General features: G+C 43.8%; 4 protein-coding genes across 6 annotated transcripts; 3 read left to right on the forward strand and 1 right to left on the reverse strand.

Moving 5' to 3' along the window:
* The first annotated feature begins 23,329 nt into the window (after positions 1-23,329).
* LOC123416130 (VQ motif-containing protein 4) lies at positions 23,330-24,715 on the forward strand. The gene has a single exon (XM_045106780.1). The coding sequence runs from the start codon at positions 23,722-23,724 to the stop codon at positions 24,427-24,429; it is 708 nt and encodes a 235-aa protein (XP_044962715.1). The 5' UTR covers positions 23,330-23,721; the 3' UTR covers positions 24,430-24,715.
* A 10,220-nt stretch (positions 24,716-34,935) lies between these two features.
* On the reverse strand, positions 34,936-42,191 carry LOC123447085 (cyclic phosphodiesterase-like). 3 transcript variants are annotated; one of them, XM_045123669.1, is made up of 4 exons: positions 41,806-42,191; positions 41,568-41,622; positions 41,243-41,478; positions 34,936-35,276 (listed from the first exon to the last, which is right to left on the reverse strand). In XM_045123669.1, the coding sequence occupies exons 1-3, from the start codon at positions 42,106-42,108 to the stop codon at positions 41,273-41,275; spliced, it is 564 nt and encodes a 187-aa protein (XP_044979604.1). In that variant the 5' UTR covers positions 42,109-42,191; the 3' UTR covers positions 34,936-35,276; positions 41,243-41,272. The 3 variants fall into 3 exon arrangements, with proteins under 3 accessions (XP_044979604.1, XP_044979598.1, XP_044979591.1); XM_045123663.1 differs by lacking the exon at positions 34,936-35,276 and adding an exon at positions 40,208-40,632; XM_045123656.1 differs by lacking the exon at positions 34,936-35,276 and having other exon boundaries at positions 41,117-41,478.
* Positions 38,900-40,780, forward strand: LOC123401204 (protein RICE FLOWERING LOCUS T 1-like). Its single transcript, XM_045094942.1, has 5 exons — positions 38,900-39,473; positions 39,606-39,667; positions 39,807-39,847; positions 40,452-40,665; positions 40,774-40,780. The coding sequence occupies exons 1-5, from the start codon at positions 39,279-39,281 to the stop codon at positions 40,778-40,780; spliced, it is 519 nt and encodes a 172-aa protein (XP_044950877.1). The 5' UTR covers positions 38,900-39,278.
* A 16,492-nt stretch (positions 42,192-58,683) lies between the features above and the next one.
* LOC123416146 (non-symbiotic hemoglobin-like) lies at positions 58,684-60,105 on the forward strand. The gene is made up of 3 exons (XM_045106782.1): positions 58,684-58,870; positions 59,111-59,458; positions 59,545-60,105. Exons 2-3 carry the CDS (start codon positions 59,364-59,366, stop codon positions 59,924-59,926), a joined length of 477 nt encoding a protein of 158 aa, XP_044962717.1. The 5' UTR covers positions 58,684-58,870; positions 59,111-59,363; the 3' UTR covers positions 59,927-60,105.
* Positions 60,106-72,089: the final 11,984 nt, after the last annotated feature.

Here is a 72,089-nt window from a genome sequence, read left to right on the forward strand (position 1 = left end):
AACATCACTATCGATATTATCATTAGGCTCATGTTCATCACTAGATTGTGTTTCGGCATCAGAGACAGAGACATCGTTTGGACTCTCCGGTGTAACAGCAACAGGGTTGCTACGTGCAAGTTCCTATCATCTTTCTTCTTCTTTCTAGGATGACTAGGTGCATCAGTGCTAACTCCTTGAGAATCTTGTTCAATTCTCTTAGGATGACCCTCAGGATATAAAGGATCCTGGGTCATTCTACCGCCTCTAGTGACGACTCTGATAGAATTGTCATTCAACTCATTGAGCAAGTCATTTTGAGCCTTAAGTACTTGTTCTACTTGAGTAATAACCATAGAGGCATGTTTACTCAAAAGCTTAAGAGCATTAATATTTCTATCCACACGAGCACTTAAATGACTAAGCATACGAGCATTCTGTTCCAATTGTCTGCTACCATAATCATTGAAACTTTGTTGTCTGGCAACAAAGTTATCAAATTCATCCAGGCAGAAGCTAGCAGGTTTATCAAAAGGAACGTCACTCTCATCGAATCTACAAAGAGAATTTACCTCTACTACCTGTATCGGGTTATCAAGACCATGGATCTCTTCGATAGGTGGTAGATTTTTGACATCTTCAGATTTAATGCCTTTCTCTTTCATAGATTTCTTAGCTTCTTGCATATTTTCAGGAATGAGGAATAGAATACCTCTTTTCTTCGGAGTTGGCTTCGGAGGTGGTTCGGGAATAGTCCAAGCATTCTCATTGCACAAGATATTATTCAATAGGATCTCAGCTTGTTCTACGGTTCGTTCCCTAAAAACACAACTGGCACAACAATCTAGGTGGTCTCTAGAAGCATCGGTTAGTCCATTATAGAAGATATCAAGTATTTCATTCTTCTCAAGAGGGTGATCGGGCAAAGCATTCAGTAGCTGGACAAGCCTCCCCCAAGCTTGTGGGAGACTCTCTTCTTCAACTTGCACAAAGTTGTATATTTCCTGCAAGGCAGCTTGCTTCTTATGGGCAGGGAAATATTTCTCAGAGAAGTAGTAGATCATATCCTGGGGGCTACGCACATAACCAGGAGCAAGAGAAGTGAACCAAGTTTAAGCATCATCCTTTAGCGAGAAAGGAAACAACTTAAGGATATAGTAGTGGCACATCTTTTCCTCACTCGTGAATAGGGTGGCTATATCGTGTAGTTTGGTAAGATGGGCTACAACCGTTTCAGACTGATAACCATGAAAAGGATCAGATTCGACCAGAGTGATTAACTCAGGGTCAACAGAGAATTCATAATCCTTATCGATCACAAAGATAGGCGAAGTAGCAAACTTCGGGTCGTATTTCATCCTAGCGTTCAAAGATTTTTCTTTCCACTTGCGTAGTAATTTCTCAACATCATAACTATCCTTACAAGCAAGAAAGTCCTCACCTATCTCTCCCTCCATAACATAACCTTCAGGAATATCAGGCAATTCATATCTAGGAGAGCTAGTTCTAAAAGGCAAAATAGCAGGTTCTACTTCAATAATCTCAGCAGTTTCAGAAGTATCATCACATCTAGCAGCAACTCTAGCAATTTGTGCATCAAGGAATGCACCTAGTGGCAAAGCAGTATCAAGCATAGCATCATCACAAGCATCATGGACAACAGAAGTAGCATCATCAAGCACATGCGACATATCAAAATTTCTAGCAGGAGGTGGTGTCGCAAACTTACTCATAACTCAAGGTGAATCAAGTGCAGAGCTAGATGGCAGTTCCTTACCTATCCTCGTAGTTGAGGGCAAGACTTTAGTTCTTGGATCTTTCAGATTCCTCATGGTGATCAACAAACGTAAATCCCAAGTGACTCAGAGAATATAGCGATGCCTCCCCGGCAGAGGCGCCAGAAAAAGGCACGTTGATGGGAGACTATTCTTGACTTTGGCCTCCCGAACAACGGCGCCAGAAAAAGGTCTTGATAACCCACAAGTATAGGGGATCGCAACAGTTTTCGAGGGTAGAGTATTCAACCCAAATTTGTTGATTCGACACAAGGAGAATCCAAAGAATATTCTAAAGTATTAGAAGTTGAGTTGTCAATTCAACCACACCTGAAAGACTTAGTATCTGCAGAAAAGTATCAGTAGCAAGGTGGTATGATAGCAACAGTAGCAACGGTAATAGTAGCAGCAGTGACAGAAGTAGTAACAGAGTAACTGTAGCAGCAACGACAACAACACCGGCAAAGTAATGCAGCAAGGACCAGTAGGAAAAACTCGTAGGCATTGGATCGGTGATGGATGCTTATGCCGGATGGTATTCATCATGCAACAGTTATAACACGGAGAGATATGTAACTAGCTCCAGTTCGTCAATGTAATGTAGGCATGTATTCTGTATATAGTCATATGTGCTTAGGAAAAAGAACTTGCATGACATCTATTGTCCATCCCTCCCGTGGCAGCGGGCTCCTAATGGAAACTATGGGATATTAAGGTTTTCCTTTTAATAAAGAACCGGACCAACGCATTAACACTCAGTGAATACATGAACTCCTCATACTATGGTCATCTCCGGGAGTGGTTTCGGCAATTGTCACTCCGGGGTTGCCGGGTCATAACACATAGTAGGTGACTACAACTTGCAAGATAGGATCAAGAGCACACATATATTGGCGACAACATAATAGGTTCAGATATGAAATCATGGCACTCGGGCCCTAGTGACAAGCATTAAGCATGGCAAAGTAGTAGCAACATCAATCTCAGAACATAGTGGATACTAGGGATCAATCCCCGTCAAAACTAACTCGATTACATGATAGATCTCATCCAACCCATCACCGTCCAGCAAGCCTACGATGAGATTACTCACGAACGGTGAAGAGCATCATGGAATTGGCGATGCAGGAAGGTTGGTGATGACGATGGCGACGATTTCCCCTCTCGAGAGCCGACAACGGACTCCAGATCTGCCCTCCAGAGGAAGAACAGGAGGTGGCGGCACCTCCGTATCGTAAAACGCGATGAACTCCTCTCCTTGATTTTTTTCCGGACGAAAGGGACTAAATAGAGCTGGAATTGGAGGTGGTGGAGCTTCGTGGGCCCCACAAGCCTGCCAGGCGCGACCAGGGGGCCCGCGCCCGGTGGGCTTGTGGACTCCACGCTCCACTTCTTTGGTTGATTCTTGCGCCAGTATTTTTTATATATTCCAAAAAAAATCCTCGTAAATTTCCAGGTCATTCCGAGAACTTTTATTTCTGCGCAAAAACAACACCATGGCAATTCTGCTGAAAACAACGTTAGTCCGGGTTAGTTCCATTCAAATCATGCAAATTGGAGTCCAAAACAAGGGCAAAAGAGTTCGGAAAAGTAGATACGACGGAGACGTATCACCCCCACCCCACTTATTGTGTTGTAAGAACATCATAACAGTTGTGTTCTGAAGCAATGTTTATTATCAAGATGAGATCGCAAGAACAAGTACAAGGTTGTGAGAGTAAGGCTCATACCCATGCATATTCCAATAGAGCGTTTACTTCCAAAAAGGTTGTTAAAGTTTAGATAAAAATGGAATTTTATTCAATAACAAAAACTTCTTTGACTCTCCTCCATAGTGTACATCCTCTCGTGGGTTTGGTACCCAAGGTCACTCCTTTGGGAAAAAGTACGGGAACCTTGTGCTAGCCAAACTAAATCTCAAAGGGCATCACGAGCCTCTCCACATTTTCCTTCCACCATGCTTTCGACATTTCCCACTTTTTGGTCGATCTGATAACTTGACCATAATTATAATCTACCCCGCTCCTCTGCCTTATCCTTCATCCCTCTAATATTTTTCCTTTTTTGCACATCGTCATAACTTAACCATAACTACGATCTACTCTATCCCTTTGCCTTGTTATTCACCATGCATATGATGTTTCGCCTTTTGGGGTTGATCTCATAATTTGACCATAATTAGAATCTACCCCGCCCCGCCTTATCCTTCATAACACTTTCCAATGTTTCTCCGCTTCTAGCAAATTAGATAGTTTGACCATAACTGCAATCTATCGCACCCTCTCCTTCACCACTAGTATAATGGTTTCCATTTTTAAGTGAATATGATAACTTGACCATAACTGCAATTTACATCCCCCTTTCCTTCATCACCAGTACAATGTTCCCCCTTATTTACTCGATATGATAACTTAACCATAACTGCAATCTACCACCCCCTCTCCTTCATCACCGGTCTAGCGTTTCCCTTTTTCTAGTGGTCGTGATAACTTGACCATAACTATAGTCTACCCCACTCCTCCGCCTTCTCCTCCCACCACACCTTCGTTTTCCCCCTTTTTGGCCGATTTGACAACTAGACCATAATTGCAATCTACCCTGCAGCTCTATCTGCCTTATTCTTCACCCTCCGATGTTTCCCCGTTTTTGGATGCTGTGATAACATGATCATAACTACAATCTACCCCACCCCTTTGCCTTCTCAATCACCAAGTGTGTGATGTTTTGCCTTTTGGGGTTGATCTCATAACTTCACCATAATTAAAATGTACCTCACCCTCCACCTTCTCCATCATCATACCTCTGGTGTTTATCCATTTTGGCATCATATAACCTGACCATAACTCCAATCTACCCTCCTCACTTCTCCTTCATCATAAGTCCAACGTTTCCTCTTTTGGTCGACGTGATAACTTGACCACAACTATAGTATGCCCCGCCCGCCCCCCTTCTCTTCGCACCACGCCTTTGACATTTCCCAATTTTAGCTGATCTGATAACTTGATCATAAATGTAATCTACCCTGCACTCTACCTTCTCCTTCACCCTCCAACGTTTCCCCTTTTTGGGACATCCCGATAACTTACCATAACTCAATCTACCCCATTCCTCTGCCTTCTCCTCCACCACATCACCGATGTTTCCCCTTTTATCACCGGTCCAACAACTTGACAATGGCTGCAATCTACCTCGTCCATCCGCCTTCTCCTTCACCACACATCCGAACATGACTACACCCCCAGAAAATATGTTTACTGTTGACATAGGCTAAATCCCAAATTTGTAGACCCACAATGATCTCAAAAGTCAAGATCCAGAAATTCAAAGTTTATCCACACAACTCCACCTCCTTTTTTTACAACTCTCACAATTCCACCTCATGGAAACTTGGAAACAAAGGTGTTCTAAAAACGGGGGTTCAAATGTTGAGCATAGCGTGGATCGTACCCTCATAGCCACCATGATGCAAAGTTGGAAACACAAGTACCATGACAAAGAAAAAGGAAAAAAATGAGAAACGGAAAAGGAAACAAAACAGGTGAACTGAAAACCGGCAAAAAAATAATAATCCGGGAGATAGGAACGAACATGTCAAGCCCCCACTACTAGGGAAAACCTTATACACAGAAAAATAGCAGTAGTGCTGGATAAAAGGCGGCGCTACTGCTACATATCAGTAGCGCGCTTCCAGTACCTGCGCTACTGCTAACTACTTATCAGTAGCGCGGCTTTAGGAAACACACTACTACTAATATTGCCCCATCGTTGCTGACGGGGCTAGATTTAGTAGTAGCGCCCCCCGAATACCGGTGCTACTACTAAAATAAAAGTAGCAACGCTACTACTAAGTGGGGCACTTATCATTTCGTCGCTTCGCAAGCCCCTCTCTCCTTCTCCACACTCCGTCGCTGCCGCAGGCCCGCACTCCCTCCCTCCCCACTCTGTGCCGCCGCCGCCCCGCACTCCCTCTCTCCCCACTCTGCGTCGCTGCCCCGCCCCTACCTCACCTACGCCCCTGCCTCACCGTCGCCCCTGCCTCCCTGACGCGGACGCCCGTGCCTCGCCGACACCCTTCCTCCTACACCATCGACGCCTCCTCCACCCGCCACCGTCGAGCTCACCACCGTAAGTCCCTCTCCCCTCCCCTCTTCTCTATAGATAGGTTAGTACAATTAAAAAATTAGCAAATGTTAGGTAGGTTATGTTCTAGGGTTCTAGGTTAAATAGGTTAGTACAATTAAAAAATTAGCAAATGTTAGTTAGGTTGAGTTCTAGGGTTCTAGGTTAATTAGGTTATGTTGTTAGTTAGGGCATAAGGACATGTTGTTAGTTAGGGCATAAGGTCATGTTGTTAGTTAGGGTAGTAGGTTAACATAGGATTTACTTAGGTGTATACTTAGTGAGAGAGGGAGCCTTTTGTTGTTTATAGGGAATGAAGCCGAGTGGCCTATGTTTTGCCGGAAATGTTGATTCATTTCCGTTCTGACAAATCTCTGGTGCTCGATTTGTCCACTTTTAACAAAGGTCATGCCGATTTTTTTCGTGAATTTTGAAATGACTTGTGCTACAAACTAGGACATATCGAGTGCCCGGTATTTGCCGCACCGGGAATGAATCAACATTCCTGCAAAACATAGGACTTTTTATGTCATTATTCATTTTATTTGCTCAAGCCCCGAATGTTGTTGCGGAAATATTTGCAAAATATATATATTGTGTTTTATTATTTTATATTTGGTGTCATACTTGCATGTTGAGAAAATAGGTATTGGGCGCTAGCTAAATTCAAATGAGATGATTATTGTATAAATGATAATTAGAAAGTAAAACATTAAACAATAAGAAAATTTTCTCAGAGGATTTTTTCTCGACGTTGACGATGCCCATCACGCATCCTCATCGTCGACTCGGTGGCGACCACCTGCTTGATAGACGCCAGCATGTGCGGGACTAGGCTCCGCTGGGCTGTCACCGGGAGGTGCTACCTTCGGGGGGGGGGGGCGCACCTTGGTGAGGAATACGGGTCTCATCGTTGACCCGGAGCTTCTTTGGTGGCGGTCGCGTGGGCCATTATCGGTGCCGAGGGAGCCGGCCCCCACGGAGGTGTTACGTCGCCGTGTTAGGGAGGAGGATGAGCACGGCCGTCACTACATGGCTGCGTTGGATGCCAGGTTCTCCAATACTTGGCAGGTTCTCCAGGGACATCACCCGAGCTCTGGTCCGGTGATGGTTCCTTATCTTTGGGTTGCTACCGGCTGCACCGTGAGACGTCAACTGGATTTTTATTAGTGATATTGTATGATAATATTCGAGATGTATTAGTGATAATATCGATTATCTTTCAGTTTGTCGTTGCTCCTTGTATGACTTTCATGAGTTGTTAAATGAGTAAGATGATGATGAGTTATATGTCATTTATTTGATGTGTGTATGTTATTGCACGGAACACCTCCTAGTGCGTATGTTCTGTCGGTAATCCCCATTTTGTTGATATAGATGATAATGTGTTGTAAATGTTGATGATGAAAATACAAGTGCTAGTTGCCATGTCATTGATGTCGATGATGATCCATTCTAGATATAAAGGATGTCTTGGTGTAATAGTGTTCTGTTTTAGAATTAATGGTGATCTATCATATAAGTTTCCTGGTAGTTGCCTTCGATCGATTTTAAATGTTTCAACTATGAACATAGGAAATGTCCGACGACGAAAGGAAATTCGCTATGTGCGAATACTGCCAAGATGAGCGCGGCCTGTGCCACACGCCTCACCTAGTTGATGATAGGCGCTTCAACATCATGCTGGATGAGGACTTCGAAGTGGATACAGTAAGTCACAACGACAAGTATTTTTCGTAATTAAGCATGACTTCTTTTGCTTCAACTCATAATTTTTCTTTTTTACTATTCTACTAGCGTATCCCCTGCCATGCAAGAATTTATGTCTTGGATAAGATTGGTTTCAGTACTGAAAAAACTATGGAGGTAAAGAGAGTTCACTTGAGGACCGAGCATGGTTATACTTTTGCCGTAAAGTTGTACAATGTAGACACCTACTCCTTTTTTGAATGCAAAAATTGGGTAGCACTATGCAAGGCTTATGCATTTGAGCCTAATATGCTCATCACCTTTGATATTCATCGGGAATATGAAATTAAAGGTAATATCGACATCTCGGTCGATGTGCAGACACCTCAAGTTCTACCATTGTGTGAGTTTCTCAACCATATTTATTAAGTAATTTATATTGTTTATTTAAAAATAGTTGACAACTTATTTCCATTGACAGCTTATTTTCATTCTTTAAAAAATGTACGGGAGATGGTAGACAGAACCTACTACTACAATGATGAAGCAAAATTAACTTATAAGGAGAAAAATCTTCTTGTCGCATTTATTAATGATCTTGAGAATTACAATAGCTATCAGCAAACTCCTCCATATTATGGTCAATACGTGCCACTAGTGCACGTGGTGAACTACGGTAACATGCATGGAAAGATTTTCTACTATTACGACATCCGTGCATATTTTGCATAAATTCTTGTAAAACTAAACTACATTGCTAACTACAAAGTTATTACTATGTTTTTCAACAGAAAATCCCGAAGTATTGTGTTCCTCATCGGATGTTTCCAAGAGGTCGCATTGATGTTATGAGCATTCGGCCAGCACGGCCAGGTCAGCCTATGTATATGCATCACACCTGTCCATACCGGATTTCTAAAACCTATGAAATGACAATCAAAGATTGGCAAAAATGTATTGTCAATCGTAGAGAGCTACTTGTAAGCAACGTTGTGCGTAGGTCAAGAATTGGAGACACGATGATCTCCATTCTCCATAATGGAGAGTCGGGGCCTATCTTGTTTTATGATATTCTACCTAAGAGAGGGTAGAGTAGGTTCTATGAGAGAGGAGTATGTCCTAGGTACAATGTGTTATTATGTGCTACAATGTGTTATAGTTGATGATGAGGACGAGGAGGAGTTGTGATTATGACTAGTGACTGATACGTCCATTTTGCATCATGCTTTTATGTTGATATTTATCGCTTTATGGGCTGTTATTACACTTCACGGTACAATACTTATGCCTTTTCTCTCTTATTTTATAAGGTTTACATGAAGAGGGAGAATGCCGGCAGCTGGAATTCTGGTCTGAAAAAGGAGCAAGTTTGAGATACCTATTCTGCGCAACTCCAAAAGCCGTGAAAATCAACGAGGAATTATTTTGGATTTTATAAAAAATACTGGGCGGATGAAGTATGAGAGGGGAGCCACCACGAGGCCACAAGCCTGACAGGCACGACCTACACCCCTGGTCGCGCCTAGGTGGCTTGTGGGCCCCCTGTTGCCCCTCTGGCTCCCATCTTTTGCTATAAGGAGGGTTTCGTTCCAGAAAAAATCAGGAGGCGGCTTTCGGGAGGAATCGCCGCCGCCACGAGGCGGAACTTGAGCAGAACCAATCTAGAGCTCCGGCACGGCCGTCCTGCCGGGGAAACTTCCCTCCCGAAGGGGGAAATCGTCACCATCGTCATCACCAACACTCCTCTCATCGGAGGGGACTCATCTCCATCAACATGGTCATCACCACCATCTCATCTCCAAACCCTAGTTCATCTCTTGTAACCAATCTCCGTCTCTCGACTCCGATTGGTAGTTGTAAGGTTGCTAGTAGTGTTAATTACTCTTTGTAGTTGATGCTAGTTGGATTACTCAGTGGAAGATTATATGTTCAGATCATTGATGCTATTCAATACCTCTCTGGTCATGAACATAATTATGCTTTGTGAGTAGTCACTTTTGTTCCTGAGGACATGGGATAAGTCTTGCTATAAGTAGTCATGTGAATTTGGTATTCGTTCGATATTTTGATGCGATGTATGTTGTCTTTCCTCTAGTGGTGTTATGTGAACGTCGACTACATAACACTTCACCATTATTTGGGCCTAGAGGAAGGCATTGGGAAGTAATAAGTAGATGATTGGTTGCTAGAGTGACAGAAACTAAAACCCTAGTTTATGCGTTGCTTCGTAAGGGGCTGATTTGGATCCACTAGTTTAATGCTATGGTTAGACTTTGTCTTAATTCTTCTTTTGTATTTGCGCATTCTTGTGAGAGGGGTTAATCATAAGTGGGATGTTTGTCCTAGTAAGGGAAGCACCCAAGCACCGGTCCACCCACATAACAAACTATCAAAGTAGCGAACGCGAATCATATGCACATGATGAAAACTAGCTTGGCAGAAATTCCCATGTGTCGTGAGGAGCGCTTCACCTCCTATAAGAGTTTGTCGAGGCTTGTCCCTTGCTACAAAAGGGATTGGGCCATCTTGCTGCACCTTTGTTACTATTGTTACTTGTTACTTGCGACGAATCATCTTATCACACAACTATCTGTTACTGATAATTTCAGTGCTTCCAGCGAATACCTTGCTGAAAACCACTTGTCAGTTCCTTCTGCTCCTCATTGGGTTCGACACTCTTACTTATCGAAAGGACTATGATAGATACCCTACACTTGTGGGTCATCAAGACTATTTTCTGGCGCCGTTGCCGGGGAGTGAAGCGCCTTTGGTAAGTGGAATTTGGTAAGGAAACATTTATATATTGTGCTGAAATTTATTGTCACTTGTCACAATGGAAACTAATCCTTTGAGGAGCTTGTTCGGGGTATCTTCACCTCGAACGGAAGCACAAGGAGTTTCTCCTCAACCTTCTGCACCTACTAAAAATATTTGTTATGAAATTCCTTCGGGTATGCTAGATAAAATGTTGGCTAATCCTTTTACAGGAGATGGAACATCACATCCCGACTTGCATCTAATCTATGTAGATGAAGTTTGTGGTTTATTTAAGCTTGCAGGTTTGCCCACGGATGAGGTCAAGAAGAAGGTATTTCCCTTATCTTTGATGGATAAATCATTGATGTGGTATAGGCTATGTGATGATACTGGATCATGGAACTACAACCGATTGAAATTGGAATTTCATCAAAAGTTTTATTCTATGCATTTGGTACATCGTGATCGGAATTATATCTATAATTTTTGGCCTCGCGATAGAGAAAGTATCGCTCAAGCTTGGGGGAGTCTTAAGTCAATGTTATATTCATGCCCCAACCATGAGCTCTCGAGAGAAATTATTATTCAGAACTTTTATGCCCAGCTTTCTCATGATAATCGCACCATGCTTGACACTTCTTGTACCGGTTATTTTATGAAGAGAGATATTGACTTCAAATGGAATTTATTGGAAAGAATTAAACGCAACTCTGAAGATTGGGAGTTTGATGAAGGTAAGGAGTCAGGTATGAATCTTAAGTTCGATTGCGTTAAATCCTTTGTTGAAATAAATACTTTTTGTGATTTTAGCGCTAAACATGGACTTGACTATGAGATAGTAGCCTCATTATGTGAATCATTTGCTGCTCATATTAATCTCCCTAAAGAGAAGTGGTTTAAATATCATCCTCCCTTAGAAGTCAATGTGGTTAAACCCAATCTAGTTGAAGACAAAGTCATTTCTTATCATGATCCTATTGCTCCTAGTGCTTACATTGAGAAACCACCTTTCCCTGTTAGAATAAAGGATCATTCTAAAGCTTCAACTGTGATACGTAGGGGCTACAGTAGAACACCTACACCCCCTGAGAAAATTAGAGTTGAACCTAGCATTGTTATTATCAAAGATCTCATGTCCGACAATGTTGATGGCCATGATATTCACTTCTGTGAAGATGCTGCTAGAATTGCTAAACCTCATGCTAGAGACAAACATAGGCTTGTTGTTGGCACGCCTGTTGTTTATGTTAAGATAGGAGATCATTGTTATCATGGTTTATGTGACGTGGGTGCTAGTGTTAGTGCAATACCTCAATCTTTATATGATGAAATTAAAGACGAGATTGCACCTGTCGAGATGGAACCTATTGATGTCACTATTCAGCTTGCCAATAGAGATACTATCTGCCCTTTGGGAATTATTACAGATGTTGAAGTCTTGTGTGGTAAAACTAAGTATCCTGCTGATTTTCTCGTTCTTGCTACCACACAAGATAGCTTTTGTCCCATCATATTTGGCAGACCTTTCCTCAATACTGTCAATGCTCATATTGACTGTGAGAAGCAAACTGTCACTGTTGGCTTTGAAGGTGTGTCACATGAGTTCAATATCTCCAAGTTTGGTAGGCAACCTCATGAAAAAGAGTTGTCTAGTAAGGATGAAATTATTGCCCTAGCTTCAATTGTTGTGCCTCCTACTGATCCTTTAGAGCAATACTTGCTTGAGCATGAAAATGATATGCATATGGATGAAAGGAATGAGATAGATAGAGTTATCTTTGAACAACATCCTATCCTTAAGAATAATTTGCCTGTTGAACTGCCTGGAGATCCACCCCCGCCAAAGGCTGATCATGTGTTCGAGCTTAAATAGTTTCCTAATACTCTTAAGTATGCTTATCTTGATGAAAAAGAGATATATCCTGGTATTATTAGTGCTAGCCTTTCAAAGCATGAAGAAAAGAAGTTATTGAAAACTCTCACGAAGCACCGTGCTGCTATTGGATATACTCTTGATGATCTTAAGGGCATTAGTCCCACTCTATGCCAGCACAAAATTAAAACCGATCCTAATTCCAAACCAGTTGCCGATCATCAACGGAGATTAAATCCTAAGATGAAAGAGGTAGTAAGGAAAGAAATACTAAAGCTCCTGGAAGCAGGTGTTATCTATCTTGTTGCTCATAGTGATTGGGTAAGTCCGATGCATTGCGTCCCTAAGAATGGAGGTATTACCGTTGTCCCTAATGATAAAGATGAATTGATCCCGCAGAGGATTATTACTGGCTATAGGATGGTGGTTTATTTTAGGAAATTGAATAAAGCCACTAGGAAAGATCATTACCCTTTGCCTTTTATCGACCAAATGCTAGAAAGATTGTCTAAACACACACATGTCTCCTTTCTAGATGGTTTTTCTGGTTTCTCCCAAATACCAGTTGCACAATCTGATCAGGAGAAAACCACTTTTACCTGCCCTTTCGGTACCTTTGCTTACAGATGTATGCCTTTTGGCTTATGTAATGCACCTGCTACCTTTCAAAGATGTATGATGGATATATTCTCTGACTTTTGTGAAAAGATTGTTGAGGTTTTCATGGATGAATTCTCCGTTTATGGGTCTTCCTTTGATGATTGCCTCAACAACCTTGATCGAGTTTTGCAGAGATGTAAAGACACCAATCTTGTATTGAATTGGGAGAAGTGCCACTTTATGGTTAATGAAGGCATTGTCTTAGGACAAAAAATTTCTGAAAGAGGTATTGAAGTCGATAAGGCTAAAGTTGATGCGATCGAGAAAATGCCATGCCCTACAGACATCAAAGGTATAAGAAGTTTCCTTGGTCATGCTGGTTTCTATGGAAGGTTCATCAAAGACTTCTCTAAGATTTCTAGGCCTCTTACCAATCTCTTGCAAAAGGATATTCCTTTTGTTTTTTACGATGATTGTGAGGAAGCCATTGAAATACTTAAGAAGGCCTTGATAACTGCATCTATTGTTCAACCACCTGATTGGAACTTACCTTTTGAAATTATGTGTGATGCTAGTGATTATGTTGTTGGTGTTGTTCTAGGACAAAGAGTTGATAAGAAGTTGAATGTTATTCATTATGCTAGTAAAACTCTAGACAGTGCCCAAAGAAACTATGCTACTACTGAAAAGGAAATTTTTAGCAGTCGTGTTTGCATGTGAAAAGTTCAGATCTTACATTGTTGATTCCAAGGTTACTATTCACACTGATCATGACGCTATTAAGTATCTCATGGAAAAGAAATATGCTAAACCTAGACTTATCAGATGGGTTCTCTTGCTACAAGAATTTGATTTGCATGTTGTTGATAGGAAGGGTGCTGAGAACCCCGTAGCAGATAACTTGTCTAGGTTGGAGAATGTTCTTGATGACCCACAACCTATTGATGATAGCTTTCCTGATGAGCAATTGAATGTCATCAATGCTTCACATAGTACACCGTGGTATGCTGATTATGCAAATTATATTGTTGCCAAATATATATCACCTAGTTTCACATACGAGCAGAAGAAGAAATTCTTCTTTGATTTGAGAGATTACTTTTGGGATGATCCTCACCTTTATAAAGAAGGAGTAGATGGTGTTATTAGACGTTGTGTACCTGAGCATGAACAGGGACAGATCCTACAGAAGTGTCACTCTGAGGCTTACGGAGGACACCATGCGGGAGATAGAACTGCACACAAGGTATTGCAATCCGGTTTCTATTGGCCACTCTCTTCAAGGATGCCCGTAAGTTTGTCTTGTCTTGTGATGAATGTAAAGGAATAGGTAATATCAGTTCAAGAAATGCCTATGAATTATTCACTTGTCATTGAAGCATTTGATGTTTGGGTTTTTGATTATATGTGACCTTTTCCAAAGTCCAACGGGTATACTCATATCCTAGTTGTTGTTGATTACGTTACTAAGTGGGTAGAAGTTATCCCAACTAGTAGTGATGATCACAACACCTCTATTAGGATGCTTAAATAAGTTATTTTCCCTAGATTTGGAGTCCCTAGATATTTAATGACTAATGTTGGTTCACATTTTATTCATGGTGCTTTCCGTAAAACGCTTGCTAAGTATGATGTCAACCATAGAATTGCATCTCCCTATCATCCTCAGTCGAGTGGTCAAGTAGAGCTAAGTAATAGAGAGATTAAACTAATTCTGTAAAAGACTGTTAATAGGTCTAGAAAGAATTGGTCTAAGAAGCTTGATGATGCACTGTGGGCTTATAGAACTGCTTATAAGAATCCCATGGGCATGTCTCCGTACAAAATGGTTTACGGTAAAGCATGTCATTTACCTCTTGAGCTAGAGCATAAGACTTATTGGGCAATCAAAGAGCTCAACTTTGATTTCAAACTTGCTGGTGAGAAGAGGTTATTTGATATTAGCTCACTTGATGAATGGAGAACTCAGGCGTATGAAAATGCCAAGTTGTTTAAAGAAAAAGTTAAGAGGTGGCATGATAAAAGGATACAAAAACGTGAGTTCAATGTAGGTGATTATGTCTTGCTATACAATTCTCGTTTAAGATTTTTTGCAGGCAAGCTTCTCTCTAAATGGGAAGGTCCTTATATTGTCGAGGAAGTATATCGTTCCGGTGCCATCAAGATCAACAACACGGAAGGTAATTCTCCAAGAGTGGTAAATGGGCAAAGAATCAAGCATTATATCTTAGGTACTCCCATAAATATTGAAAGGAATGTTATTAATACCATAACTCCGAGGAGTACATAAGGGATATTTATCAGCCTGTTTCAGACTCCAAAAACGAAGAGGTATGTGATTCGGTAAGTAAACCGACTCCAAAACTTTTCCAGTAGCAATTTTTCTCCGTTTTGGAATTTTTAGAAAAATAGAAAATTTTAAAGTAGTCCGGAAAGCGCACGAGGAGGCGACAAGCCTACCAAGCGCGACCTATCCCCTGGCCGCGCCTGGGGGCTTGTGAGCACCTCGTGTGCCTCCCGGACTCCGTTTTCTTGCGGAGTACTCCTTTTGGTCGGGAAAAATTCATTATATATTCTCCCAAAAGGTTGACCCTCGTATCACGCAATTATCCTCTGTTTTCGTTTCGAGCATGTTTCTGCCGCAGATTTAGAGCAAGATGTATTCTCAAGATTCAGAGGGGGGGGAGCTATGTGGCCGATTACCTTGCTAACTCCAAGGTCTATGGGGACTTGGATCATTATGGTTGGACCAGGAAGAAGATTATGATCCCAAGGGGAAGGAAGGAACAAGTTCCGATGAAGAGGAGTCTCCTTTACCCCAATCTGGAAGCACACATGTGGAGTTCAAGAAGTCAAGCCTCCCTGACTCAAGGAAGAAGCCTAAGATTTTGTTTACCCCTTCTCGTATTTTGTAGGAGAGTAAGCAAGAATTATGCCAAAGGGTGTTGAGGCTTGAAGAGGAAATTAACGATCTGAAGGAGCAGAATTTTGTGCTCAAGGGGAAATTAAGCAAGTTCTAGAACTCTGCAACAACTCCACCACCATCACCGTCGAAGGAAGACAATTAAGCACGGGTATGGGCACTCCTCTTGGCTTGTGCCAAGCTTGGGTCCTTGCCGCATGCCATGATCTAAAGAAAAGAATAATAAAAGAACAAAAGCATGAAAGATCATGTAATGATCTTATGGGAAGTGATGACTTCACATATAAAAAGAATGTTGATTGAAACTTGTTGTGGGTGGACAAACGTAGGCCTTGGTCATTGTTGCAATTAATAGGAAGTAATAAAGAAAGAGAGGTGCACATATAAATATATCATCTTTGACACCGTCTATGATTGTGAACACTCATTAAACTATTACATGCTTAGAAGTAGATGTTGGACAAGGAAGAAAACATAATGAATTATGTTTGCTTGGTTCCGAACAATGTTATATGACTAGAGATCCCTTAGCATGTGACACTTGCTTCCACCTCATATCAGCCAAAACTTTCGCACTAAGTAGAGATACTACTTGTGCATCCATAAACCTTCAACCCAGTTTTGCCATGAGAGTCCACCATACCTACCTATGGATTGAATAAGATCCCTCAAGTAAGTTGTCATTGGTGCAAGCAATAAAAATTGCTTCCTAAATATGTATGATCTATTAGGGTGTGTAAAATAAGCTTTGTACGAACCTGTGATGAGGAAGACATAAAAGCGACAGACTGCATAATAAAGTTCTTTATCACAGGAGGCAATATAAAGTGACGTTCCTCCACACTAAGAGGTCACACATCCAAACCTCAAAAGCGCATGACAACCTCTGCTTCCCTCTACGAAGGGCCTATCTTGTACCTTTACTTTTTATCCTTAAAAGAGTCATGGTGATCGACACCAATTCCTTATTTCGCCTTTATCTTGGTTAACGTCATGTGCTAGGGAAATATCTATATTCATATGTAAACTTGGAAGTAAGTATCCATGAATTATTATTGTTGACATTACCCTTGAGGTAAGTAGTTGGCAGGCGAAACTATAAGCCCCTATCTTTCTCTGTGTCGAACTAAAACTTTGACCTCATGAGTACCACGTGAGTTTTAGCAATTGTAAAAGACGAAAGGATGATTGAGTATGTGGATTTGCTTTACAAGCTCTTAATTGACTCTTTCCAATCTAATGATAAATTGCATTTGCTTCAATGACTAAAGGCTATTGGTTGTTAATTCTCAATAAGGTTCTTGACCCATACTTTACTTTGTGAAGGAATTGTCACTTTAGCATAAGAGTTTATATGACGCTATTATTGTTCTAATTATGATCATGATGCATGCATGCCCGTATTTGTTTTATCGACACCTCTATCTCTAAACATGTGGGCATATTTATTGATCTCGGCTTCCGCTTGAGGACAAGCGAGGTCTAAGCTTGGGGGAGTTGATACGTCCATTTTGCATCATGCTTTTATGTTGATATTTATCGCTTTATGGGCTGTTATTACACTTCACGGTACAATACTTATGCCTTTTCTCTCTTATTTTATAAGGTTTACATGAAGAGGGAGAATGCCGGCAGCTGGAATTCTGGTCTGAAAAAGGAGAAAGTTTGAGATACCTATTCTGCGCAACTCCAAAAGCCGTGAAAATCAACGAGGAATTATTTTGGATTTGTAAAAAATATTGGGCGGAAGAAGTACAAGAGGGGAGCCACCAGGAGGCCACAAGCCTGCCAGGCGCGGCCTACCCCCCTAGGCGCGCCTAGGTGGCTTGTGGGCCCCCTGTTGCCCCTCTAGCTCCCATCTTTTGCTATAAGGAGGGTTTCATTCCAGAAAAAATCAGGAGGAGGCTTTCGGGAGGAATCGCCGCAGCCATGAGGCGGAACTTGAGCAGAACCAATCTAGAGCTCCGGCAGGGCCGTCCTGCCGGGGAAACTTCCCTCCCGGAGGGGGAAATCGTCGCCATCGTCATCACCAACACTCCTCTCATCGGAGGGGACTCATCTCCATCAACATGGTCATCAGAACCATCTCATCTCCAAACCCTAGTTCATCTCTTGTAACCAATCTCCGTCTCTCGACTCCGATTGGTACTTGTAAGGTTGGTAGTAGTGTTAATTACTCTTTGTAGTTGATGCTAGTTGGATTACTCGGTGGAAGATTATATGTTTAGATCCTTGATGCTATTCCATACCTCTCTGGTCATGAACATAATTATGCTTTGTGAGTAGTCACTTTTGTTCCTGAGGACATGGGATAAGTCTTGCTATAAGTAGTCATGTGAATTTGGTATTCGTTCGATATTTTGATGCGATGTATGTTGTCTTTCCTCTAGCGGTGTTATGTGAACGTCGACTACATAACACTTCACCATTATTTGCGCCTAGAGGAAGGCATTGGGAAATAATAAGTAGATGATGGGTTGCTAGAGTGACAGAAGCTTAAACCCTAGTTTATGCGTTGCTTCGTAAGGTCTGATTTGGATCCACTAGTTTAATGCTATGGTTAGACTTTGTCTTAATTCTTCTTTCGTAGTTGCAGATGCTTGCGAGAGGGGTTAATCATAAGTGGTATGTTTGTCCAAGTAAGGGCAGCACCCAAGCACCGGTCCACCCACATATCAAACTATCAAAGTAGCGAACGCGAATCATATGAACATGATGAAAACTAGCTTGACAGAAATTCCCATGTGTCCTCGGGAGCGCTTCACCTCCTATAAGAGTTTGTCCAGGCTTGTCCCTTTCTACAAATGGAATTGAGCCATCTTGCTGCACCTTTGTTACTATTGTTACTTGTTACTTGGCACGAACATCTTATCACACAACTATCTGTTACCGATAATTTCAGTGCTTGCAGAGAATACCTTGTTGAAAACCACTTGTCAGTTCCTTCTGCTCCTCGTTGGGTTCGACACTCTTACTTATCGAAAGGACTACGATAGATCCCTACACGTGTGGGTCATGAGTGACCAACTTGTTATATGATGTGTCATTGACGAAAATGATGATTAAATAGTGTTGGCGGTAATGACTATGATGATTATTCGATATAGTGTTGTTGATGATGATATGATGCAAGAGTTTTTATATTAATATGATGATGATGTTGATCATGATTATCATGATGATTTTTTATTATGATCATGCTTGGTTATTATATCATTGGGGGAAGGAAAGCGGATTAGATTCATGTGGATGGATCAAAAGTGACCAAAAGAGTAATTGGTAGGATCGTCATCCTACTAATTCAACTTTTGATCACTTTTGATTCATTTGGATGAATAAACTCCATGTTTCTTCCTCACAATGATATAATAATTCATCATGAACATAAGATATAACAACCTCTTAATTGGTATTCTATCAAAATTTGTATAACAGTGTATAAATACACTAAAAATTCAAAATAATGAAAAACAGATTACTAGTAGCGTGGGTCTGGAAGAATGCTACTAATATTTCTCTTATCAGTAGCGCTGGTACAACACACACTACAGCTATATGTCTTAGCAGTAGCGCGTCTTACACGCACTGCTGGTAAGTAATAGTTGTAGCACCTTACTAGTATGCACTAAACCCGCGCTACTACTAGGCTTTTCCCTAGTAGTGCCCACACACCAACTATGTGCATCACGTCACGGTCAAAGGAAGAAAAAAATTAAAAGAACACACTATACGCATCACCCTAACTCCCTCGCTCCCCCTTCCCTTCTTATTCCCACTCCCTCTGTCGTCTCCCTGAACAAGCAAAAGACCATCCTCCAAAGCAAACCGTCCTCCTCGAGATCGAGACAGGCAAAAGGAACCGGTTCAACCCAAAGACATATATGATCTGGAGCAGAAAATTAAGTCTAAAGCAGAACAAACTAGATCCACCTACGAATCCATAAGTCGCACTCCCGCAAGACAAGATAGATACCAAACTCGACCCAATCAAAACGATGGAGTTCGGGATACACAACGCGGTAGAACCTTGTCCGATCTCCAGCATGACACAACTCAGATAAGGGGGGCCGCTCACCCAATGTGGTTCACAGATGAATTGATGTGGCATCAGTTCCCTGAAGGGTTTAAACCCGTAAATATCGAACAATACGATGGGACGACATATCATGTCGTATGGATCGAAGATTTCCTCCTTCACATTCACATGACCCGTGGAGATGATCTCCACGCCATCAAATACCTACCACTTAAGCTTAAAGGCCCAACTAGGCACTGGCTAAATAGACTCCCAGAAAAATCCATCGGCAGTTGGAGGATCTTGAAGACGCCTTTCGAGACAACTTTCAAGGCACTTATGTTCGGCCACCTGGGTCTGATGACTTAAACCACATAATTCAGCAGCCCCATGAGTCATCTCGGCAATTCTGGAACAGATTCCTCACCAAGAAGAATCAGACTGTTGATTGTTCGGATGTTGAGGCACTCGCTTCCTTCGGCAACGACATGTGTTCAATGCGGAGGTGTCGTCCATTCGGCACTAGATCAGGACGGATTGCAATTGGATTGTGAAGACGTACGACTATATCAACCGTTTTATGTACACTTCCACTTAGCGATATACAAGGGTATGAGGATACACTCTCCCTCTCGTAGCTATGCATCTCCATAGATAGATCTTGGGTGCGTGTAGGAAATTTTCTATTTTCCCATGCAACGTTCCCCAACAGTTATAATCACTGCAAAATTGTTACTCTTACTATTATCGCTACTATCAAAAGTATCAAACTACTTTGCTGCAGAAAGGCATATTTCCAGGTGTGGTTGAATTGACAACTCAACTACTAAGACTCATAAATATCCTTTCGGTCCCCTTGTATTGTATCAATAAATTGGGTGACATACTACCCTCGAAGATGGTCGCGATTCCCTATACTTGTGGCTTATCAGTTTCCACATGAAATGGGCTCAAACATGAAAGAATATCACCACGGAGCGTGGTGAACAAGGCAAGATAATAGGAGGCACTCCAAGCAATTGAGAGCACACGACGATGCATGGTACGAGCACACGCGCGCGTTCAAACGCTCGGGCCACACGCCGTCGACGCTGAGGCATTCACCTGAACAAATTCTATAAGGGGGGCATGTCAGAAACTCAACACGAGGGCCACCATTCACCAAACAGAGAATCAAAAGGCATCTCCAACCCGCCGCTGCCATTTCCCAGCTCATATCCATAGCCTCTGCCACCTTCATCACCGCAACCATTCTCTCAAAGTCAGTTATACTTGCAATTGGTGCACCGCAATCAACAACTACTATAAGACATGTTATCAATAATCAATCATCTTTATGTCTTCTTCAATGAGTTCATCTTGCGATCCGATCATCATGTATGAGTAATTACGTAAGACAATGGGTTGAGGCAAGGCCTTGCAACCCTATGTATTTGTGCACGGGTTCGGTGGAATGACTTTGCGTATTTGATCATTTGTATGTGTGCAATTGCAAAGGAGTTTTCTTTTGTCTACTTCTCGTTCTAAGTCCCTATAGGTACCAATGATCTCGTAAATGGATCAAGGAGGAGGTAAGTAGAGAGGATGCATGGAAAACTATTCTAAACAACAGTGAGAGAAAGGATCAGTACGACAATGGAAAACAATTCCTTGGGGGTAAAGGAGGTGTAGTCATTAAACGCCCAATGCTCTTCTTTGGATTATTTCTTTATAACAAAGTATTCTCGTGTGACTGTAACGACCATCAGTTGGACAACGACTCTCGATGCAGGTCCTGATTGGTCTTGACATAGTTTGGCTCACCCCCGCACCCACTTATCGCGTTGTAAGCACATCATAACAGTTATGTTCAGAAGCAATGTTTATTATCAAGATGAGATCGCAAGAACAAGTACAATGTTGTGAGGGTAAGACTCGTACCCATGCCTATTTTCAATATAGCGTTTACTTCCAAAATGATTGTTAAAGGTTAGATAAAAAACTAGAATTTTATTTAATAACAATAACTTATTTGACTCTCCCTCATAGTGTACATCCTCTCATGGGTTTGGTACCCAAGGTCACTCCTTTGCGAAAAGGTACGAAAACCTTGTGCTAGCCAAACCGAATATCAAAGAGCATCACGAGCCCCTCCACATTTTCCTCCCATCATGCCTTCGACATTTATCATTTTTTTGCCGATCTAATAACTTGACCATAATTATAATCTACCCGCCCCTCTGCCTTATCCTTCACCCCTCAAAATTTCCCCTTTTTTGGACGTTGTCATAACTTAACTATAACTACGATCTACCGTGCCCCTTTGCCTTGTTTTTCACCACGCATATGATGTTTCGCATTTTGGGGTTGATCTGATAATTTGACCATAATTACAATCTACCCTGCCCCGCCTTCTCCTTCATAACACTTTCCAATGTTTCTCCGCTTCTAGGAAATTAGATAAATTGACCATAACTGCAATCTATCGCCCCCTCTCCTTCATCTCTAGTATAATGGTTTCCCTTTTTAAGTGAATATGATAACTTGACCATAACTGCAATTTACATCCCCCTTTCCTTCATCACCAGTACAATGTTCCCCCCTTATTTACTCGATATGATAACTTAACCATAACTGCAATCTACCACCCCCTCTCCTTTATTACCGGTCCAGCGTTTCCCCTTTTCTAGTCGTCGCGATAACTTGACCATAACAATAGTCTACCCCACTCCTCCGCCTTCTCATCCCACCACAGCTTCGTGTTTCCCCCTTTTTGGATGATTTGATAACTAGACCATAATTGCAATCTACCATGCCACTCTATCTACCTTATTCTTCACCCTCCGATGTTTCCCCATTTTTGGACGCTCTGATAACATGCTCATAACTACAATCTACCCCACCCCTTTGCCTTCTCAATCACCACGTGTATGATGTTTTGCCTTTTGGGGTCGATCTGATAACTTCACCATAATTACCATGTACCTCACCCTCCACCTTTTTCATCATCATACCTCTGGTGTTTATCCATTTTGGCATCATATAACCTGACCATAACTTCAATCTGCCCTCCTCACTTCTCCTTCATCATAAGTCCAACGTTTCCTCTTTTAGTCGACGTGATAACTTGACCACAACTATAGTATACCCCGCCCGTCCCCCTTCTCCTCGCACCACGCCTTCGACGTTTCCCTTTTTTGGCCGATCTGGTAACTTGATCATAAATGTAATCTACCCTGCCACTCTGCCTTCTCCTTCACCCTCCAGCGTTTCCCCTTTTTGGGACATCCCGATTACTTACCATAACTGCAATCTACCCCATTCCTCCGCCTTCTCCTCCACCACATCACCATATTTTTCTTTTTATCGCCGGTCCAACAACTTGACAATGGTTAAAATCTACCCCGTACATCCGCCTCGTCCTTCACCACGCGTCCGAACTTGAACACCCCCAAAAAATATGTTTACTATTGACATAGGCCAAATCGCAAACGTACACCCACAATGATCTCAAAAGTCGAGATTCGAAAATTCAAAGTTTATCCACACAACTCCACCTCCTTTTTTTTTACAACTCTCACAATTCCACCTCATTGAAAGTTGGAAACATACGTGTTCTAAAAACCGGGGTTCAAATGTTGAGCATAGCGTGGATCCTACCCTCATAGCCACCATGATGCAAAGTTGGAAACACAAGTACCATGACAAAGAAAAAGGAAAGAAAATGAGAAACGGAAAAAGGAAAGAAAACAGGTGAACTGAAAACCGGCAAAAAAATAGTAATCCGGGAGAGAGGAACGGACATGTCAAGCCCCACACACCAACTATGTGCATCACCTCACGCTCACGGTCAAAGGAAGAAAAAAATTAAAAGAACACACTATACGCATCACCCTCTAACTCCCTCGCTCCCCCTTCCCTTCTTATTCCCACTCCCTCCGCCGTCCCTGAACCCAGCCCTCTTCCTCTCTTCTTCTTCATCCATCCATCCCCGAGACCAACCAACCCAACAATGGAAGTTGCTGCGCCCAAGCAACTCCTCCCCATGGCGCCGCGGGACCCCAACTCCCCGTCCTCCTCCACCTCCTCCTCCTCGCCCTCCTCCGCCGCGTCGCCGTCGCCGTCGCACCGCCCCACCCCGCTGCCGCCCTCCCCGAGGCCCGTGCCCCGCACCATCGACACCACCCCCTTCCCCACCACCTTCGTCCAGGCCGACACCGCCTCCTTCAAGCAGGTCGTCCAGATGCTCACCGGCGCCGACATGCCTCCGCCGTCCTCGCAGCAGGCCCAGAGGCCCCCCGCCGCCGCCAGCAGCAAGGCCGGCGCCCCGTGCCGGCCCAAGAAGCCGGCTTTCAAGCTCTACGAGCGCCGGAGCAGCATGAAGAACCTCAAGATGATCGCGCCGCTCGCCATGGCGGCCGCCGCGGGGGCGTCGCCGAGGAAGGCGCTGCCGGAGCTGCTCTCGCCCAGCGTGCTCGACTTCCCGTCGCTGGCGCTCAGCCCGGTGACGCCGCTGCTCTCCGACCCCTTCAACCGGTCCGCGTCGGCGTCCCCGGCGGAGCAGGAGGCGGCCGCGGAGCGCGCGGCCATCGCGCGCAAGGGCTTCTTCCTGCACCCGTCGCCTCGGGGCGGCGCCGGCGAGCCCCCGCCGCGCCTGCTGCCGCTCTTCCCCGTCACCTCCCCCCGGATGGCCTCCGCCGCCGCGCCGTCGTCGGAGTGAACCGTGCCGATCCACACCGCGCGTAGAGTATCCACACCATGGATTGGCTGCCTGCCTGCCTAGTAAAGAACGGAATTGTCCGGAGTAGTAGCTCGTTCTCGGTGCTAGTAAGTAGTACGTATGTTGTAATTTAATTTTTGCTCGCTCGCTCGCTCGCTCGAGCGACGGCTCGGCAAGAAACGGAAAGGATCACACTCTTTGAGCTCCTCCCCTGCCCGCCCTGATCTCTTCTCGGTCCATCGCCGCCCTAATTTAATTACTCTGTCCGTTTCTTGCTCTTACTCTGGCGAAAATCCTCCTCCTCATTCCATTTTTTCCTACTCATCTCATTCATGGAAACAGCATGCGCATCACTGGTCCGGATCTCTCGTCATTTAAGTCGTTGCACCACAAGAGCTTAATTTCCGCAGAGATACTAAGCATCTAATAAAGGCAGTAGCTTTCAGAAAAATCCCCCCAAATATAATCAACCTAGCAGCATCCAGTCTGACACAAGAAGGAACAATGCCACGGATCTCAACGAATTCCTCCCAGCGTCTGACTGAAACCATATTCCCTGACAAGGCCAAAAGAGTCAGAGTATCTTCTTCTTCTTCTTCGCCTCTGAGAAACTGTAGTGCTCTACTACTACTACCCGTTCTCCGCAGAATCAGCGAGATGGCAGCGTCGAATCGAACAGACTGACGAAGCCGTCATGTCGCATCGAGTCGCGACCTTTTTAGCCGCGGAATTATTGCGAGTTGCTACTAGAATTTCTTGCAACAAGGGAAGGGAGGGAGGGGATTTAATTTTTCGTTGAAGAGTTCTCCGCCGCACTACTATCAGTCTAGGAGTACTAGTGGTGTTGATCTGGCATCTGGTTCGGGTCAAAGGAGTACTGGTGGTGTTGATCTGGCATCTGGTTCGGGTCAAAGGAGACGTCGTTGTCGTGCATCCATCGGGGCACAAGGAAGGAGGCCAGCAGTGGTTGGAGTGTCCGGTTGACCGTCCGGGACAGCGGGTGGTGGTGCGCCGGCGGCCGATGGCCGGCCGGCAACTCCAACCATTGGTGATCGGCGCACCACCTTTCGTTTCGTTTCGTTTCCTTTCCTTTTCTCCAAAGCAGCAGGCTAGCTCTGCTCTGCTCTGCTCTGCTCTTGGGTGGTGCGTGCATAGCGGGTGGGCATGGGCACATGCCTCCCGACTTTACGAGGGGAAAAGAAAACAATTGTAAAGCAAGGCAAGCAAAGTAGTACTAGCAGTAGTAGAAGTGTAGCAATGGAGAAAGCAAAGCGAAGCGAGACGGACGGGCGGACACGACAGAGAAAAGAAAGAGGGAGCGTTCCACTAAAACTACGACCATGACCGGATGGCTGGGTGGTGGGCCCGCCCTGTTGACCGCTTTGGACCGTGCTGTCCCGCTCAAGTAGAACCGACGCCAAGGCCAAGGATAGTAGAATAGGAAGAAGAGATGCAAATTCCACGAGATCACGGTGCAGCCAATAATGAGCCGCGAGCAGTGCGTTCCGGGGTTTTAATCCCGGCCGTGAACCGCCGCTTAACTCGGCCACCTGCTCCGGCTTGACTTCTCCGTCCATCAGCGCCCAAAAATCCGCCCCTATAAGAAAAACAACGTCTTTAATTAACTTGCACCGTTCCAGCCATTGCGTCCACCGCTCGCTAAACGGAATTCTGAGGCCAAGCGATCAGCCTTGCCATCGACTCTGTGTCATCTCGTGGAGCCCAAGGAAGCTGCCGTGCCGTGCGTCCGTGCCCTCTCTTTCTCCGTGTTGCAACCATCATTTTGACCCTTTTTGTGTACCCGTTGCTGTTGGATACTACTACCTTCGTCACGGTTTAAAAGACGTGTTTGAAAATTTTCTGAAATCTAGGTGGTTATTGATTTGAGTTTTACTACACCTACATAAAACTATTTAAGGAAGTTACGTAAGGGCTGATTTGGCTTAGTCTGGTTGGAAGAGGAAAAAGGCCCAGGCCCACCCTATGAAAATCAGGAGAGAGATGATTAGTTGAGAAGGAAAGAAACATAAGCTTAAGTAATAGATTACGTAGGTGTAGCATTTTTGTTATTGATTGACTGAGATGGACTGAAAAATAAGCTACGCATGCTGATGTACTGCTACTACTTTGTCCAACTCGCAAGTGAATTTGGTCGCGAGGAAATGACTGCGGCAATTGGCTGGCCCCTGCCTCTTTTCTTCCCAGACGACAGCGACGTCGATGACCATGAGGAGGAGCATCTTAGTCGCGCGAGATGGCTACTTAACGAATGGCTCCAAGGACAATGGGCTCGGTAACTTAAACAACCCAAGAGCTTCTTGTACAATGGCGAACTGATCAACTGGAAGAAAGGTCAGCAAAGGCTGCACGCACGCACGCACGCACAAAAGCCATAGACCAACGTCAGGACCAAAGATGATAGGGGCATCCCGTACCCGTAGGATGAGAAGATAGACGGTGACATGCACGGTTTGGAACTTGGATGGCACGTACGTCGCCAACTGCTTTGACTTGGGCCCATCAGTGTTACAATGAGTTGGTTGGAAGGCAGGCAGCTTGGCCTGGCTTGTTTCAAACCATGGAAGGGATCACTACATGCATGTTTTGCCAATGACATGCTACCAAACATATACTACTACTGTATGTATGTTTAGTACTCCCTCCGTCTCAAAATAAGTGTCTCAACTTTGTACTAACTCTAATACAAAATTGTACTAAGTTTAAGACAGTTATTTTGGGACGGAGGGAGTATTTTTTTTTGCGGTCACGTATGTTTGGCTGCTCTTGCTATGTTTCTCAGACCGACCGACCGACCGATTACGGGAAATACTACTGCTATAACTAGACTGCAAGGTCAAGTTAGTACTGCTGCTCAAATGTTATATTTGTCTGTCTGTGTATCGGAATATCAGAAATGCTGCCAACCCCGTCATGATGTATACTAGTACTGTATTTGCTAATTTGATATGGTCGTACCAAAGACTTGAGTGCAGAGTCTGGTGCAATGTACATGTCTGTATTTGATTTAAGCGTAAGTAATCCACAAGTCAACTAAACATACATACATATATATATAGCGAAGATAAGATCAAATATCGGAACAGAAACGTACGATCTTGTATATTGAGCTGGCCAAATCCAGAGTCAACTGACGAACACGTCCACACAAAGATCGTATCAAACTCTCGCTTTCTTTCCTGAAAAGATCAAACCATCAAAAAATACGTACTCTGAATTTTTCTTAGCTTGTTCGTTGGACAGCGGCATGCACTAAGAACGCGCCCACACACACACACACATAACACATTATTACTATTAGAGTAGCTGTCATCATTCACTTCTCTCACGTCGATCTCTTTTTTCACAGGGTAAACAAGTTGGTAGTCGGTAGGCAATCACTATGTGAAACGGCCAGCTTCATATGGCCGGTCGGTCCAGTCATCTCCAGCCCTTGGAATTGGCCGAGTCCTCCTCGGGGAACATGGAGGAGAGGAAGACGTACGTACTAAACTGCGGGGTTTTCTCTATCGGGACGACGACGAGAAAGAAAACGTAAACCTTTTGGTGCTTTGCGTTGCAAGTTCGTACGTGTATCGCGAGATCGATCGCTTGACGCGTAGTAGTTTAGATCGCCATTAGTCAATGCGTTCGCGGCGGCGATTTCCATCGCGTCAGTCAAACGGACGAATAGCTTGCGCGCGTTCTGCTGTCCCCAACGGTGCAGGTTCATCAAGAAACAAGACTGCAGATCAAACGCTGTAACTAATGAACTGTCTAAGGTGTGTTCATCCGCTGTCTGTCAGCGTTGCCTATGATTTTCTGACTGGTGAGCGAAAAAAAAGGGTATGCAGTCCTTGGTGCGAACCGGATCTTCGGTTGTTTTACAGACGTTTACCAGCACTAATACAATTCATAACCACCTTTATTACCTTATCTACAGTCCAATAACAAGACCAGAAGCCAGCGGGGCCAGCCGCAGCAGGGACTACACTGGCTAAGATTAGTTTCTTTTTGCCGCAGGGAAGTGCTAACTAATTAACTAGTGTTTGGCGTCCTGTCCAAAGGAAACTGCAAGGAAGGTGAGTGAGAGTGTGGCAGACAGCTCCTGCCTCTCCAGGCCCGGCCAATGGCAGCTCATCAGCTCACTTGTGTTGTGAGCTTCCTGTTAACAATCTAGCTAGCTAGCTTAAGCTAATCTGGTCGTCTTTATTATGGATGGTCAGAGGTCCGCACTGATTGGACACGGTGTCGATCAGGGGCTTGGATCACGCGGCAATGTACGGGAGCGGAGTTCATCATGTGCGCTTGTCCTCTGCCCTTGTACCGTGGCGCACATCATATGATCGGATTACTATAATCTGTGGGGTTTTGTGTTCGTCGGCGGCCTCAGTCCAAGAACCTTCGTTCCTTTTGTTGTAGGTCCGTCCACACGTCGAGTGCACGCGGAGATACACTACTTTGAGATCTGCAACTGCAACTGCACGTCGTTGCTTCTGCGATAAAGTTTGACCTGTGTTACATAACGAATTTGCGTCCTGGAATTTGTCTACAGACCCGCACGCGCTCGACGCCGTCGGATTGGAGTCGCGCGGTCACGACTCTGTTTCATGCAGAAAAAGTATCAATAAATTCGCATTACCAAATCAGCATCATTAGATTAATCAAGGAATTAATTTCTCATATTGTACATCTTAAGTATTGTACATAGGCGTTGAAATTTGTCATATAAATTTAGACAATTTTTATACACGGAGTAAAAAGAGACTATCAATAAATTTAGACATGAGTTCCTATTTCCCGCGTTACGGGACGGAATACCAGCAATCACGCACCGCCTCCCCGTGCACGCACTTTGGGCCGGCCCAAGATCCCGTACCCTCTTTTTTTTTACTTCAAAAAATGTTCATGAGTCCCAAATTCGAGAAAAAAAAATTGGTGTTACCCTAATTATTTAAATGAAAATTCAAAAAATGTTCAAAAAAGTGAAAAAATGTTCTAAAAAATTATAAAATGCTCAGGAATTTGCAAAATAGTCTAGGATTTTTCAAAAAATGTTCGTGAACTTAATTTTTTCGGATTACAAAAAAAAATTCATCAATTTTTCAAAATGTTACCGAGTTTTAAAAATGATATTGTATTTTTCCCTGTATTTCATAAAATGTTCACAGATCCAAAAAATCATGAATTCAAAAAATGTTGTCCTTTTTAAAAAAATCACCAATTTAAAAAAATCATGGATATAATAAAAAGGTTAATTTGGAATAAAAAAATATAAATATCGAAATAAAAGAACAAACTAAATAAAATGGAAAAGGCACAAAAAATCGAAAGAAACACACACACACAAACTGAACCTTCCAGAAACCGGAAAGAAGAGATTATCGGGCCGGCCCAACTGTGTGGGCCGTGGCAGTGCTAGTGTGCTACTACTCGCTATGCCCTGCTTGCGGCTTACGCTGGGATAAGCCCAGATACAGTAGTAGCAGTGCCACCACGGCCCAGACAGCGGACAGCCAAGAGCCCACCCACTCCTGTACTGTTCTTTGTTGCTCGGCACGTAGGAGAGGGGAGGGGGAGAGATATCGGGACCTCCTATTCAGCGCCTTCAGCGCCGGTTAGGAAAACCGGCGCCTGCAGCGCTCCTCTAAATGGGCCGCCCCATGTAAAAAATGCATTGGTCAATAAAAATTTGAAAAAAGTTCAGAGAATTTCAAAAAGTTCAGATTTGCAAAAAAAAGTTCAATTATTATGGAAAAGTTCAGCGATTTCTGAAAAATATGTACATGGATTTTCCAAAATTTCACAGAATTCGAAAAAAATAATCATCAATTTTTAAAAACAGTTCACTGAATTTGAAAAAAGTTCATGAATTTTAAATTATGTTCATCAATTTTCAAAAATGTTCACGAATGTCCAAAGAAAATCATCAATTTTCAAAAAAGTTCACCGATTTAAAAAAAATCACGGGCTAAAACAGTTCACGGGCTAAAGAAGTTTATGAAAGATCCCTACGTGGGCCGGCCCATTGTGAAGCGCTGCAGGCGTCGGTTAGCAAATTTTGCATTTAATCAGCGCCTGTGGCACTAAATCAGGCGCTAAATAGGTTTTCCCAGAGATATCTCTCCCTAATAATTAAGCAAATACGGTTTCTGGTCATTCGTCTTGAAAATCTTTCCCTAATAATAAAGCAAATACGGTTTCTGGACGTACGTCATGGAAATTACCCTTAAAGTTTACATAAATTATCCATTATGCCACCGGTAAGTAATAGAAAACGTTTTACAAAGCACAAAGTCTTGGACTGGGCCGGCCCATGTAAAACCTCCTATATTACGCTCTGCATGCTGGGAGAATATCCAGCACACCGTATGGGTCGGCCCATGCACAGGCGCCTGCTTTTAGTTCCGTTTATTTATTTATTTTCAGTTCCGTTTTAATTTTTGTATTATAAATAATTTAGAACTTCAAATAGTGTTTAAATTTTTAGAAAATTATAAGTCAACATATTTAAAAAAATAAAATGTTTGTGACTTTAAAAACTGCCCAGAGTTTTGTAAAAAATGCTCGCATATACAATAAAATGTTTGCAATTTGAGAAAAATGTTTATACAATAAGAAAAGTCCATGATTTCAAAAACAATTCCATGTATTAAAAAATATTAAAGGCATTTAACAAAATGCTTTCTAATTCAAAATATGTTAATGCATTTAAAAAATGTCTTAAAATTTTAAAAATAGCTAATGCCTGTTTTGTTAGTTTCTTTTCTTATTTATAATTTAGAATAAAAAAAACTTTGGCATATTAAAAGTAGGAATTTTGAATTAAAATGCTGACGAAAACATAAAAAGGTTTGTGGATTAAAAAAACGCCGATTTTTATATATTTTTGCAAATTCCAAAACAATGTCCATGAATTTAATAAATATATTACTGATTTATAAAAATGTTTGTTTATTTTGAAAAACTTCATGCGTTTCAAAAAATGTTTGTGAATTTACAATAAAATGCTCCAACATCAAAAATTATGTTCGTCTTTTCTTGAATTGATCGCCAATTTAAAAGAAAATATTTAAACCCGTTCGAAATATAAAAAATATTTATAATTTTTAGTTAATGTTTGTAAATTGTAAAAAATATTCTTGATTTTAAAATTGTTCGCATATTTGTAAAATTGTTCACGAAAGATCTAATGTATGTAGTTAAACATTAATGCTTCTAAGTCTTTATGACAATATACCTGTGTGAATTTTGAAAAAATAACTGCTTGATGCATCGAATTATTATTGTATGTTTTAAAAAAAAATCTTGAAATTCAGAATAAATCTTTGAGTTACCAAGATTTTTGACAACCATGATATATATTTTTTGAAAATGTAAAGATTGCTTCAACTTGTGAATAATTTAAAAGAAGATACATTTTCTTGCATTTGTGAATAAAATTTTAAAATCAAAGGATGATATGTGAACATAATGTGGTCATCATCATTGTAGATTATATTGTTTTTTTCTTTCGTGACAACGCACGGGCCATTTTGCTAGTTACTCCTAAAGTTCGTATAAATTACCCACCATGGCACCGATAAGTAATAGAAACGTTTCACAAAGCGAAAAATCTTGGACTGGGCCGGCCCATGTAAAAACGTCATATATTACGCTCTGCACGCTGGGAGAATATCTAACACACCGTAAGGGCCGGCCATGCACAGGCGCCTGCTTTAATTCCATTTATTTATTTATTTTCAGTTCCGTTTTATTTTTTTATTTTAAATAATTTAAAACTTCAAATAATGTTTAAAAAAAATAATAAACTGAAAACTATAAATCAACATATTTAAAAAATTAAAATGTTTGTGACTTCAAAAACTGATCGGAGTTTTGTAAAAAATGCTCGCATATACATTAAAATGTTTGCAGTTTTAGAAAAATGTTTGTACAATAAGAAAAGTCCATGATCTCAAATACAATTCCATGTATTAAAAATGATTAAAGGCATTTAACAAAATGCTTTCTAATTCAAAATATGTTAATGCATTTAAAAAATGTCTTAAAATTTTAAAAATAGCTAATGCCTGTTTTGATAGTTTCTTTTTTTATTTAAAATTTTCCGTTCCATTTTTGTTTATTTATAATTTAAATAATTTAGAATTACAAAAACTTTTGCATACTGACGAATTTTTATTTTGAATTAAAAATAGGATCCAAAAAAGCGGCGGAATTTTTAATTTTTAATTTGTTTATTCAGAAAAAGTTCATGCATTTCAAAAAATGTTTGTGAATTTAAAATAAAATCCTCCAACATAAAAAATTATGTTCATCTTTTCTTGAATTGGTCGCCAATTCAAAGAATAATATCTAAACCCGTTCGAAATATAAAAAATATTCACGATTTTTAAGAAATGTTTGTAAATTGTAAAAAAGATTCTCGATTTTAAAATTGTTTCCTTATTTATAAAATTGTTCACGAAAGATGTAATGTATGTAGTTAAACATTAATGCTTCTAAGTCTATGTGACAATATACTTGTGTAAATTTTAAAGAATTAAATGTTGGATGGATCGGATTATTATTGTATGTTTTCTAAAAAAATTCTTAAAATTCAGAATAAATCTTTGAGTTACCAAGATTTTTGACAACCATGATATATATTTTTTGAAAATGTAAAGATTGCTTCAACTTGTGAATAAATTTGAAAGAAGAAACATTTTCTTGCATTTGTGCACAAAATTTCTTAATCAAGCAATGATATATGAATATAATGTAATCATCATGATTGGAGATTATTTTTCTTCCATGCCAACGCACGGACCATTTTGCTAGTCTCCACTCAAAAGGTAAACAGAAAGGAGAGGGGACGAGACAAGGCCGTCAAAGTCTGGCCGTCGCCTTCAGCACACCCCCCTCCGCCGACCATCCGGCGAGTGGCAGCGGCTCAACGTCGTCGTGATCCACAAGAAGAATCGGGGGACGGGGACTTACTAGATGAATCGCTGCCTGCCGCCTTTATTCCATTTCCATGTACGTGGATAGGGGAGAACAACCAATAATGCACCCGGCGCCCCCTGCTCCTGCTGGCTGGCATGCACAAGGAAAATTCCTACTACTGAAATCCTTCGGATCAGAAGAGGCCCCGAAGGATTCTCTTTAAACACCTGCTTATTCAAGCCAAAGATACAAAAAGATGGAAAGACCGAGCGTCAAACGAACATAGGTATTATACATCTGAAAACAGGGTGCGCTGGAAGGACCACCTTCAGTTTTGGGGCATCCATTTTTCTTTCTCTTTTTGTCAAACGAGGACGACGGCCGGATAGCTCTTATCATTGAGATAATGATGGAACTAACACAAAATACCAGCATCCTTTACGTGCCAAACTGAAAGTAAAGCCTAGGCTAGGAGGAGGAGCTTTCCAGGGCACGCTTACTGCTACCCACCCAAAACACACTTTAAACTTCACAACCCCACAAAGGGCTGCCAAAACAGACCATCTCTGGATCTCTATCACCAGGAAAGGCACAACAGGACCAAAAGGAGCGCCAAATTGGTGGCAGTTCAATCTGCAACTAGCAATGGAGGAGGGCATCCAAGTTGCACAACAGATCTATCCTAGTAAAAAAGAAACTGGAAATTTAGAGATGGCCACCCTCAACTGACAGAAGTAAAAAAGAAGGCGCAACTCATGTAATTTAGAGATGGTAGATGATGCATAGCTTTCCCTCCCCCCTCACTAAACAAGTAAACCCTACATACTGAAAGCTGAATATTGCCCTCTCAATAAAGATACTGAAAAGATGAAAGGAATATTCAAGCTGTTTTCCTATTCAATCTTATGCCTTCTGGGGAACATTGTTATCTTGACAAAAAGAGATGATTCTCCTTTTTATGCTTCAGTCACCGAGGATATGTAAGGAGCACAACGCTTTTGGTCTGAGCATCAGATGACCAAACCAGATATTTTGCCAGTATAGGAAACCACTAAAGCCAGGAGGACATGTATAAGCACAATGGTGTTATGTCAGCCTGCTTGCCTCCTAGACGTTTTTCTAGCATGGAGGGTATAGCCTTCGCTTAGCGAAGGGATGATCACTGTGAAAGAGACATCATTAAGTACTAGAGATGACAGTTAGTGTATGTTGTGTCTCTTTTGTGTCACATCTCTAGGTGATATGAAGGACAACCTGAAGTAAGGAAGGTATATATGCATATTTACCCCCCCCCCCCCCCATGTGAAGGAAGGACCAACTGGATTCGACTTTGCTAGTACATAGAATCCTTATCATCACGTGAATACACGTAACAGTCAACTTTCTACAAAACTTTTCATATGCCATATCAATAATATCCGGAGGTAGTTTAGGCCTTGTGTGTACGGACCCATGACCTGTTTCTCCAGTTCTACTCAACTAATAGTTTAATTTGTGCACATAACAAATAACTGAATGGATTGTTGGGTTGGCCCAATCGGCCCAAACTTTCATCCTTACGTATGGATAGGCTAACCTGTCGAATAAAACTGAAGAATAAAACAGAATGGTATTATAGAAAACTGGCCGAAAATTCTAAAACACATGATGGTCTGCAGTGCTGCATAAATATTTTTAAGGCAAGGGTGAAAATCAAACCAACACCAGAGCAAAGATTGTCGGAATATGTTAAATAATAACAGTAACACAGTGAAGATTAAGCTAGTCTAGATAAACTACCTTACATCTTTGCTAAAACTTGCACAGAACATAACGAAGGCTTCAAGAAGATGCATGCAGCTGACCTTTTCAGTGATACCAAAAGAGTGGTGGTCCAACATAGAGTATCGTTGCAACTTGGCAGGTCCCAGCAGAAACAATTCACCCTGTAAACAATACTATTAACGTGACAAAGCTCTAGACCCTGAGTGCAATTAAGTGGGTCGCAGGCATATGTTTCCTGTTGCTACCAGTCTATTTATGTAATCCCTGAATTAGAATGGAACAATGACCCTAAGATATAAGGAACATGAGTTTTCAGAAGGGAAAAAAAATCTGTTAATGCTGTGCAAGTGCATTACAAGCCAACAACAAAACAATATGAGAAGATATCTAAAAGAAGTTACATAGGAAAAAGTACTTAGTATGACTAAATGTGCAGTTGTAATGAAGAGCCTAAACACGTTAAGTACACCTATATGTTCAGCGCCACTAGATTGTTAGGCCCAGAAGTATGGTATTATGTCAAAAGAGGTTGCAACCAAAGGAATGCGCTAAAATCACCCACAGTTCACAAGCTTGTTCCAGAATTCCACAGCAATGCTAATAATCAGATGGCTTAAACATGCACGCCAAAATATCTACAGCCTGACTATTTCATAAAGTTCAGGACCAAAGCGACGTGTATACCATGACATGACGCTAGTATCAAAACTTTTGAAAGGTGAATAAGACAACCCCGGTCGCGCAATACAAGTAGTTCACTCATGCACCAGCACCAGCCCCGTGCTGGCTGGCATGCACAAGGAAAACGATCAATCACACTTCACACGGGTTCCTTCCAACTTCACAGATCAAGGGTTAATTTGCGGTAATGTCAAAATATAAACATAGAATTCCTACGTCATGTCCTTTTGAATCCATTATGACTTTGGTTTGTTTGATCGTCTCACACTAAAATAAACTATTCTTTCCAAAAGCTTTGAGTGGATGCTAAATGCTCTATAAAATGCAGTACAAACGAATCTTTAGGAAAAAATTCTGTATGATTCAATCCTACAAATCAAACAACCAGCATAAAAGAAAATTCCTAAATATTCCAATCCTTCATAATTCCTATGAAAATCCTTTGAATCAAAAAAGCCCACCAAAGGATTTCGTCACCGGCTTACTCCAGCCAAAGATACACGAAAAAGGAAAGGCCAAGTGTCAAACGAAAACATACATATTATACATCTGAAAACAGAACTACGCTGGAAGTATCATCTTCAGTTTTGAGGCTCCATCGATCGGGAGAAACTGATGATCATTCTGATACAGGGCATCCATTCTTTCTTTCTCTTGTCAAACGACCGAGACGGCCGGATTACACTATCATTGGGATAACGGAACAACAAAAGGTATCAGCATCCTTTACGTGCCAAACTCAAAGTAAAGCCTAAGCTGGGAGTTTTTTCTGCCTGAAAGACCCAAAGAACGCACTGCTGAACTTCTTCACGACGGCACAGAGGGCCGCCAAAACAGATAATCTCTGGATTTCTATCACCAGGAAAGCACACGGCCAAAAGGAATGCCAATTGGTACCAGTTCAATCAGGAACTAGCAATAGGGCATCCAAGTTGGGGAACAATTCTATCACAAGTGGTTCATCTAGTAAACCAAGTGTCAGAGTGGATTGTTTTTCCCCGTCATGCAACCATACCCACATCGAATGCCCCCGGATCTCCATGGAAAAACGCACGCATATGACAATGATCTGTATACCTAATTTGCAATCCTTGTAGTCGCCCTCACTAGACACAGATCTGGTTGGTCACACACAAAAAACAATTGAGCAAAAGAGAGGCCTTGCTCTCCGATTTCATTCAAAGAAACCATATGGTCTTACACAAACTACACACCCCAACCACATTACCACTAGTAAGCCCAAAAGAAAGGTCACACAAAATTTGACATAAGCAATACAAAAACAACATTACTTACGTATTTTTGTGATGGTCACAGATCCATATGATTTCTCTTTCTTCGCTAAACAAGTAAAGGATCAAAGTTGGACTAGCAAAACGTACAACGAAACACAGCTAGCTTCACACTAAAAGGTGAATATTGTCAAAAAGATGAAAGGAATATTCAAAACATTTTCGTATTCAATCTTATGCGTTCTGGAGAGGGAACATTGTTATCTTGACAAAAGAGATGCGTGCTTCTCCTTTTATGTTTGAGTCACCGAGGATATGTAAGGAGCACAGATCTTCTTTGGTCTGAGTATCCAAGTATCAAACCAGATATTTTGCCTCTATAGGCAACCACTAAAGCCACAAGGGCATATACAAGTACAATGGGTATATGTCAGCCTGCTTATGGGGCCTCAGGAATGTAAGAATAGGAAAAACATATGATTTGAGTAGCATGTCCTCTTGAATCCTATAGCATAGGAAAACTACGGGAATTTGGATTAAAGAATGTTTGGAAACACAGGAAAAATAAACAGAGTACAAATGAAACCTAAGAAAAAATTCCTAAGGATATCAATCCTGTGAATCAAACGACTAATGTAGATTTTTTGTCCCTAAAGATTCAACCTGCCCAAAGACCCTATAAAATTCATTTGAATCAAAGAAGCCCTATACATTTTTCTAGGTGGTATGGATGACAACCTGAGGTAAACAAGGTATATATTCATATTTACCCCCCCCCCCCCCATGTGAAGAAAGAACGAGTGGATTCTACTTTGCTATCACAGAGCAGTAAGTGGATTCTACTTTGCTATCGCAGAGCAGTAAATAGAATCCTTATCATCAAATGGATACACGTAGCAGTCAACTTTGTAAAGTTTCTACAAAACTTCCCATATGCCATATAAATAATATCCGCAGGTAGTTCAGAAATTGTGCTATAGTCCTGTAGGGATGCAAATGGACGGACCCACTGGCTATTTTATCTATCTAATAGTATAATTCTACAGTTCTACTTAACTGATACTTCTGCAGGTACCTAACCAATAGTTTACTTTGTGCACATAGCAAATAGCTGGACGGGTTGTGGAGTTGGCCCAATCAGCCCAAACTTGCATCCTTATGTATGGATAGGAGAGCCTATCGAATAAAACTGAATTGTTCCACTAGAAAAAGAATAGAACAGAATGGTATTGTAGAAAAATGGCAAAAAGAAAAACTAAAACACATGATGGCCTGCTGTGCTGGATAACTAATTTTTAGGCACAGTTAAAAATAAAGCCAACACAAAAGCAAACTACCTTAAATAAGCAATATCAGCAACACAGTGAAGAGATGCAATGATTAAGCTAGTGCCGGTCCAGATAAACTACCTTAGCTCTTTGCTAAAAGTTGCACAGAACATAACAATGGCTTCAAGAGGATGCAGGCAGCTCACTTTTTCGGCAATAAACAGGAGAGTCATGGCCTTGTTCCAACGTAGAGTATCACTGCAACTTGGCAGGTCCCAGTAGAAAAAAATCACTTTGTAAACGACACTAATGTGACCAGGCTCCTGGCCTGAGTGCAATTAAGTGGGTTGCAAGCATATGTTTCCAATTCCTACTAGTCCATCTCTGTAATGCCTGAATTTGAATAAAATTATGACCCAAGGAATATGAATTTTCAGAAGGGGAAACATCTTTTAATGCTGTGCAAACGCATTACATGCCAACAAGAAAACAATATCAGCGGATATCTCAAAAAAGTACAAGGGAAAGTACTTAATACCACTAAGCATGCAGTTGAAACGAAGAACCTAAGCACGTTAAGTACACCTAAATATTCAGAAATATGGTGCCCATTATTTATCTACAAAGAGGTTGTGACCGAACTATCGCCCACAACTCGCAAGCTCGTTCCATTATACCAAAACCATGCTAATAACCAGATGGCTTAAGCATGCATGTCGAAATATCTACGGCCCGACTACTCCATAAAGTTCAGGATCTAATCGACAAATATCAAGGTCGTTACGTGTATACAGGTGACGCACGGCATGACGCTAGTATCAAAACTTTTGAAAGGTGAATAAGACAACCCTCATCGCGCAATACAAGTAGTTCGTGCAAGTAGTTCATACATACACACAATTTGTTTCAGGTCTGTAGAGAGCTAGGTTGACAAAATAACAGACAAGGCTAAGGCTGTTAATTGGTAGTCCTCCTCCAGTATATGTCTGCAGCGGATCCATTGGTTGTGGCTCATGTTATGCAAGATGTGCTTGATCCATTTACATCAACCGTTCCATTAAGGATAGCCTACAACAATAGGCTAGTTCTGGCAGGTGCTGAGCTAAGACCATCTGCAATTGTAAGTAAGCCACGAGTTGATATCGGTGGCAGTGACATGAGAGTTCTACACACCCTGGTAAGGTTCTAACTCTAGTAGTGGACAATATATGCAAATACTTTGGTAGGTCTCATAGATGATTATTTTACTCCTAACAAACTCAAATGAATTATATGTTAACTTTTTTGAGTTTGTCTTTGACTTCAAAAGATATTGGTGGATCCAGACGCTCCAAGCCCAAGTCACCCATCACTAAGGGAGTACTTGCACTGGTAAATCAAATGCAACATTTTCTTATTCTCGCCAATACGATTCCAAACCCTCCACCCATATGTTTTCTGCCCCAAAACTTTCGATATATGCTTCCTATTTAATTTGCTCTGATTATGATATACCTCCACTCCTGTGTAGGATGGTGTCAGACATCCCTGGAACAACTGGTGCCAGCTTTGGTATGATGTCATGCATAACAATTTGTTCAATGTGATTTTTAGTATTAGCTGAATTTTGTTGACGCGGAAATCAGGCCATGCTAAGTTCTTTCCCACAAACCTGTGGACTACCACATAATAAACAAAGTGGATACAAGTTAATTCAATTTTGCCCATCCTTAACACCAATATATCTTAAACCTACACAAAGAATAACTATCAACAGCGTAAAATGACATTCATATGCTTTGCAAATGAAATGAAGAACTTTGAGACAAGGCCATTGTACAGCCTTTTTCCAAGAAACAAGGATTCTTAAAATAGTGGCATATTTATATCTACTGTTATCTTAATTTGTTTTTCACATGCACAAACACAAAATTCATGCAATCAATAATATAATTCAATCATACATAGGTTTCGAAGAGTTTGCTTTGTATGGTTTACTTGCAACTAACATATACAGCAGAATAAAGGCTACCCATGTATATGGAGATTAAGTAAAACTCTTAGTTGCCTAGAACCGAAGAGAGTAAACTTCATTCCAGATAAATGACTAGATGTTTCCACCCAGTTGAATTACCCTTTAAATTCTTAACTAATTAATACTGGGGTGCTTTTGCAGGCCGAGAGCTTGTAGTTTATGAAAGACCAGAACCAAGATCTGGTATCCACCGGATGGTATTTGTGCTGTTCCAGCAACTAGGCAGGGGTACAGTTTTTGCACCAGACGTCCGACAAAACTTCAGCTGCAGGAACTTTGCACGGCAGTACCACCTAAACGTTGTGGCTGCCTCATATTTCAACTGTCAAAGGGAAGGTGGATCAGGCGGAAGAAGGTTTAGGCCAGAAAGTTCTCAAGGGGAGTAGAGATCAGATACTAGTATAGTACAGAGTACAGACCACTGTATGCTGTACTGTAATGTTGCATCACAAATAATGTGCAGTATATAGAATGCCTTGTATCATCTAAGTATGCAGCATTATATGTATCTTCAGCTATGATGAACCTGATGGTATATATCTCAGTCATTAGTTAATCATCTGATCATGGAAAGTATTGTCCAGGGTACACAAAAGATAAACTCATTCATTTTACAACTTTTAGTTAAGCTTAACTAGTTTATAGTTATGAGCACCTGCTTTGCATTTCAACGAGTTCTACTGAATAAATCAACACACTGTACATCATCAAAGGTGTTTTGAAAGAAAGCCCAAGATATTTTAGACGAAAGGCAATATTGGTAAACTTTGTAATAAAGCCTACAAGTGGCAAGTTAAACCCCAAGGTAGGTCCAATGTTCACATTTATTCCTTATTCAAAGCAACAGGGGTGCTGGGCATTCACACCATTACATCAAACACATAAAGTTAAAACATAATATTACAGGACCCCAAGAGCAGTCATAAACTTACAGCAGAAGCGTATCATCCAGAGGAAACCGGTCATTTCTTCCCAAGGTGGCATACCTCCACCAGTTCCCAGGACTCCAAGCTTCTATCCTCAGTGTCCGTTCGATAAAGTGCGAGCTCGGAGATCTCGAACTGAAGTCCGCACAATTCACTGTCCATCTCCTCTACCTTCTTCCTTGCTGCTTCCTTCTCCTCGTCTGTCAGATCCCCATACAGGAGGCTGACATGCGGCATATATGCTGCAATTTTGTAGACCATGAACCAATTTGTCATCAATTCGTTGTGGTTCAGAAACGAAATACAGGCAGTCAGGTAGCACTACACTCACGGGTTGATCTCTGAAACCCAAAGTGGGCGCAGAAGTGGTCGCTCGTCTGGATCACCTGGAACATTCAGATAACTTGACATGAGAAGAAGTGCAGAACAAATCATCAGGGAAAAATAATAACTGAAGACGCATTTGCAATCACAGGTGTGGCTTCGAAACGTTGAGCAAACCATGCTTCAGAACGCATCCACCTCTCGATCCGCGCTTGGGGAAGGAGGATCAAAGCTAGGGGGCTGACCTCGGGGGTGGGCTCGAGGAGGAGGTAGACGCACTGGTAGAAGAGGTCGCCGCGGGCGACGCTGGTGACGCGGGCGGTGTAGGGGCCGACGCCGGCTGCGGCCGCGGCGGCGCGGAGGGCCTGGATTGCGGCGGGGCGGCGCATGCGCACGGCGCCGACGACGGTGGCGTGCGGCTCGAAGGGCGGGCCGCCGTGCGCGGCGCGGAGGCCGGCCATGAGGCCGCGGAAGCGGTCGCGGACGGGCTCCGGCGGGAGGGCCCACACGGAGTACACCTCCTCCGGCGACTGGTCGGTGGGGTCCATGCGGTGCGGGCTGGGCCTGAGCGGCGGGGTCGGAGTCGGAGGTGGCGCTTGGGCCGAATGCGGGGTGCGAAGCCGAATATGCTTTGCTGAAGAGGTGATCATCACTGGAAAGGAGATTAATAATGGAGCCGGTGCTGCGATTTTGTTCCGTACGGTGCCTTCCACCGATGGGACACTGACTGTGGGGTCCCGGGTTTCAAATGGAGTTTTCGGGGCCACCGGCAGACGGAGGCGGCAAACGCACCAGGATTACGATTGCTACGTGATTAATAATAATTATATAAGGAGCGCTTAGAATAGTCATGATCTGAATCTAAGCCGGATATCAAGGCGCATGGATTAACAAACTGCAAGCTTGTAGCCACTTGTGGATAGAATCAGAGTAAAGTCAATGCAATGCAGCTAGCCAGCTACTACCTGTGCTGGTTTACTAGCTCCCCTCACGATTTAGATCATATTTTGTCCATCATTTTACTTATACTCTCTTACTAGTTCCACTCATAATTTATATTCATATCAGATCTTAACTAATATTCTTTTCATCCCAAAATAAATGTCTTAAATTTGGTACAACTTTATAGACGCTTATTTGAAATGGAGAGATACTATATAAGTTATATGTGACACAAATAATATCAATATGATTTTTGTTGACATGCATTAATATCTCATTAGTTAAATATGTGACCAAATTTTGACCCAGTGAGGACTAATAAACCATAATGAAGGTGGCACTTTGGATGCTTGTAAATTATCTCGAAGACGACGCGACAACTACCGCTAGGTGCTTCCATTGAGAAAAAAGACTTAAGGATGATGACCTTTCGATTATTCTTTTAAGAAGAAACTTTTGATCTATTCATTAAACAACCTTACAGTACAAAGAATGCTAAAAGCAACATAAATTACACAATGATAAAATACAAAAGAGTAATTTTTTCATGGCATGTCCTCTGCTGTATCGTTTTTATGTTGTTTACCCAACTAGAATGGTGCTACCGCTTCATTAGATTGAGCACCCTATATTTAAAACTAGCAACATTAGCCTTTCGGTTACATTTATCCTTCTAAAATTTATAAAAATGCACTTTGCAGATTGAAACTATGGATCGTATTTTGTTGTTGACAAAACCAATCGAAAACAAACCTATCACTAACAAGACTGTTCAACCGTACCCCCCCCCCCACCCCACCCCACATGAAACCACCATGGTTTTAAATTTATTCATTTCTTTTACCACATCATGCTCATGTGGATAGAAACAGTTGAGTCGACATAGGTAATCACATAAAATAAAAAAAGTCATATATAATATAAAATGAAAGAAATTTCAACAAATAAATAACTCAAATTTTGTAGAAAATAATTGAATGTAATCTGCAAAGTTCTGAGAACACATTTAAATAAAATACAAGTCACTCAAAATCATTTAAACAGATTAAGGTTTTGGAAAAAGTGGATTTTTTGAGGCAAAAAAACAAGTAACTCAACTAGATAAATACATTTGAAATATAAAGGCCATGTGAAATACTCCCTCTATAAACTAATAACAAGTAGTAGTTATATATATTTTTTGATATGGGCATTAGGGGTGAAATTGTCTCTGGTGAGAGGGTTCCCATATCTGATGGTGATACAAAAGTGACGACGCAGAATAAGGGGTGCTATCTTTCAAATGGAGTTGCTCGGACCAGGGAAGCTGCAAACACCAAGTTTACATGTGCAATCAAAGTGACAACAAATAAACTCGAGAGAAACTAGAGGAATATATATCAAATTCTCCTTTAAATGAAACTTTTATTGAAACAGAAACAACTGCACTAGTTAATAAAGATTGCAAAACCTAAGAACACACTTGGACGCAATCGAAGTCAAGTCGATGTAGCAATTTATCTCAAAAGTAAACACACTAACAATGTGGTATGCTATGTGTGGCATTGCTTCTTGTGAACTAGGCAGGTTTTGGGCCCCAAGTACAAGAGTTTGTAGCAAGCAACAATTTCATTCAAGTGACCTCAAAGTTTATCGAACCAACGGGAGATCAGTAACACAAACCAATGATCAGCACCTGCACGCACAAATATAAAATTATCCTCGGGTCCCAATAGGACTAGTGAGATTATCAATTTCATTAACTTGTTAGTCACAAGGATTTAAAACAGCAACAGTAATAGAAAAAGCCTTGGATTTAGGGACTTTTACATTTGTGTTCCTAACTCGAACCCATTATTCAGATTTGCCTCTAATTTTGACGCAAGCTCGAATTTGCCCCTCTGTCGTTAGTTGCATGTGTAAAAATACCCTTTCGTGCCATTTCCATCGAGTCAAAGCCGTTTGACCCCTATCTGACTCTTTCTTTGAAATTTCCCCTTGTCTTTATGTGTTACTTACTGGCGGGACCGTTCTCACCCGCTCTCTCACGCTTACATGTGGGGTCAAATTAGAAAAAGAGAAAAGAGAAAAGAGAAAGAAAAGAACTATTAATATTTTCTGAATTATTTGTTAATTAGAGAGGCCCACAAGTCACACTAATTGGGTTAATTATTAACAACTTAATAAGCATAATATAACTACTTACATAAAACGCAGCGCTGGGAAGGCCCCCGCGTCGCTCCTCACGAGCGACACGGGCGTGACCCAAGTCACCAGCGACAACCGCTTCCCCGTCGTCTCCCCCCCCTCGCCGCCGCCGGAATGCACCACCGGGCAAAGCACGTGTGACAACGGCGGCGGGGGGCTTCCTCCTGGCTGCGGCTCTGGTGGCTGGCTCATGCAGCACCGGCGCGTGGTCGCCGCAATCTCGGCGTCGGTGGGCCGGAGCTCATCTTCTCCGACGGGGGCGGCGGATCCGGGGGCCTTGCGCCCGGATCTGGTGGCGGGCGTGCGGGGACGGCCTGCTACGGCGCCCTGGCGACGTGGGGTGGTGGACCGTGCTTGGGACGATCTTGTCCGGTGCGGGTTTGGCAAGGGTGAGGCCCGCCAAACTCTGGCAGGCGTGCGGGCGTGGCTCCGAAACCGACTGGCTTGGATCCGATGGCCAGGGAGTGGGGACGGCGCGGCGGTGGCTCGCATCGGCTAGGTGCGGTGAGGCACGACTGAGATGGCGCGGGGCGCTAGCGAGATTCGCGTCCTGCGAGGGCATGCGCGGGATGTTTGTGCAGTGTGGAGCTGTGACGGAGGGCCAAGCTCATCGTGGTGCTGCTGCTCTTGTGGAGCGCATGGTGGAGGGGCTCCAGCGGCCTGTACGGCGCTCGGGCGGCGGCATTGGGGGTCCGACGACAAGGAGGTGCTGCTGTGAGGTCGCATGGCGACGCGAGGGAGGGTTCTGCTTCACCGTCATCGCGGCAGCCCGGTGTGGTGGAGGAATGCAGGTGGAGGGGCTTGAGCGGTCTGTTTAGCGCTCAAGCAGCGGCTTAGGCCGCGAGGGCGCGACCGGTGTATGTCTGTGTGGTCTGGCATCGCTTGGACGCCCTTGGGGTACGCGGATCGGAGGCCCATGGCTACGAGGAAGTGCGCTCCGGTGGCCTGCCATGCAGATCTGGTCTCCGACCATCGGTGGTTTCCGCGTGGTGCGGGTGGCTGTGACGGATCCTGATGCTTTTTCATCGATGGGCAACTTCGATGGTGGGGATGTTTGGTGGGCTTGCCGACGCCAATGCGGGATGATGTGTGGTTGAGGTGGTGTGGAGCTGGGGGAAAACCATATCTTGGCTTTGTGCCATGACCAGTGATGGCGGTGGCTGTGGCCGTCGTTGACCTTCTTGGAGGCATCGTTGCTTCATTCTCCCACCCCTTCCGCGGGGTGGCCAGTTCGGCCTCTCAGAGGGAAACCCTGATCTATGATCGGACGATGGCGGCACCTTGGTGTCGCATTCCCTGTTGAGGACTTCATCTTGGGAGTTTGGCATCGACGAGCGAGACCAGTGGATGGCGGTCGGCGACGGGGTGGCGTCCAGGCTTCTGTGGCAACGATGATGGTGGGAGTGATGTGGGGAACGCGACAATGGTTGCGGTAGTTGGCTCTTCTTCGGCGTGTCCATGATTTTTCTTGGTTTGTTTATTGCTATGAAGTCGAAGCTGCGGTGGCAGGTCCGTGTGGTATACGATGACTGGCTACAGGTAGCCCGTCCGGCGATCTCCCATGGCGCCAGCCATGCGTAGTTTTGTCCTACAGAATTCTTCGTCAGAGTCGGAGTTGCGTCGTCTTGACGCGGGTGGTTGAGATTTTGGCATAGATCTTCATGCAGCTTCACGTGTCCTCTTCAGTGTAGGTTGAGTCGACGATCGCCTACGGCACAGTCGAAGTCGTTTGCTCAGAATGTAGGAATGGCTTGGGGAGCTCTATAATGATGTGTTCATCGACCATGGCGGTAGGTGATGTTCGTGCTCGCCAGGCGACGACTAGAGGAAGGTTTCAAGGTGCTGGGGAGAGGGTTGCGATAGCAGAGCTCACCATGGTTCTCGTGGTACCGTCATATGGATCGGGGAGGGTCAGAGCGCGACGAATCAAAGCGTGTGTTTGGCTATTGGAGACGAGATTGACGACGTCGATTCGTTCTACTGCCGAAGCTCAAGCCATGATCGTTGGAGAAGAAGCTCCTAATAGCATGGTGGTTCCAATTGACAACCTTGTAGGTCACTCAAAGCTCGTTGGTCACGGGGACGGCGAATGACGGTGAGTGGTGGCTCTCAAACGGTTTCAGAGGAGAGACTTGGGGGTCGGGAGAGAGTGCTAGGGCATCACGCGTGTACTATGTGTGACGTCAGTGGCGAGGGCATTAGCTTCGGCACAAGCCAGAGGTGGCCTCAGGTGTGCGTGATTGCGCGCACGCAACACACCCTCGACCTCGACAGTGGAAGAAGAAGACCATCCAATGGGTTGGGTTGGCTAGGCCCTCCGGGGCCAAAAGGTGATAGCTCTCTCTCTCTCTCCCCCTCCCTTTCCCTCTCCCCTCTCTCCCTCCCTCCCTCCCTCTCTCTCCCCCCTCTCTCCCTCTCTCTCTCTCCATCCCCCTCCCCCCTTCCTCCGTCCCTCCCTCCCTCTCCCTCTCTCTCCCTCCCTCACTCTCCCTCACTCTCCCTCCATCCCTCCCCCTCTCCCTCTCCCTCTCTCCCTCTCTCTCTGTGTGGAGAGAACAAGGCTCCCAAAGGACCCAGACTTATATTAGATAATCATACAACATTTTACATGATGACTCAATAGAAAAAGAAAGTTACAACATAGTCCAAACATTTTGCAGAGAGGACCCTAGAAGAAAAAACAGAAACCCCATTGAGTCCTTGTCGCCAGCTTCGAACCTAGCCTGATCCCACCGCTGCCGGGGACGAGACCACTTGGGGCAGAGGAATGGCTACAACACCACCAACAAAGCACCGAAGGTGGACAAAGAAAGTACCAGAACGAAGCACCGGAAAAGCCGCCTCCCTTTTGGCTCAACGACCGGGAGGAAATCATGGAGTCGTTCTTCATCGTCGGAACTCCGAGAGACCGTCCTTCAACCATAAGATACAACAGCACAATGATGAAATCCTCAGGGTCTCTAATCTGCACCAAATCCCCCTTGCGAGATGCTACAAATATTGGGCTCCAAGAACTCACATAGATGAATTTGTGGCTCAGCCCCATCCCTCCCTCTTCTTTGTGTCCACCTACATGATGGCTCAAAGAGAAGCAAGGAAGGATGAGATGAAGCACCTCTTCTCCCTCCCTCTCTCTCCTTCCTCCCTCTCCCTCTCCACCCCCTCCCTCTCTCCCTCTCTCTCCCTCCCTCCCTCTCCCTCCCTCTCCCCCTCTCTCCCCCTCCCCCTCCCTCCCCTCCCCTCCCTCTCCCCACTCCCACTCCCCCTCTCCCTCTCCCTCCCCTATCCCTCTCTCTCCTTCTCCCTCTCTCTCTCTCTGTGAACAGAACAAGGCTCCCAAAATATCCAAGCTTATATGAGATAATCATGCAACATTTTACATGAGGACTCAACAAAAAAATAAAGTTACAACATAGTACAAACATTTTGCAGAGAGGACCCTGCTACGGCAACAAAAGACCTTCCCCGGCAAAGGCGCCAGAAATCCTTCTGCTGCTGGCTACGCCTATAGGGATTTCCTTGGCAAATATGCAAAGGACCCCCCCCCCCCCCCGCGGCCTTGGAGCCTTGCGTTGGTGTTCCCTTGAAGAGGAAAGGGTGATGTAGCACTACGGCGGTAAGTATTTCCCTCAGTTTGAGAACCAAGGTATCAATCCAGTAGGAGGATCGCGTCAAGTCACAAGTACCTGCACAAACACAAAGAGCTTGCACCCAACGCTATGAAGGGGTTGTCAATCCCTTATAGATTGTTTGCAAAGTGAGAACTGAAAGCAAAAAGTAAACAAAGCAAAGTAAAAGTGAAAGCTGAGATGATAGTTGTGAATAGACCCGGGGGCCGTACTGTTCACTAGTGGCTTCTCTCATGAAAGCGAGTAGACGGAGGGTGAACGAATTACTGTCGAGCAATTGATAGAACCGCGCAAAGTCATGACGTTATCTATGGCAATGATCATATCTATAGGCATCACGTCCAAAACAAGTAGACCGATACTTTCTGCATCTACTACTATTATGTCACGCCCAAGATGCGACCCTATCCTCAATTTGGCACGAAGGCCTCGTCAGGGATAGAAGCGCATCTCGTCGTGTCGCAAGAATGGATATCGTTACAAGTACATGTACTGAAAAAGAAGAGATCTATAAAGAGAGTTGGCTTACACTCGCCACAAGCTACATCAGAGTCACAGCAGTACAATACATAAACATCATGAAGAAGAGCAGGGTCCATCTACGGACGAAAACAAACGAGAAACATAAGAACGACGTCCATCCTTGCTATCCCAGGCTGCCGGCCTGGAACCCATCCTAGATCGATGAAGAAGAAGAAGAAGAAGAAGAAGAAGCAACTCCAAATGAACAATCAACGCGCTCGCGTCAAGTGACCTTTACCTGTACCTGCAACTGGTGTTGTAGTAATCTGTGAGCCACAGGGGACTCAGCAATCTCATTTCCAAAGGTATCAAGACTAGCAAAGCTTAATGGGTGAGGTATGGTTAAGTGGTGAGGTTGCAACAGCGGCTAAGTGTATATTTGGTGGCTAACTTACGAGTACAAGAAATAAGAGGGGGAAGATCTACGCATAACGGACGTGAACTACTGATGATCAAATGAATGACCCTGAACACCTACCTACGTCAGACATAACCCCACCGTGTCCTCGATCGGAGAAGGAACTCGCGAAAGAGACAGTCACGGTTACGCACACAGTTGGCATATTTTAATTAATTAACTTCAAGTTATCTAGAACCAGTGTTAAACAAAGTTTCCACGTTGCCACATAACCGCGGGCACGGCTTTCCGAAAAGATTTAACCCTGCAGGGGTGCTCCAACTAGTCCATCACAAATTACCACAAGCCGCATAGAAATTCTCGATCACGACACTCGCGATCTCGTCGGGTTCCCTAGTGGAAAACCTCAACTCTGAGATTACCCAAAGCATCACCGGAATCCCGATGCACAAGATATCTCGTCAAAGGTAAAACTAATCCAGCAAGGCCACCTGGTGTGTCGACGAACCCGATAGGAGCCGCGTATCTCGTTCTTAGGACACATCGTCTATGCATAGTGGACAGTAACCAAACCTCGAGTTGCCCCGAGGTGGCACCGCCGACTGCTAGGTGGGTGGACCAACACTCATGCGGAGCACTGGCCCGGGTGGTTGATTAAATTATCCTCGGGGTCCGGAAAGTCCCTATGCAATTTTATTATGTGATTAGGCAAATGTAGTACCAATGTTGGGCCTTGCCAGACCAGCTTTAATCTAAAACGAATTATCAAGGGGGTCCCCATAACAACCCCGATCGTGTTAGGAGCGCTCAATTATGGAACATAACACTGGTAGCCGGAAACTAAGGGGGCAAAGGTGGAACAAAACACCAGGCTAGAAAGGCCGAGCCTTCCACCTTTTACCAAGTATATAGGTCCATTAAGTTAAATAGCATTAATATGGTGATACAACAAGGAACCCATGCTTTCGCATGGAAGCATCTGCACCTGCAACTAGCAACGCTATCAACAGGGTTAAGCAAGCAGTAACATAGCCAATCAGTGGTTTGCTAGGTTGAACAGGTTGAAGGTTTCATGGCATTATTGAGAGGCTGATATTTAACACGTGGTAGGCAACGAGACATAAACGGTAGCAACGGTAAAACTAGCATGGCAATGATAATAATGGTATCTGGGGAAATGGTCATCTTGCCTGAGATCCCACTTGGAAGAAGAATGCCTCCGTGAAGCAGACGAACCGACGTAGTCGAACGGGTCCTCACAATCCGACACGCGTGCGAAGCTCTATCGAGAAGAAGCAAACCGGAAACACAAATCATCACACGGAATTCACCACACGATGCACAACACAAATGATGCATGAGCAGCTGAATACATGCAAGTCACGGCATGACAATTCACACAATCAAACACTACACATTAAGTGAAGTTCAATATGCAACGAGTTGCATATTGACGAAACTCCACGTTAATTATTTAGTTCTATCCCGATTAGATACACGGCAATATTAAATGTGGTTAAACATGGCAAGAGGTGAAGCGCAATTAAACTACCTGTCTAGGCATTTTAAATGAGGTCGGAAATGACTTATAGCACCTCCGAAACGACCTCATATGTTAATTTACAATTCTGTCCAGATCTGAACTAACACATTTAATTGGTTGTTAAACAGCAAAAAAAATAGGTTCACGTGATTCTGCGCGTCATTTCAAGCGATCTACACATAAAGAACATCTCCAACGGAGCTACGGATCAAAAGATACAAGCATCGCAAGATATGATGGCATGAATGCAATATGTGTGCAACGGCGGCTACGAGCACTTCAAAACATACAACCAACAAGAGAAAATGAAACTACACGAGATTCTAAGCAAGTTTCATGTAGGACATGATCAAATCGGAGCTACGGATCAAAAACTACGAGCAAAACAAGATCTCACCACAATCTGCCAAAATCAGCCACATAGCATTTCCTACACCCCACAACTACGGGCTACCAACTCCGATAAACTCAAACAAGGCATGGCACGAAAGAGGGCAAGAAGCACTACTACAAACAACTAACAACAACTAGCATGGAATCATGGATCACTAGGAAAAGAAGACACAACATGGCATCCCACACACTATTTCAGACTTAGTGAAAATTACACCTCATGAGAGTGCAGTTTTCGATCTGAAGCAATATTGACAGCAGCAAAATCATAAGCTACAGGACTCCAAATGGCATGAAAATTGACAGCATGCTAGATAAACACAAGGGCTACAACTAACTCCATTGCACCAACCTCAAAAGAGTTACAGATCACAAGCTAGAAGCAAAACAAAACAGCAACAAAATATAACAGATTCCAGACTTAGAAATATTTCAGCTCCTCCAAATCAGCACTATTTCTAGCAACTTGAGGGCAATCAAACCACACATAAACATGCATTTCTATTGCAACTAAAAATACCACGGGCTAGACTAAACACCCAAGAACAACTCCATAATTGACAACTTAATCAAACGAAGCACGGAATAAATCTTACGAATTAAACAAAAGGGCATCACGACAAAATATAGCGGGAACTAACTTACTCAAAAGCTAAAACTAATTGCACAGAAAAATCGAAACATATAAAATATGTGGGGTTGCGCAACAAAAATAAAACCACACATAAATGCGGGAAAATAACCTATATACGGTAAAATAAACTAGAGGCAATTCCCTACATGCAAAAATACAAATGACCGCTCTAAAATGCATGGAAAAATGGTTCCTAAAATATGGGCATTTCTAATATGGCATTCGAGCAATTCGAACACGCGCGGAAAATTAAATACGCGACTGAACCTATTGGGACAACACACCAAACGGCGTCAAAAAAATATGCAAGTAGCGCCAACGTGTTCTACACGAGAAACTACGCGAAAAACATATATTACTCGCTTCGTTCCGACTTACGGATAATAATCTACGGGCGTTTTAATATACGTCTATTTTTCTGGAATTATAAATTCCTAAAACATCCTAAATCCCTAATGGGCCGAACAGTACACGGGCACAGGATAACAAATTAGCACATGGGCGCAGAATAGAGGATCAGGGGGGTTCTCACCTTCAGGCCTAGCCCAGGCCGGCGAGGAGGAAGAGGCAGGCCGAGGCGATCAGGGCCCAGGCGCAGCGCTGGTGGGCCGCCTAGCCAGGCTGGCCCACGGGGGCGAGGGGGCACGCATCGGGGCGGTCGCTGGGGCGTCGTTCCCTCGATCCAGAGGAGACGGCGGCGCTGGAACTGCTGTGGCGGCCGGCGACAGCACGGCAGGCGGCGCTCCGGCGCGAGGCACGGCGAGCTCCTGGCGCGGGCGGCGCGCGACTTGCACGGAGGCGGCCGGCGCGCGACTTGCACGGAGGCGGCCGGCGGGGAAGCCGAACGGGCGGCGGCGGCGGAGCTGCTCCCGAGCAGCAACTGTGCCCTCCGGCGAGGCGTTGAGGACGGGACGGTGCCGCGGGGCGGCGGCCGGCGGGGAGGCGCAAGGCGGCGGCGAGCGGAGGCGCTGCGGGATCCACGGGGTCCCGGCTGAGGAGGGGCTCGACAGGGCTCGAGCAGGGGCTGGCTCGGGGGCTCCTCCCCTCGAGGTGCGTGCTGGCGGTGGATCCGGGCCGGGAGGGCCGGCTGCGGGCTCGGGCGGTCCCCCCGGCGGCTGGCAGAAGGGAGGAGAGAGAGAGGGAGGGGGAATTAGGGTTTGAGGGGCACGGATCCCGAGGCAGGGGCTGCTGTCTAAAAATAGGCGCGGGGGGTCTATTTATAGACATATGGGGGGCTAGGTTAGCCGAAATCGTGTTCCGGATCCAACTGCGAGGTCGGATTCGGACGATTCCGCACGCGGGAATGGGTATGTGGCCGTGTAGGGTGGTTTACCGGAGACGAGAGGGAGAACGGGCGGCGCGGCAATGAATTTTTTTTAAACACCGACAGATGTCCGACGGTAGACCGAATACGGTGCCGCGGGCGCGTGCGAGTGTGGTCGAACTCAGAACGGACAACGACGAGAACCGGCAACTAACAACGGATGCAAATTTGAAAACTGGCGGCAACGGAGATGCCGATGCAATGCAGATGATGCGATGATGACGCGACAAAAGAAAATAGGCACACGTCGAAAACGGAATATAAGGGGAATCTTCTGGAACGCCGGCATCGGGCTGTCACATATTACTCCACACGTCAACCGCTATCCAGCATGCATCTAGTGTATTGAGTTCATAAGAACAGAGTAACGCCTTAAGCAAGATGACATGATGTAGATGGACAATCTCAAATCTATGATGAAAGCCCATCTTGTTACCCTTGATGGCAACAACACGATGCGTGCCTTGCTGCCCCTTCTGCCACAGGGAAAGGTCACCGCACGGTATGAACCCAAAACCAAGCACTTCTCCCATTGCAAGAATCATAGATCTAGTTGGCGAAACAAAACCCAAGACTCGGAGAGACTTACAAGGATATCAAATCATGCATATAAAAAATCAGCAAAGACTCAAATATAATTCATAGATAATCTGATCACAAATCCACAATTCATCAGATCTCGACAAACACACCGCCAAAGAGGATTACATCAGATAGATCTCCATGAAGATCATGGAGAACTTTGTATTGAAGATCGAAGAGAGAGAAGAAGCCATCTAGCTACTAACTACGGACCCGTAGGTCTGAAGTGGACTACTCACGAGTCATTGGAGAGGCAATGATGTTGATGTAGAAGCCCTCCAGCTCCAAAGTCCCCTCTGGCAGGGCACCGGGAAGGGTCTCCAGATGAGATCTCGCGGAAACGGAAGCTTGCGGCGGCGGAAAAGTGGTTTCGTGGACGCCCTGAATTTTTCTGGGATTTTAGGGAATATATAGGCCAAAGAGCTAGGGCAGGGGAGCTCGAGGGAGGCCACAAGCCTGGTGGCCGCGGGCCCCCCTGGCCGTGGCCACAGGGCTTGTGGGCTCCTTGTGGGCCTCCTGCCTTGGCCCTCAAGTCCCCCGATCTTCTTCTGTTCTGGAAAAAATTTATTTCGGGGATTTTATTCCGTTTGGACTCTGTTCCAAAATCAGATCTGAAAAGAGTCAAAAACACACAAAAAACAGGAACTGGCACTTGGCACTGAATTAATAAGTTAGTCCCAAAAAAATATATAAAAGGTATATAAAACATCCAAAGTTGACAAGACAACAACATGAAACCATCAAAAGTTATAGATACGTTTGAGACGTATCAGACCCTAGAAGAAAAAACTGAAACGCCATTGAGTCCTTGTCGCCAGCTTTGAACCTGGCCTGATCCCACCACCGCCGGGGACGAGACCACTTGGAGCAGAGGAATGGTACAACACCACCAGCAAAGCACCGAAGGTAGACAAAGAAAGTACCAAGACGAAACACGGAAAAGCTGCCTCCCTTTTGGTTCAATGACCGGGAGGAAATCATGGAGCCGGTCTTAATCGTTGGAACTCTGAGAGGCCGCCCTTTGACCATAAGATACAACAGAACACCGATGAAATCCTCAGGGGCTCAAATCTGCACCAAATCCCCTTGCGAGATGCTGCAAATATTGGGCTCCAAGAACTCACATAGATGAATCGGTGGCTCAACCCCATCCCTCCCTCTTCTTCCTGTCCACCTGCATGGTGGCTCAAAGAGAAGCAAGGAAGGATGAGATGAAGCAGGAGATCTGAGGATCCAACGAGCTTATTGGGGGAAGGAGCACTGGCAAGAACTCCTTCCACCTCCGACACAGACCACCGGAGCACCGCGAACCTGAGCCTCACTGCTGCCAGCCACTGGATGCAGCTCGCCTGCACCAGATGCAAGCTCCCCATCGGCATAACGCCAGTCCTAAAAATGATCAAACTACTACTCTATAGAGGAGCAACCCAAGCTCTTCTCCCTTTCCATATCTGGCCGACAGCGACGTCGGATAGGAGAGGGGCCCGAGCTAGGCCTGCATGCGGAGCGACTCTCAAGGGGAAGAGAAGGGAAGGAGATGGGGGAGGGGGAGGGAGAGAGAGTCTCTCTCTCTTCTCTCTCTCCCTCTCTCTCTTCTCTCTATCTCTCTCTCCTGCTTTTTTAGTTTTTATTTTAGTCAATTACTGTTGGAAATATGCCCTAGAGGCAATAATAAAATGGTTATTATCATATTTCCTTGTTCATGATAACCGTCTATTGTTCATGCTATAATTGTATTAACAGGAAACAGTAATACATGTGTGAATAAATAGATCACAATGTGTCCCTAGCAAGCCTCTAGTTGGCTAGCTCGTTGATCAATAGATGATCATGGTTTCCTGATCATGGACATTAGATGTCATTGATAATGGGATCACATCATTGGGAGAATGATGTGATGGACAAGACCCAATCCTAAGCATAGCACTAGATCGTATTGTTCGTATGTTAAAGCTTTTCTAATGTCAAGTGTCTTTTCCTTCGACCGTGAGATTGTGCAACTCCCGGATACCGTAGGAGTGCTCTGGGTGTATCAAACGTCACAATGTAACTGGGTGACTATAAAGGTGCACTACGGGTACCTCTGAAAGTGTCTGTTGGGTTGGTACGGATCGAGATCGGGATTTGTCACTCCATGTGACGGAGAGGTATCTCTAGGCCCACTCGGTAGAACATCATCATGAGCTCAATGTGACTAAGGAGTTAGTCACACGATGACGTGCTACGGAACGAGTAAAGAGACTTACCGGTAACGATATTGAACAAGGTATAGGTATACATGCGATCGAATCTCGGGCAAGTTCTATACCGACAGACAAAGGGAATTGTATACGGGATTGATTGAATCCTTGACATCGTGGTTCATCCAATGAGATATTCGTGGGACGTGTGGGAGCCACCATGGGTATCCAGATCCCGCTAATGGTTATTGGCCGGAGAACGTCTCGATCATGTCTGCATGCTTCCTGAACCCCTAGGGTCTACACACTTAAGGTTCGATGACGCTAGGGTTATAGGGAAATGTTATACGAGGTTACCGAAAGTTGTTCGGAGTCCCGGATGAGATCCCGGACGTCACGAGGAGCTCCGGAATGGTCCGGAGGTAAAGATTGATATATAGGATGGATGGTTTTGGACACCAGAATTGTTTCGGGCGTCACCGGTAGCGTACCGGGACCACCAGGACCACCGGAAATGGTCCCAGGGGTCCAACGGGAGGGGCCACCAGGCCCAAGAGGTAACATGGGCCAAAAGGGGGAGGGCAACCAGCCCAAAGTGGGCTGGTGCGCCTCCCACAAGAGGCCCAAGGCGCAGGAGGGAGAGAAAGGGGGAACCCTAGCGCTAGTGGGCCTAAGGCCCACCTAAGGGGTGCACAACCCCCTTCCCCTGCCCTAGCCGCCGCACCTCCCATCTAGGGGGGCTGCCGCACCACCTAGGGGGGAAACCCTAGGGGTGGCACCCCCTCCCCTCCTCTTATAAATAGATAGGGGTTTGGGGCTGTTTTACACACGGTTTCTTCTCCTCTCGGCGCAACCCTGCTCCCCTCCTTCCTCCTCCCACCGTGATTGGCGAAGCCCTGCCGGGAGACCTCGTCTCTCCATCGACACCATGCCGTCTTGCTGCCGGAGATCTTCCCCAACCTCTCCCTCCTCCTTGTCGGATCAAGGTGCGGGAGACGTCACCGGGCTGCACGTGTGTTGAACGCAGAGGTGCCGTGGTTCGGCACTAGATCGGAATCTCACCGCGATCTGAATCGCCGCGAGTACGACTCCATCAACCCCGTTCTAGCAACGCTTCCTCTCAGCGATCTTCAAAGGTGTGAAGATGCACTCACCCCTCTCTCGTTGGTGATCACTCCATAGGAAGATCTGAATATGCATAGGATTTTTTTTGAATTTATGCTATGTTGCCCAACAATTACATCATAGGTGTGTGAACTTGGCAAGAAAAATCAGTTTGGTGCTAAACCTTGCGGCATACATTGAACCCGTGACAAAACTTGGCATGAGTGCGTATCTACGGTGCTAATCACGTTTTGTACATATAACATGTTGACGAGTCACGCCAACATGGAGTGAGACCAAATGTTAGTGACCGGAAGGCGAGGACAGGCATGTGGCCTTTTTTGTGAAAACACCCTAATATTTTACCTTTTCTCCTAAAAAAAACTATGATTTTCTTTTCTTAAAATAACCCTAAAAGTGACTATGACAATTGGACCCCACCCTCCCGGACACAATGCAACAAAGGGAAATGAGAAGGCAAAATTAAGCACTCCACAGGTTCACATATGCCATCGCACCTCATATCACTTGTTGTATAAATGTAATTTTTATCCATAATGACATATAAACAAGCACACACATAGGCTTTAAATGGCGTGCAATCACCACATGTTAGTTTTTTATTTTTCATGGCAGTTTGTAAGAATACATAAAATATATTATAGATACAAATAAATTAACTTATTTAAGATAATGTTCTTATAATTATAAAAAATATTTAAGATAATGTTCACATAATTCTAAAAATATATTCTTATTTAACAAAATGTTCATGTAATTCTAAAAATAATTATTATTTTAAATAATATTCATGTAATTCCAAAAACATTTTTATCTAAAATAATAAAGCGTGTGACATTTACTGTTTAGTTAATTAGGATAACTTTGTATTAAAATTGACTACTAAAGCTGCAACTATTAATATGGATAGGAGGGAATAATCAGAGTGTGAAGTTTTGATGGACGGAGGCATTGGAGGATTTTATTTCAAAAGATTCAAAAATAGAATTTTTATGTTTGAAAAAAAATCCGAAAATAAATATACGAAAACTTATACATATTTGCAGTGGATCTGTAAAATTCCGTTGATAAAATTATTTTTTTGCAAGCTGCACAAAAATAACAAAATTCAGGCCCAAGAACAACAAAAAATGCCCACATGCATTTGTGTTTTTTTTATATATATACACCACATATGAAAGTATATTGTTATGACCTTTTTCCTCAACGTGTTATATATGTATTTGCGTACGTATATATTTTTTTGAATTTATTTATGATGTGGAAATATGTTTTTTTAAGTCCACCGTGGTTCCCGGGATCCATTTGCACTTTTCGGAAAAAAATCACCCTTTTTAACCAATGACCAATATTTTATTCATTTCTTTTTATCCATGCCATTTTCCATTTTTGGGGTGGATAAAACAAGATTTATATTTTGCGTGTGGAAGAGAAGTGAGCAGCCCACCGCGAATCCAGTCCCGGGGGCAGGCTCTGTGGCGTCCACACTGCCCAAGCGGTCTACGTAGCTCCCCCGTCTGGACCTGAAGATATTCCTTTGCCGCTCCCGCTAACGGCCGGAATGAAGCCCATCACGGTGACCGCACGCGATCGTGAGCGTTTCATGGATCAAGGTCGCGCCATCCTGCTCCTTGGCCGCTACCGACCCTGCCAGCCAGCCAGCTGCTAGACCACCACTGGACGGGGCAGGCGAAGCCTTGCGAGTTTCCTGACGCCATACTGCCGGCCGGATAGACATGAGCAGCACCGGCGAGGCGGCGAGGAGCAGGCCGCAACGATGGAGATGGAGAGGCCATCGGTGGAGGCGAGCACGTTCAGCGAGGAGCAGGAGGCGCTGGTGGGACGCCATGAAGGGGGACTCCGCCGCCATCGCGCTCAAGTTCTTCCTCAGGTACAGACAGACGTACAGTACAGTAAGAACGAATGTGACTGAGTTTGTGAACTGTCAGACGAACGTCCGCAATTGCCATCTCTTGTGGCGAACGTTCCCCAGATATGCCAACCTATTTTCTTTGTTTTGAAATAAAGGGGAATAACTTGTTCGATTGGTCCAAGTAGAATCTCCCAAAAGAAGAATATATAATGTGTAGTATAAAGGAGAGAAACGGATTGATTTTTGAGATCTGGACAGCACGTGGACGATCAGCCAAAAGTCTTCGACGAGTTATTATGAGGAGGATAGCAAGCCAGCCTTTTCTTCGTCACAAGTTTCTGCCCCGCTCATGCACTCAAGGGACATCTATCTTACAAAATATCACCTCGACCCAGCAGAGAGCCACTCGTCCTTGCCTACATAAACCATCATCATTCATCAGACACGAGCGATCACACGCACCAAGAAACAGACACAAATTAACAAGCACGCAGAGGTAGGGAGAATCAAAATGGGGTTCAGCGAGGCACAGGAGGAGCTGGTCCTGCGCTCATGGAAAGCCATGAAGCCGGACTCCGAATCCATCGCTCTCAGCTTCTTCCTCAGGTGTCCCTTTCACTTGCATATATTGCTCATGCGGCATGCTCTTCTCTGACATTGTTCTGCTCTGACATTATACAATTATTGTGAAGGATCTTCGAGATCGCGCCGGCGGCGAAGCCGATGTTCCCGTTCCTGCGCGACGCCGGCGAGGACGCGCCCCTCGAGAGCCACCCGAAGCTCAAGGCGCACGCCGTGACCGTCTTCGTCATGGCCTGCGAGTCGGCCACGCAGCTGCGCAAGACGGGCGACGTCAAGGTGAGGGAGGCCACGCTCAGGCGGCTCGGCGCCACCCACGTCAGGGCCGGCGTCGCCGACGCGCACTTTGAGGTGGTGAAGACGGCGCTGCTGGACACCATCGAGGGCGCCGTCCCGGAGATGTGGACGCCGGAGATGAAGGCCGCCTGGGAGGAGGCCTACGACCAGCTCGCCGCCGCCATTAAGGAGGAGATGAAGCTCGCTGCCTCTGCTTGATGCACGCGGACGGGGTGCTGCGTGCTCTGCCTTTGATGCACAGTCTGCAGTGATGTTCATGTGTGTACTGTATTGTAAATCGCTGCCATAACGACACGTGAGGCAGGAAAAAGAAACATCACTGTAATGTACGACTATTAATTCCTTCAATTGATTTCATATAATTACATTTCCCTGAATGCTGCTCCATCCGTTCCGAATTATAAGAAATTTTAAATATTTTATATCAGTATAAATTACGTACCGACAGAAATTGTTGAACTATATAACACACTAAAACACATACATATACATTCATATAAGAAAAATAAAATTAGAACATCTTATAATTTAAACCGAAGAGAGTACATCGTGAAGCTGCATAATTTGATCGTGTGGAACACACAAACTACACGACACACAAGCACGTCTCGCTAGGAAGAAAAATCTGTGATGCATTCCTTCGCTGTCTCTAAAAAAAAGGGATCATGCCTTCTCTCGTGTCTCTTTCTTTCTCTCTCCTTGTTCCCATTCTCTGCCCACTTTCCGCTTCTCAGAATTTCTACAATGATGAGGACGAACAAGGGTGGTGATTTGGCTATTTCTGTTGTTAGAGCATCTCTAATCTATCCTCTATAATTTAGAGGAGGACACAGTTGAGTATCTTTTCTCTAATGATGGTCGGACCTAGGAATGTATCCCATGCCCCCAGGACCTATAAACAAAATAGAAGGTGTGCAGTCTTAAAAAAAAATTAAGATCTATTTCAGTTAGCTTGCATGTGTCTTAAAAATCAATTACTTTTTATATGATGAAAAAATGTTTTTCAAAACTCTGGGCGTGCCATGGCAACCTGGCACAACCCATGTTACGCCCCTGCATGCCCCACACATGGTGCTATCGGTGCACCGGATGTCATAAAATATCTTTTATAAACTGAAAAATCGAGCACATTGACATAATATCAATGTATTTTATCACAAAAGTTCATATCAAAATTTAAAATGTGTTTTAAGATACAAAAATAAATAATTTAACATCAATGTGATATGGGCCAAATTTAAAACCCAACGTATGTTATGTGCTCCCTCTGAAAAAAAATATGAAAGCATTTACATCACTACTTTAGTAATCTAAACGCTTTTATATTTCTTTACACATGGAGCACTACGAGTGTGGAATTTGTCATTTTTATTTTTTAAGCTATGCTTTGAATTTTGACTTGAAATTTGTGACAACCTACATTAGTGTTGTGTGAATGTGCTAATTTTGTCAAAAAAGTTTGAACATTTTAAAATGTACAAGGTGAGTCCAGTGCACTAGTAGCACCACAAGCACAAGTGCACTAGATATTCTCCCGGTCAGACCTAATTGATTCCCTATATTTAGAGAAGAATATAAAAACAATTTCAATTCATTTTGCCTAGCAGCGTACGTATCAAACAATTGCACACTATGTCGTCAAACTATATCATCAATCATTCAAATATTTCAAAATAAACACGCACAACATATAATCCACAAACACACGTATAGTTGCATAGATCGAGGAACTCAAAAAACATGCAAATAGTTCATCTAAAAGGCATCTTCGGTCCAAAATCATCGCAACATAGCATGCTTTATGTCGGTGATCGAGCCCAACCAAAGACATGCAACACAAACTCAAACGTCATCCCCACCAGAAACATCATGACAACCACCATCACCACCACCTCTACACCACCATCTCCACGGCCACCCCCATCCACACGGTCACCACCACTACCAACACCATCACCACCATTCACACGACCACCACCAACAAGAACGATCTTCATCACCCTATGTCGCAAGCAATCACCAAAAGATGCAACAACCAAATTGAAAAAAACATTTTTATTACCTTCAGGACATTTCATCGACCACTTGGTGGCCACAACCCTTGCTGACAGCAGTGGTGGCGGGACATGTCGGAGGAGTGGTTGTACGGGTGGCTGGACAAGGACCATGAGGCACCAGATGAGGACGAGGCACATGAGCCACCTTTTTGTTCTTGTTCTTGACTGATACTTGTGATCTGCGTTGGGTATTCCATGAAGAGGAACGGGTTATCGCATCACAATGTCGGTAAGTATTTCCCTCAGTTATAAAACCAAGGTTTATCGAACCAATAGGAATATGAACCACAACCGTCTTCAACGGCTGCACACAAAAGAACAAATAACTTACACCCAATGCAAGCAAGATAGTCTTGTTGGAAATATGCCCTAGAGGCAATAATAAATTAGTTATCATTATATTTCTTTGTTCATGATAATCGTTTATTATCCATGCTATAATTGTATTGATTGGAAACACAATACTTGTGTGGATACATAGACAAAACACTGTCCCTAGTAAGCCTCTAGTTGACTAGCTCGTTGATCAAAGATGGCCAAGGTTTCCTGGCCATAGGCAAGTGTTGTTACTTGATAACGGGATCACATCATTAGGAGAATCATGTGATGGACTAGACCCAAACTAATAGACGTAGCATGTTGATCGTGTCATTTTGTTGCTACTGTTTTCTACGTGTCAAGTATTTGTTCCTATGACCATGAGATCATATAACTCACTGACACCAGAAGAATGCTTTGTGTGTATCAAACGTCGCAACGTAACTGGGTGACTATAAAGATGCTCTACAGGTATCTCCGAAGGTGTTAGTTGAGTTAGTATGGATCGAGACTGGGATTTGTCACTCCGTGTGACGGAGAGGTATCTCGGGGCCCACTCGGTAATGCAACATCACGCACAAGCCTTGCAAGCAATGTGACTTAGTGTAAGTTGCGGGGTCTTGTATTACGGAACGAGTAAAGAGACTTGCCGGTAAACGAGATTGAAATAGGTATGCGGATACTGACGATCGAATCTCGGGCAAGTAACATACCGAAGGACAAAGGGAATGACATACGGGATTATATGAATCCTTGGCACTGAGGTTCAAACGATAAGATCTTCGTAGAATATGTAGGATCCAATATGGGCATCCAGGTCCCGCTATTGGATATTGACCGAGGAGTCTCTCGGGTCATGTCTACATAGTTCTCGAACCCGCAGGGTCTGCACACTTAAGGTTCGACGTTGTTTTATGCGTATTTGAGTTATATGGTTGGTTACCGAATGTTGTTCGGAGTCCCGGATGAGATCACAGACGTCACGAGGGTTTCCGGAATGGTCCGGAAACGAAGATTGATATATAGGATGACCTCATTTGATTACCGGAAGGTTTTCGAAGTTACCGGGAATGTACCGGGAATGACGAATGGGTTCCGGGAGTTCACCGGGGGGTGGGGGGCAACCCACCCCGGGGAAGCCCATAGGCCTTGGGGGTGGCGCACCAGCCCTTAGTGGGCTGGTGGGACAGCCCAAGAAGGCCCTATGCGCCATAGGAAGAAAATCAAAGAAAAAAAAGGAGGAGGTGGGAAAGGGAAGAAGGACTCCACCTTCCAAACCAAGTTGGATTCGGTTTGGAAGGGGAGACCTTCCCCCCTTGGCTCGACCGAACTCCTTGGGGATCCTTGGACCCCAAGGCAAGGCTCCCCCTCTTCCCCCTATATATACGGAGGTTTTAGGGCTGATTTGAGACGACTTTTCCACGGCAGCCCGACCACATACCTCCACGGTTTTTCCTCTAGATCGCGTTTTTGCGGAGCTCGGGCGGAGCCCTGCTGAGATAAGATCACCACCAACCTCCGGAGCGCCGTCACGCTGCCGGAGAACTCTTCTACCTCTCCGTCTCTCTTGCTGGATCAAGAAGGCCGAGATCATCGTCGCGCTGTACGTGTGCTGAACGCGGAGGTGCCGTCTGTTCGGCACTAGATCGTGGGACTGATCGCGGGACCGTTCGCGGGGCGGATGGAGGGACGTGAGGACGTTCCACTACATCAACCGCGTTCACTAACGCTTCTGCTGTACGGTCTACAAGGGTACGTAGATCACACATCCCCTCTCGTAGATGGACATCACCATGATAGGTCTTCGTGCGCGTAGGAAATTTTTTGTTTCCCATGCGACGTTCCCCAACAGTGGCATCATGAGCTAGGTTCATGCGTAGATGTCTTCTCGAGTAGAACACAAAAGTTTTTGTGGGCGGTGATGTGCGTTTTGCTGGCTTCCTTAGTATTTTCTTGATTCCGCGGTATTGTTGGATCGAAGCGGCTCGGACCGACATTACTCGTACGCTTACGAGAGACTGGTTTCATCGCTATGAGTAACTCCGTTGCTCAAAGATGACTGGCGGGTGTTAGTTTCTCCAACTTTATTTGAATCGGAATTGACCGAGGAGGTCCTTGGATGAGGTTAAATAGCAATTCATATATCTCCGTTGTGGTGTTTACGTAAGTAAGATGCGATCCTACTAGATACCCATGGTCACCACGTAAAACATGCAACAACAAAATTAGAGGACGTCTAACTTGTTTTTGCAGGGTATGCTTGTGATGTGATATGGCCAACGATGTGATGTGATATATTGGATGTATGAGATGATCATGTTGTAATAGATAATATCGAGTTGCACGTCGATGGTACGGCAACCGGCAGGAGCCATAGGGTTGTCTTTACACTAATGTTTGTGCTTGCAGATGCGTTTACTATTTGGCTAGGATGTAGCTTTAGTAGTAATAGCATGAGTAGCACGACAACCCCGATGGCGACACATTGATGGAGATCATGGTGTGGTGCCGGTGACAAGAAGATCGTGCTGGTGCTTTGGTGATGGAGATCAAGGAGCACGTGATGATGGTCATATCATGTCACTTATGAATTGCATGTGATGTTAATCCTTTTTGCACCTTATCTTGCTTAGAATGACGGTAGCATTATGAGGTGATCTCTCACTAAAATTTCAAGACGAAATTGTGTTCTCCCCGACTGTGCACCGTTGCGACAGTTCTTCGTTTCGAGACACCACGTGATGATCGGGTGTGATAGACTCAACGTTCACATACAACGGGTGCAAAACAGTTGCACACGCAGAACACTCAGGTTAAGCTTGATGAGCCTAGCATGTGCAGACATGGCCTCGGAACACATGAGACCGAAAGGTCGAGCATGAATCGTATAGTTGATATGATTAGCATAGAGATGCTTACCACTGAAACTATTCTCGACTCACGTGATGATCGGACTTGAGATAGTGGATTTGGATCATGTACCACTCAAATGACTAGAGAGATGTACTTTTTGAGTGGGAGTTCTTAAGTAATATGATTAATTGAACTAATTGTCATGAACATAGTCTAATGGTCTTTGTGAATTACGATGTAGCTTGCGCTATAGCTCTACTGTTTTTATATGTTCCTAGAGAAAATTTAGTTGAAAGTTGATAGTAGCAAACTTTGCAGACTGAGTCTGTAGAACCGAGGATTGTCCTCGTTGCTGCACAAAAGGCTTATGTCCTTAATGCACCACTCGGTGTGCTGCACCTCGAGCGTCGTCTGTATATGTTGTGAACATCCGACATACACGTTTCTGATGACTACATGATAGTTCAGTACAAAATACTTAATGGCTTAGAAGCAAGGCGCCGAAGACGTTTTGAAACGTCACGGAACATAAGAGATGTTCTAAAGAGATGAAATTGTGATTTCATGCTTGTGCCCTTGTTAAGAGGTATGAGACCTCTGACAAGATTCTTTGTCCACAAAGTAAGGGAGAAAAGCTCAAGCGTTGAGCGTGTGCTCAGATTGTCTGAGTACGACAATCGCTTGAATCAAGTGGGAGTTAATCTTCCAGATGAGATAGTGATGGTTCTCCAAAGTCACTGCCACCAAGCTGTGAGAGCTTCGTGATGAACTATAACATATCAAGGATAGATACAATGATCCTTGAGAAATTCGCGATGTTTGACACTGCGAAAGTAGAAATCAAGAAGGAGCATCAATAGTTGATGGTTAGTAAAACCACTAAGTTTCAAGAAAGGCAAGGGCTAGAAGGGATACTTCGTGAAACGGCAAAACAATTGCTGCACTAATGAAGAGACCCAAGATTAAACCCAAACCCGAGACTAAGTGCTTCTGTAATGAGGGGAACAATCACTGAGGCAGAGCAAATCTAGATACTTGGTAGATAAGAAGGCTGGCAAAAGTCGAAAGAAGTATATTTGTTATACATGATGTTGATGTGTACTTTACTAGTACTCCTAGTAGCACGAGGGTATTGGATACCGGTTCGGTTGCTAAGTGATTAGTAACACGAAATGAAAGCTACGACATAAACGGAGACTAGCTAAAGGCGAGGTGACGATACGTGTTGGAAGTGTTTCCAAGGTTGATATGATCAAACGTCGCACGCTCCCTCCACCATCGGGATTGGTTTTAAACCTAAATAATTGTTATTTGGTGCTTGCGTTAAGCATGAACATGATTAGATCGTGTTTATTGCAATACGATTATTCATTTAAAGAGAATAATGGTTACTCTATTTGCTTGAATAATCACCTTCAATGGTTTATTGAATCTCGATTGTAGTGTTACACATGTTCATGATATTGGTGCCAAAAGATACGAGGTAATGATGATAGTACCACTTACTTGTGGCACTGCCGCTTGAGTCATGTTGGTATAAATTGCACGAAGAGGCTCCATGCTGATGGATCTTTATACTCACTTGATTTTGAATCACTAGTGACATGCAAATCATACCACATGAGCAAAGCCTTGTTTTCATTGAGATGAAACAAGATAGTAACTTGTTGGAAGTGATACATTTTGATGTATGCAGTCCAATGGGTGCTGAGGCACGCAGTGGATCTCATTATGTTCTTACTTCAATGACGATTTGAGTAGATACAAGAGTATTTACTTAATGAATCACAAGTCTGAAATATTGAAAAGTTCAATTCTGTTTCAGAGTGAAGTTCGTCGTAACAAGAGGATAAACGATCTACGATATGATCATAGAAATGAATATCCGAGTTACGAGTTTTGGTACGCAGTTAAGACAATGTGGAAATTGTTTCGCAGTTCATGCCACCTGGAACATCATAGTGTGATGATGTGTCTGAACGTCATAGCCACGCACTATTTGGTATGGTGCATGCTATGATGTCTCTTATCGAATTACCAGTATCGTTTATGGGTTATGCATTAGAGACAACCACATTCACTTTAAATAGGGCACCACGTATTTCCGTTGAGATGACACAGTATAGACTGAGGTTTAGAGAAATCTAAACTGTCGTTTCTTAAAAGTTTGGGGTTCCGACACTTATGTGAAAAAATTTCAGTCTGATAAGCTCGAACCCAAAATGGATAAATGCATCTTCATAGGATATCCAAAACAGTTGGGTACATCTCCTATCTCAGATCCGAAAGCAAAGTGTTTGTTTCTAGAAACGGATCCTTTCTCGAGGAAAGGTTTCTCTCGAAAGAATTGAGTGGGAGGGTGGTAGAACTTGATGAGGTTATTGAACCATCACTTCGACCAGTGTGTAGCAGGGCGCAGGAAGTTGTTCATGTGGCGCCTACACCAATTGAAGTGAAAGCTGATGATGGTGATCATCGAGCATCGGATCAAGTTACTACAAGCCTCGTAGGTTGACAAGGTCGCGTACTACTACAGAGTGGTACGGTAACCCTGTCTTGGAGGTCATGTTATTGAGAAACAGTGAACCTACGAGTTATGGAGAAAGCAATGGTGGGCCCAGATTCCGACAAATGGCTGGAAGCCATGAAATCCGAGAGAGGATCCATGTATGAAAACAAAGTGTAGACTTTGGAAGAACTACTTGATGGTCATAGGACTATTGGTAAAGATGGATCTTTAAAAGGAAGACAGACGATGATAGTGATAAGTCACTATTATTAAAAGCTCGACTTGTCGCAAAGATGTTTCCGACAAGATCAAACAAGTTGACTATGATGAGACTTTCTCACTCGTAGCGATGCTAAAAGTCTGTTAGAATTATGTTAGTAGTTGTTGCATTATTTATGAAATATTGCACATAGGATGTCAAAACATTGTTTCCTCGACGGTTTCCTTGAGCAAACATTGTATGTGATACAACCAGGAGGTTTTGTCGATCCTAAAGATACTAGCAAGTATGCAAGCTCCAGCGATCCTTCATTGGACTGGTGCAAGCATCTCGGAGTTGGAATATACACTTTGATGAGATGATCAAAGATTTTGGGTTTGTACAAGGTTTATGAGAAACTTGTATTTCCAAAGAAGTGAGTGGGAGCACTATAGAATTTCTGATAAGTATATGTGGTTGACATATTGTGGATCAGAAGTAATGTATAATTTCTGTAAAGCATACAAGGTTGTTTGAAAGGAGTTTTCAAAAGGAGTACCTGGATTGCGCTATTTGAAACGTTGAGCATCAAAGATCTATGGAGATAGATCGAAAGCGCTTAATGGAAGTTTCAACAAGATGCATGCCTTGACAAGTTTTTGAAGGAGTTCAAAATAGATCAGCAAAGAAGGAGTTCTTGGTTGCGTTGTGAGGTGTGAATTTGAGTAAGACTCAAAACCCGACCCCGGCAGAATAAAGAGAATAGACGAAGGTCGTCTTGTATGCCTTAGACGTAGACTCTAAAGTCTGCCATGCTGAGTACCGCACCTGATGTGTGCCTTGCGGCAAGTCAGTTAAGAGGTACACAGAGTGATCCAAGATTGAATCACTGATCAACGGTCAAAGTTATCCTTAGTAACTAAATAGACTAAGGAATTTTTCTCGATTATGGAGGTGGTTAAAGAGTTCGTTGTAAAGGGTTACGTTGATGCAAGCTTTGACACTAATCCGAATAACTATGAGTAGTGAAACGGATTCGTATAGTAGAGTAGATATTTGGAGCATTTCCGAATAGCACGTAGTAGCAACATCTATAAGATGACATAAAGATTTGTAAAGAATGCACGGATCTGAAAGTTTCAGAACCGTTGACTAAAACCTCTCTCACGAGCAAGACGTGATCAGACCCCAGAACTATATGGGTGTTGGATTCGTTGGAATCACAAGGAGATGTGAACTAGATTATTGACTCTAGTGCAAGTGGGCGACTGTTGGAAATATGCCCTAGAGGCAATAACAAATTAGTTATTATTATATTTCTTTGTTCATGATAATCGTTTATTATCCATGCTATAATTGTATTGATTGGAAACACAATACTTGTGTGGATACATAGACAAAACACTGTCCCTAGTAAGCCTCTAGTTGACTAGCTCGTTGATCAAAGATGGCCAAGGTTTCCTAGCCATAGGCAAGTGTTGTTACTTGATAACGGGATCACATCATTAGGAGAATCATGTGATGGACTAGACCCAAACTAATAGATGTAGCATGTTGATCGTGTCATTTTGTTGCTACTGTTTTCTACGTGTCAAGTATTTGTTCCTATGACCATGAGATAATATAACTCACTGACACCGGAAGAATGCTTTGTGTGTATCAAACGTCGCAACGTAACTGGGTGACTATAAAGATGCTCTACAGGTATCTCCGAAGGTGTTAGTTGAGTTAGTATGGATCGAGACTGGGATTTGTCACTCCGTGTGACGGAGAGGTATCTCGGGGCCCACTCGGTAATACAACATCACACACAAGCCTTGCAAGCAACGTGACTTAGTGTAAGTTGCGGGATCTTGTATTACGGAACGAGTAAAGAGACTTGCCGGTAAACGAGATTGAAATAGGTATGCGGATACTGACGATCGAATCTCGGGCAAGTAACATACCGAAGGACAAAGGGAATGACATACGGGATTATATGAATCCTTGGCACTGAGGTTCAAACGATAAGATCTTCGTAGAATATGTAGGATCCAATATGGGCATCCAGGTCCCGCTATTGGATATTGACCGAGGAGTCTCTCGGGTCATGTCTACATAGTTCTCGAACCTGCAGGGTCTGCACACTTAAGGTTCGACGTTGTTTTATGCGTATTTGAGTTATATGGTTGGTTACCGAATGTTGTTCGGAGTCCCGTATGAGATCACGGACGTCACGAGGGTTTCCGAAATGGTCCGGAAACGAAGATTGATATATAGGATGACCTCATTTGATTACCGGAAGGTTTTCGAAGTTACCGGGAATGTACCGGGAATGACGAATGGGTTCCGGGAGTTCACCGGGGGGTGGGGGGCAACCCACCCCGGGGAAGCCCATAGGCCTTGGGGGTGGCGCACCAGCCCTTAGTGGGCTGGTGGGACAACCCAAGAAGGCCCTATGCGCCATAGGAAGAAAATCAAAGAAAAAAAAGGAGGAGGTGGGAAAGGGAAGAAGGACTCCACCTTCCAAACCAAGTTGGATTCGGTTTGGAAGGGGAGACCTTCCCCCCTTGGCTCGGCCGAACTCCTTGGGGATCCTTGGACCCCAAGGCAAGGCTCCCCCTCTTCCCCCTATATATACGGAGGTTTTAGGGCTGATTTGAGACGACTTTCCCACGGCAGCCCGACCACATACCTCCACGGTTTTTCCTCTAGATCGCGTTTCTGCGGAGCTCGGGCGGAGCCCTGCTGAGATAAGATCACCACCAACCTCCGGAGCGCCGTCACGCTGCCGGAGAACTCTTCTACCACTCCGTCTCTCTTGCTAGATCAAGAAGGCCGAGATCATCGTCGAGCTGTAGGTGTGCTGAACGCGGAGGTGCCGTCCGTTCGGCACTAGATCGTGGGACTGATCGCGGGACCGTTCGCGGGGCGGATGGAGGGACGTGAGGACGTTCCACTACATCAACCGCGTTCACTAACGCTTCTGCTGTACAGTCTACAAGGGTACGTAGATCACACATCCCCTCTCGTAGATGGACATCACCATGATAGGTCTTCATGCGCGTAGGAAAATTTTTGTTTCCCATGCGACGTTCCCCAACAAGTCTCACATCAACTAGGCATACCAACGGGCTATGAAGATGCCCGTCGATAGATATTGATGCAAGCAATAAGGATTGTCATGCAGATGATGCACTATAGATATAAGTGTATGAGAGCTCCACTGAAGCTAAGTGGGGTGTGCATCAACTTTCTTGCTCATGAAGACCTCGGGCATTAGGGGAAGTTTGTCATCGGAATATACATGCCAAGTTTATGAAAAAGTGATTCCCACTAGCATATGAATGATATAACATGAGACTCTCTATATAAAGAACAAGGTGCCACTTTGAGGCACAAGTGTGGTAAAGGATAGTAGCAAAGTCCCTTCTCTCTTTTTCTCACATTCATTTTTTCATATATTTTTTTGTGATGGGCTCATTTGGCCTCCCCCATTTTTATTTCCTCATTGACACAATGCTCTAATAATGATGGTCATCACACTTTTTTTTACTTACAACTCAATATGAAAACTGATGGGACGATATGACTCTGTATGAATGCCTCTGGCAGTGTACGAGGATGTGCAAAAATCTAGCGTGACATGTATCAAAAATATGATGAACGTGGTCTTTGCCACAAATACTATGTCAGCTCTATATGATCATGCAAAGCATTATGGTGATGAACGAACTAGTCATGTGAAGTGACGATGGCATTTGCATGGCAATATTATCTCGGAATGGCTATGGAAATGCCATGATAGGTAGGTATGCTGGCTGTTTTGAGGAGGATGTACTGGTGAAAGTTGCACCAATCCTCAAGGTGAGAATGGGCGATGCACGGTAACGAAGAGGCTAGCAAATATGAGGAGGTGAGATTGCGTATGTCCATGGTGTCACATTAGTCATGAAGAACTCATGTACTTACTGCAAACTTTTATTATTTTTATCACAAATCAAAGTAATACCCGCATGCCCCGAGGGAGAGGGTTGGTAGGACTTAACCATCGCGCAACTACGACTCAAAACAACACTAGGATTTCAACGAGGAATAGAAATGCTCACACATCATCACCATGCCCTTTTAATTTTTTAGATGAACAAGAAGTTTAGCATCTATTAATATCATCACCTCTGTGAATTAGTAATAATACACTCACACCTTTTTCATATCACCACATCAATATCATTAACACATAATTTCTCTATATGAGCTACATGATGGTTTTAGTTATCACTCATTGAATACCCATTATTTTTTATCTAGTCTTATGACCCATGCAAATTACTGTCACTATTTATTTAACTCTCGAAAAAATATAAGTGAAGAACGAGAGCATAATATTTCTATAAAATCTACACGCCACCGCGCTCAAAAAGATTTAAATGAAGTACTAGGGCA

The sequence above is a fragment of the Hordeum vulgare genome, chromosome 1H (assembly GCF_904849725.1).
Source record: "Hordeum vulgare subsp. vulgare chromosome 1H, MorexV3_pseudomolecules_assembly, whole genome shotgun sequence".
NCBI lineage: Eukaryota > Viridiplantae > Streptophyta > Magnoliopsida > Poales > Poaceae > Hordeum > Hordeum vulgare.

What these genes read in the sequence shown, in the direction of transcription:
- LOC123416130 (XM_045106780.1), top strand. Translation starts at nt 23,722, where the DNA reads ATGGAAGTTGCTGCGCCCAAGCAACTCCTCCCCATGGCGCCGCGGGAC.
- LOC123401204 (XM_045094942.1), top strand. Translation starts at nt 39,279, where the DNA reads ATGTCTGCAGCGGATCCATTGGTTGTGGCTCATGTTATGCAAGATGTG. An exon ending in CTAAGGGAGTACTTGCACTG is followed by an intron (nt 39,668 to 39,806) that starts GTAAATCAAATG and finishes ACTCCTGTGTAG; the next exon opens with GATGGTGTCAGACATCCCTG. An exon ending in AACAACTGGTGCCAGCTTTG is followed by an intron (nt 39,848 to 40,451) that starts GTATGATGTCAT and finishes GTGCTTTTGCAG; the next exon opens with GCCGAGAGCTTGTAGTTTAT.
- LOC123447085 (XM_045123669.1), bottom strand. Translation starts at nt 42,108, where the DNA reads ATGGACCCCACCGACCAGTCGCCGGAGGAGGTGTACTCCGTGTGGGCC. An exon ending in TCCTCGAGCCCACCCCCGAG is followed by an intron (nt 41,623 to 41,805) that starts GTCAGCCCCCTA and finishes TGAATGTTCCAG; the next exon opens with GTGATCCAGACGAGCGACCA. An exon ending in TGGGTTTCAGAGATCAACCC is followed by an intron (nt 41,479 to 41,567) that starts GTGAGTGTAGTG and finishes ACAAAATTGCAG; the next exon opens with CATATATGCCGCATGTCAGC.
- LOC123416146 (XM_045106782.1), top strand. Translation starts at nt 59,364, where the DNA reads ATGGGGTTCAGCGAGGCACAGGAGGAGCTGGTCCTGCGCTCATGGAAA. An exon ending in GCTCTCAGCTTCTTCCTCAG is followed by an intron (nt 59,459 to 59,544) that starts GTGTCCCTTTCA and finishes ATTATTGTGAAG; the next exon opens with GATCTTCGAGATCGCGCCGG.